Genomic DNA, 72,089 nt, shown 5'->3' with positions numbered 1-72,089 from the left:
TGCCTTCCTGTGACATGGGGTGCTGTAGGTGTTCTGGAGGGCAGGAAGTTTGCCCCCTATGATGCGTTGTACAGACCGCACCACCCTCTGGAGAGCCTTGCGGTTGAGGGAGGTGCAGTTGCCGTATCAGGCGGTGATACAGCCTGACAGGATGCTTTCGATTGTGCATCTGTGAAATTTCTTCAGCCTCCTGAGGTTGAAGACGCGCTGTTGCGCCTTCTTCACCCTGCTGTCTGTGTGGGTGGACCATTTCAGTTTGTCCGTGACGTGTACGCCGAGGAACTTAAAACTTTCCACCTTCTCCACTACTGTCCCATCGATGTGGATAGGGGTGCTCCCTCTGCTGTTTCCTGAAGTCCACGATCATCTCCTTTGTTTTGTTGATGTAGAGTGAGAGGTTATTTTCCTCACTTCCTCCCTGTAGGCTGTTTCATTGTTGTTGATAATCAAGCCTACCACTGTAGTGTTGTCTGCAAACTTGATGATTGAGTTGGAAGCGTGCATGGACACACAGTCATGGGTGAACAGGGAGTACAGGAGATGGCTGAGAACGCACCCTTGTGGGGCCCCAGTGTTGAGCGAACCGTCAGAAAGTCCAGGAGCCAGTTACACAGGGCTGGGTCGAGACCCAGGGTCTCGAGCTTAGTGATGAGTTTGGAGGGTACTATAGTGTTAAATGCTGAGCTGAAGTCAATGAACAGCATTCTTACATAGGTAATCCTCTTGTCCAGATGGGATAGGGCAGTGTGAAGTGTGATGGCGATTGCATCGTCAGTGGACCTATTGGGGCACTAAGCAAATTGGAGTGGGTCTAGGATATCAGGTAGGGTGGAGGTGATATGATCCTTGACTAGTCTCTCAAAGCACTTCATGACGACAGAAGTGAGTGCAACGGGGCGATAGTCATTGAGTAGCAATGATCCAGAATGCTACCAGCTCGTGTCGCGCATTCGACATGCTAATAGAATTCACTGTCGCTGTCAGTGATCAGGCCTACCACTGTTGTGTCATCGGCAAACTTAATGATGGTGTTGGAGTCGTGCCTGGCCATGCAGTGAGTGAACAGGGAGTACAGGATGGGGCTGAGCACGCACCCCTGAGGGGCCCCTGTGTTGAAGATCAGCTTGGAGGATGTGTTGTTACCTACCCTTACCACCTGGGGGGGCGGCCGGTCAGGAAGTCCAAGATCCAGTTGCAGAGGGAGATTTTAAGTCCCAGACTCCTTAGCTTATTGATGAGCTTTGAGGGCACTATGGTGTTGAACGCTGAGCTGTAGTCGGTGAATAGCATTCTCACATAGGTGTTCCTTTTGTCCAGTTGGGAAAGGGCAGTGTGGAGTGCAATAGAGATTGCATCATCTGTGGATCTGTTAGGGCGATATGCGGGTCTATTGAAGTGGATCTAGGATCTCTGTGATAATGGTGTTGATGTGAGCCATGACCAGCCTTTCAAAGCACTTCATGACTACAGACGAGAGTGCTACAGGTCGGTAGTCATCTAGGCAGGTTACATTTGTGTTCTTGGGCACAGAGACTATGGTGGTCTGCTTAAAATATGTTGGTATTACAGATTCGGACAGGAAGAAATTGAAAATGTCAGTGAAGACACTGCGCATGCTCGCAGTACACGTCCTGGTAATCCATCTGCCCCTGCGGCCTTGTAAATGTTAACCTGTTTAAAGGTCTTACTCACATTGGCTGCAGAGAGCATGATCACACAGTTGTCCGGAACAGCTGGTGCTCTCATGCATGTTTCAATGTTATTTGCTTCGAAGCGAGCATAGAAGTAGTTTAATTCAAGGGGATAGTAATCTCACACGGAGAGAGGAGGTGTATGATTGGAACATGGGGGTTGCATGTGGGCTGTAGAGCCTGGGGTCGAGTTTAGTACTTGTAAAACTGGGAGGGCTGCTGTTTTAACGAAGCTATCCAGGCCTCAGCTATCCCAGCCTGCTAATGTGTTTTGGTTTGCTCAGTGTTATGCCGATGAGCCCCTCCCATCCAACCCCGGGGGGTTGGGCCCTGTGACATTTTACCAAATTTCTCCTATGAGGGTCTTTGGAAATTTGATTCCAAAAAGTCCCCGGGGAAATAACGGTGGTAGCGGCAGAGGCAGAAGGCAGGGCTGGCCCCAAGTGGAGGTTACTGTCGTGCTACTGGGGGAGGGGGAGAGAGGGGGGAGAGAGAGGGAGAGAGAGAGAGAGAGAGAGAGAGAGAGAGAGAGAGAGAGAGAGAGAGAGAGAGAGAGAGAGAGAGAGAGAGAGAGGGAGAGAGAGAGAGAGGGAGAGGAGAGAGGGGGGGAGAGAGAGAGCGAGAGAGAGGGAGAGAGAAAAAGAGAGAGAGAGAGAGAGAGAGAGAGAGAGAGAGAGAGTTTGCCCGTCAGGCAAAGCAATATCCTCAGCCTTTTAGGCAGAGCAATAATCTACTGCAGACCCATGAGGAGGAGGAGGAGGAGGAGGAGGAGGAGAGAGATAAGAGGTCGTCTCAGCCTTCGGGATGTCAGAGGTTGAGTCCCAAATGGCACCTTGTTCCCTATATAGTGCACTACTTTTGACCAGGGCCTGTATGAGTTGTGCATTATATAGGGAATAGAGTGCCATTTGGGACTCAACCATGGTGATTCAGAGCAGAGCAGAAGGAGCTGCAGACAGACACACAGGGAGAAAAGGGACAAGCCTTCTGTCTTTTATCAGGTCATTGACATACAGTCGTAGAAAAAAAGGGGCTATCTTGAACCTAAAACGGTTCTTTGGCTGTCCCCATAGAAGAACACTTTGAAGAACCTTTTATGGTTCCGGGTAGAACCCTTTTGGTTCCAGCTAAAACCCTTTTGGGTTCCATCCACCTTTCCACAGAGGGTTTTACATGGAACCTAAAAGGGTTCTACCTGGAACCAAAATGGGTTCTCCTATGGCAGGGATGGGCAAATGGCGGCCCGTGGGCCGGCCCATCTTTTGTAGACCCACGGACTAATTTCAAACCCCCCCCCAAAATAATACATTCATTATTATATATATATATATATTTTAGGAACTCAGTTGGGGTCTCAACTTACTGTTGAGAGTAAGAATAATAGAATACACAAGATGCAATTTCAAAATGTGGATGTGGGTACACAGACCCACGAGCCACTGTGGCTCCTCATGATGAGTTAAAAAAAATTGTGGGCCCTACCCCTATCAAAGTTGCCCATCCTGTACTATGGGGACAGCCGAAGAAACCCCTTGGAACCCTTTTTTCTAAGAGTTTAGACTCGACACACACTGACTCCATGTGCCACAGTGGCCATGTCTGGCAAGCGGAGGGAGATGTTCCATGGACAGTAAATAGTCAATTCTCCATTATCATATGGAGATACAGTCCTATTTTTTTGCATATCCGATTCAAAACTTTTATTTTTCCTGCTGTCTGAACAGCCACAAAGCACATGGAATCGGATAATTCAAGCCTTCGTAAGTGGTTTGAAATCAGATCCAAATCTGATTCCTGGCCATGCAGCTCATGTCAAATCTGATTGATTTGGCATCAAGTGGTTTTTTAGACTGTTATTTGGTATATCTTGTTTCTTGCTAGCTACTCTGTTGACAGTTTGACAAGAACATGTAGTTGCTAACTTGCTTGTCAACTGTTTACAAGCAGATGAGTTAACCTCTTAAGTCGACCCTCTACTTTTTTGAACATTCTGTTAAAAATCGCGCAACATTTCAGCACCCTGCTACTCATGCCAGGAATATAGTATATGCATATGCTTAGTCTGTGTGGATAGAAAACACTCAGACGTTTATAAAACTGGTTAAATCACTGCTGTGGCTTTACCAGAACGGCATTTACATCGAAAAGCACAGGAAAAACTGATCACTGAAAATGGGAAAATATATCCATGCGCTACTTGAACACATTGATAAAGGTGAACCACAATTAATTGACTGAGGTTGCAGTACCTACAGCTTCCACACGGTGTCTAGAGTCTTGTCATTTCCCTTCGAGTTTTTTCTTGGTCAAACACATGCAGGGCACCGTATCTCCTCAGGTCTAGGACCGGATATTTTCGTTGAGTTTCTAGCCGGACATTTTTCCAGACGGACAGCTAATGATCTTTACATCGCCTCCTGATGAATTTTATCGCTTATTAACGTTTACTAATACCTAAAGTTGCATTACAAACGTATTTCGAAGTGTTTTGTGAAAGTTTATCGTCGACTTTTTGAATTTTAAAAAATGACGTTACGTTTTGAAACAATGTTTTTTTCGTTTATCACACAGTCTACATATAACGATATCTAGGCTTTATATGGACCGATTTAATCGAAATAAAGACCCAAATAGTGTTTATGGGACATCTAGGAGTGCCAACAAAGAAGATGGTGAAAGGTAATGAATGTTTTCTATTTTATTGTGCGGTTTGTGTAACGCCGAAATGCTAATTATTTTGTTTACGTCCCCTGTGGGTCTTTTGGGGTGTTACATGCTATCAGATAATAGCTTCTCATGCTTTCGCCGAAAAGCATTTTAAAAATCTGACTTGTTGCCTGGATTCACAACGAGTGTAGCTTTAATTCGATACCCTGCATGTGTATTTTAATGAACTTTTGAGTTTTAACTAATACTATTAGCATTTAGCGTAGCGCATTTGCATTTCCAGAGCTCTAGTTGGGACGCAAGCGTCCCGAGTAGAAGCAAGAGGTTAATGCTCTAGGAAGCTAAACAGCTACCTAGCTACAGTGCCTTGCGAAAGTATTCGGCCCCCTTGAACTTTGCGAACTTTTGCCACATTTCAGGTTTCAAACATAAAGATTTAAAACTGTATTTTTTTGTGAAGAATCAACAACAAGTGGGACACAATCATTAAGTGGAACGACATTTATTGGATATTTCAAACTTTTTTAACAAATCAAAAACTGAAAAATTGGGCGTGCAAAATTATTCAGCCCCTTTACTTTCAGTGCAGCAAACTCTCTCCAGAAGTTCAGTGAGGATCTCTGACTGATCCAATGTTGACCTAAATGACTAATGATGATAAATACAATCCACCTGTGTGTAATCAAGTCTCAGTATAAATGCACCTGCACTGTGATAGTCTCAGAGGTCCGGTAAAAGCGCAGAGAGCATCATGAAGAACAAGGAACACACCAGGCAGGTCCGAGATACTGTTGTGAAGAAGTTTAAGGCCGGATTTGGATACAAAAAGATTTCCCAAGCTTTAAACATCCCAAGGAGCACTGTGCAAGCGATAATATTGAAATGGAAGGAGTATCAGACCACTGCAAATCCACCAAGACCTGGCCGTCCCTCTAAATTTTCAGCTCATACAAGGAGAAGACTGATCAGAGATGCAGCCAAGAGGCCCATGATCACTCTGGATGAACTGCAGAGATCTACAGATGAGGTGGGAGACTCTGTCCATAGGACAACAATCAGTCGTATATTGCACAAATCTGGCCTTTATGGAAGAGTGGCAAGAAGAAAGCCATTTCTTAAAGATATCCATAAAAAGTGTTGTTTAAAGTTTGCCACAAGCCACCTGGGAGACACACCAAACATGTGGAAGAAGGTGCTCTGGTCAGATGAAACCAAAATTGAACTTTTTGGCAACAATGCAAAACATTATGTTTGGCGTAAAAGCAACACAGCTCATCACCCTGAACACACCATCCCCACTGTCAAACATGGTGGTGGCAGCATCATGGTTTGGGCCTGCTTTTCTTCAGCAGGGACAGGGAAGATGGTTAAAATTGATGGGAAGATGGATGGCGCCAAATACAGGACCATTCTAGAAGAAAACCTGATGGAGTCTGCAAAAGACCTGAGACTGGGACGGAGATTTGTCTTCCAACAAGACAATGATACAAAACATAAAGCAAAATCTCAATGGGATGGTTCAAAAATAAACATATCCAGGTGTTAGAATGGCCAAGTCAAAGTCCAGACCTGAATCCAATCGAGAATCTGTGGAAAGAACTGAAAACTGCTGTTCACAAATGCTCTCCATCCAACCTCACTGAGCTCGAGCTGTTTTGCTAGGAGGAATGGGAAAAAATGTCAGTCTCTCGATGTGCAAAACTGATAGAGACATACCCCAAGCGACTTACAGCTGTAATCGCAGCAAAAGGTGGCGCTACAAAGTATTAACTTAAGGGGGCTGAATAATTTTGCACGCCCAATTTTTCAGTTTTTGATTTGTTAAAAAAGTTTGAAATATCCAATAAATGTCGTTCCACTTCATGATTGTGTCCCACTTGTTGTTGATTCTTCACAAAAATATAGAGTTTTATATCTTTATGTTTGAAGCCTGAAATGTGGCAAAAGGTTGCAAAGTTCAAGGGGGCTGAATACTTTCGCAAGGCACTGTAACTAGTTGACTGCTGTGGCTAGACAAAAAGGACTTGTTTCGAAAGTTGGATCATCTTGTCCTTTGAGGCTTTAAGTGTTCTTCTTACACTATGATTTTGAACAGAGCAACTGGGAAATGTCCATGGCAGGCATTGTTGTCACCTTAGCTTGCTACATATCTTCTGAGGGAAAGGAAGCATGTGCACCACGACCAATCAGCGTACACCACTGAGCACACACCCGTCGTTACTATGACAACTAGCGTAGCCATGTTAGTAAATGACTGATGTCTGAACATGCACAAATCCGATTTGGTCACATGCAACTTGCTGTTTGGACAGTCAGTATTCCAAAACGGATTTGAAATACCAAACTGAAAAAGGCCTGCAGTGTGAACAAGGCTTTAGAGATGCCAGATTGACAATCCAGCCGGCCTCCAAAAATGGATAAAGAGAGAGAGAGAGAGAGAGAGAGAGAGAGAGAGAGAGAGCAGTATGTAGATACTGCCATATCAAAGTATCCTATAGACCAGAGAGAGAAATAGAATTCAATAAAATGTCTCTCCTCTCTACATACAAGCAATGTCAAAACTCATCTGGAGACTTCTTTCCTTGAAAATTCCGACATGTATTAAGTTTAAAACCCTTTTTCATTATAAGGCACTTCTCCCTTTCCTCATCTCCACGGCTTGGTCTTCTGCAGTATCAATCCTAGTTTAGATGATAGGCTAGAGGAACAAAGCACTGAAAACTCCATCAGGAGAAGACCGTACAGCACTGCCTTGCCGTGCCATAGAGTGTAATGCAAATTGATATAATGTCCCATAGACTTTTTTTACACATGAAGTTTTAACCCTATCCAACCTAGATGGAAGCGAGCCAGTTACCGTCCTTCATGCCCCACCAAGTCTACTGTACAGCCACTGCCCCCTTGTGGACACTATTGGAAGTCATAGCACCACACCCAAACGCATCCCAAATGCCAGCCTATTCCCTATTTAGTGCACTACATTTGAACAGAACCCTATGGGCCCTGGTCAAATGTAGGACACTATGAAGGGAATAAGGTGCCATTTGGGATGCAAACATATTCTGAGAATGAGTGCTATTTACTACTTGTGTAACGTTTGTATCATCATAGCACTGCAGCATAGATAGACAGACACGCCTGTGTTCCTGGAACCTAAATCCAAGTCAGTAATGGGTAGCATCCCAAATGTTTAGTGCACTACTTTGGGCCCTGTGGGCCCTGGTCAAAAGTAGTGCACTATATAGGCAGTAGGGTGCCATTTTGGACGAAGACATGGTCCTGGAGGTTGTTCTCCTGGACCACAGAGCCCTAGAGGCATGGAAGCATGATGAACAGGCAGGCAGAGAGGAGAGCATCACAGACTACAGGAGGAGAGCTGATCTGTCACATCAGTGTGAGGAACCACATTCATTAATAATAGATAATACCATTTCTGTGTCCAGAATGGCACCCAATTCCCTATTTAGTGCAATACTTTTGAACAGGGCCTAAGGCTCTGGTCAAAATTAGTGCACTATGTAATAGGGAATAGGGTGCCACTTGGGACCCGACCCATCATAACAGGTTCCAGAAATGCCTCCACTGGAACCACTCTACCGTGGGGGTTTAAAACACACCTTTACTGAGAACAGGGAAGTGCTGCTTCACCGCACTACACCACGGTAGCTCATTCTGCCCATGACCCCCCCCACACACACACACACACACACACACACACACACACACAGTTTTAACCATTGTTTTGGTAGAGAGAGGAGAGATAGCAACAAGGGAATGAGGTAGGGGATGAGGTAGGGGATGAGGTATGGGATGAGGTATGGGATGAGAAATGGGATGAGAAATGGGAAGAAAGGGAGTGGAAGAGGGAACTAGAAAGGGAATAGAGAGTGTACAGGAGGGCAGAGGGCGAGGGGGAGAGAGGGAGAGTTGAGGAGTGAGGGTAGAGAAAGAGAGTGACAGAGAGGAGTGAGGGTAGAGAAAGAGAGAGACAGAGAGGAGTGAGGGTGGAGAAGGAGAGAGACAGAGAGGAGTGAGGGTAGAGAAAGAGAGAGACAGAGAGGAGTGAGGTTGGAGTAAGAGAGAGACTGAGAGGAGTGAGGGTGGAGAAAGAGAGAGACTGAGAGGAGTGAGGGTAGAGAGAGAGAGAGAGAGAGAGAGACAGAGATGAGTGAGGGTAGAGAAAGAGAGAGAGGAGTGAGGGTGGAGAAAAAGAGAGACTGAGAGGAGTGAGGGTAGAGAGAGAGTGAGACAGATGAGTGAGGGTAGAGAAAGAGAGAGAGGAGTGAGGGTGGAGAAAGAGTGATAGAGAGGAGTGAGGGTGGAGAAAGAGAGAGACTGAGAGGAGTGAGGGTAGAGAAAGAGAGACAGAGAGGAGTGAGGTTGGAGAAAGAGAGAGACTGAGAGGAGTGAGGGTAGAGAGAGAGAGAGAGAGAGATGAGTGAGGGTAGAGAAAGAGAGAGAGGAGTGAGGGTGGAGAAAGAGAGAAACTGAGAGGAGTGAGGGTAGAGAGAGAGAGAGAGAGGAGTGAGGGTAGAGAAAGATGGAGACTGAGAGGAGTGAGGGTGAAGAAAGAGAGAGACTGAGAGGAGTGAGGGTAGAGAAAGAGAGAGACAGAGTGGAGTGATGATGGAGAAAGAGAGAGACTGAGAGAAGTGATGGTAGAGAAAGAGAGAGACAGAGGAGTGAGGGTAGAGGGAGAGAGAGAGAGAGAGCATGCAAGAGAGAGTGAGAGAGTGGAGAGAGAGTGAGGGAGCGAAGAGAGAAAGATAGGGAAGAGAGAGAGAGAGCCCAGCCAAGCCCAGCCCGGCATAGGGGCTGATTTAGCTCTAATTGGAATGTTCCGATGGAACACTGTGCAGGGGTTAAAGAGCAGAGTGTGATGGATAAGATCTCATTACAAATAGGAAAGTAAGCCTTTAATTTCCTCTACGTGTTCCATCTTTATTAATGTCAGCCAACAGCAGGTAGTCAATTGCATTAGGGCTTCGATCACTGGCTGTGCAACGGCCAACCAACCCCAATGACAAACATCAAGCCTAGGCCAGGGAATTATGGTAGTGGAGAAAATGGAGGGTGGAGGATTCAACACAGGCGGCAAATTAGGTTAGGCTTTATCTATTTTTAATGTCTTGATATTAACATTTTTATAATGATAATCAAGGATTTAGTTTTTTGGGAAGGGTTCATTGATTATTTGAAACAAGCTGACTACGTAGACTACCATTTCGAAGAGGTGAATAAAAACATAAAAAGTGCCCAATGTTACCACATGATTTCATGGTTAATATAAAATAAATACCAGCTGAAATAGGCCTGTAAAATTAAGTGTTTAAGCACATTTTTTTATAAACAGAAGGCTAAAAATAACAGGTGGATATCATTTTTTCTCAAGACAGCTAAACGTTACATTAAAACATGCCTTACTGCATTACAGCCTACAGTAGTCTAGGGATGTCATTAAGATCAATGACTAGTCTTAAAAACGATGTTAAAAGAGAAAATAGCCTTTGGCTTTGTCCTAAATGTCCCCCTATTCCCTATTTAGTGCACTACTTTTGGGTAAAGTTGTCTGCACCACATAGGGAATAATGTGTCGTTTGGGACATCCCTTCATGTAGGTTTGGAGGCAGAAGAAGAAATGCCTGTATGAAATAATCCTTCAGAAGTAGCGCTAGCTACCTGTTTTTCAATGAGTTGTACAGTGTGTTGCCGGTACATCTTTCACTGTTAAATCGGGTTAATTTGTAGTTGTCAGCTCAATTGATGGCCTCATTCATTTTGCAGGTGTTGCGGGGAAAGGAATAGGTATTCAAAGCATGAATTTCACACACAAATTTAATAACAGGGTCACAAATTATCATCACTAACAGGCATCACTGTACTTCGAGGTCCGTGTGAAGTCAGTTAAAATTCAATGCAAAGTGGCAACGAACCGCCAACACTGAACTACTAATGTAATCATATTCATTGAGAGATCCATTCTAACACGCCATTCCTCTTCCACAGAGAGTCAAGAAGCAGTCAAGCCGTTGTCACTGCGTTATTGAGATATAAAAACACTTGGATCATCATTCTGTTCTGACTGGTTTTCCTCAGACAGACCTCATTACACCTTCCATCTCCCTACATGCTTATAAAGTCAGAGCAGATCAAGTATAAACAGAGTGTTAATGGGTGGAATGGTACATGCTGTCACCCACCAGATCAGGCTACCCACACACTAACAACGAACCAAATGGCACCCTATTCCCTACATAGTGCACTAAAAAAGTAGTGCACAGTGTAGGGAATAGGGTGCTATTTGGGGTGTAGACACTGATGGGTCTCTACCTCTCCTCTGTCCCCACTGATGAAGCACAGTGCATAAGGACTTCTTAAAGTATTTATAAATATCCCCCGGCCGGCAGCTTAAAAAGACCTTCCTCTTTATTCATCTGCCAGGAGGATGTAGACATGGAGGTAACGATTCTCAAAACACACACTCACAAATACACACACACACACACACACACACACATTTGGGACACAGATATTGACTTGCATCATATACAGTCTCATACACAACATCAGAAAATAATCTCCAAAGGAGCAGTGTTCTCTCACACACTGGATAGAGCAACAGTCACTCTAGCTAGGCCAGTGTCACAGTCCCACAACACAGCGTTTATTCACGGACATCAGTCCAAATAAAGTTTTATAAATATACAGACACGGAGTATGTAGCTGGGCAAACAGGCCGGGCCACACAAGCAGGGAGGGTAATAGCTGTAATTTAGCTGCCCAGTAGTAATGCCCAACTACCTGACAGACATGTCAGCCCCAAACCTGATGCAGTGCAGGTGCTTGTATTACAGGTCAAGGGTCAGGTCCAAGAGCAGCGTTGTGAGTTGCTGGCTGGGCTGGCCCATCGGGGGCATGGAGGCCTGAGCTTGCACAGCTGTCTGACTGGGACTGAGGTGTTGTCCCAAATGGCACCCTATTCCATATATAGTGCACTACTTTTGACCAAAGCCCTATGGGCCCTGGTCAAAAGTAGTGCTCTATATAGTGGAATAGGGTTCCATTTGGGATTCACACTGGGTATGTGTTAGTGGTTGAGACTGAAGCATCCAGACTGCTAAGCTTCTAATAATACATGAAACATCTCTTTCTTCGTAAGGTTACTGTTGCTGTGTGTGCAAATTCACATTATCGGGGCATTTTGTGTGGCTTTAATTTCAACTGGGCAAAGAGAGGCAGTTGCACTCTGTGTGACAAGTTCAGTTTTTCACTTTCTCTGGCTTGAAAAGTTAGATCGTTTTCCTATTCTGAGGTAACAACTAGCTCAACAGGGCTTTTCCAAACTGCCTCTCTTGTAAGAAACAGCCCAGGTTTAGTTGAGATTTCCTCTGTACTTTTATTAATGGATTGGGGTAGAGACCGGGTAGGCTGTAGAGTCTGTCTCTCTCTCTCTCCTATAGAGAGAAATAATGATGAAGTACCACAGAGAGATACGTCCTTGCCTTGGGAAGCCGCTCGGAGGGTTTCTTTGACCTCATTGTATCAGTGTTCTCTCAGTCGTCTATCTTTCTAGTGTTCTATCTAGTACTCACTTCACCGGTCCTGTGACAAAGGTTACTCTGTGCTTTTCTTTTAATTAGTTGTTCAAGGTTGTGGATTCTTTAGGAAGAAGAAAAACTGCAGTGCTCAGAGAGATTATGAGTAAAGGAGTTTACAATATAACACAGACAGTAGGTTCTATAGGGACTACACCATGCTCCATAGAGAATAGCCATTGAAAGCAGATTTTAGTCCAGGCTTAATTTATGTCTGGGAAACAGACACAGTTTGCATTCATTGAAAGAAGGAACCAGTGTACAGATGTTGAATCTTAACTTGATCACTCTTTTGTCGTGGAAAATGTTCCTGCTGCATCAGGAAATTCAAATGATACTTGTGATTCCTTGAAAATGTGCAGTTCTCTTTCTCTACATACAGGGGCAGTCTAGTCATTAGGATCAGGCTTGATATCAAAATAATAGTATCTCTCGCTCTCAAGTTGCAGTAATAGGACCTACGCTAGGCCTAGGTCCTATTACTGCAACATTCAAATATACAAAAATGTATCTGAAATACAGCTTGATAATACAATATACAGTGCATTCGGGAAAGTATTCAGATCTCTTACAGCCTTATTCTAAAATGAATTAAATAAATAAAAATGTCCTCAGCAATCTACACACAATACCCCATAATGACAAAGTGAACATTTTGCAAATGTATAAAAAATATGAAATACCTTATTATATAAGTACATTTGCTATGAGACTCGAAATTGAGCTCAGGTGCACTTAAATGGAAGAAGTTTGGAACCATCAAGACTGAGCAATTGGGGGAGAAGGGCCTTGGTCAGGGAGATGAGAAAACCTTCCAGAATGACCAACGTCTCTGCAGCACTTCACCAATCAGGCCTTTATGGTAAAGTGGCCAGACGGAAGCCACTCCTCAGTAAAAGGCACATGAGAGCCCGCTTGGAGTTTTCCAAAAGCACCTAAAGGGTTCTCAGACAATGAGAAACAAGATTCTCTGGTCTGATGAAACCAAGATTGAACTCTTTGGCCTGAATACCAAGCATAAAATCTGGAGGAAACCTGGCCCCAGGGTGAAGCATGGTGGTGGCAGCATCATACTGTGGGTATGTTTTTCAGCGGCAGAGACTGGTAAAAGATCCTTGTTGAAAACCTACTGTAGAGCATTCAGGACCTCTGACTGGGGCCAAGGTTCACCTTTCAACAGGACAACGACCCTAAACACACAGCCAAGACAACACAGGAGTGGCTTTGGGAGAAGTCTCTAAATGTCCTTGAGCAGCCCAGCCAGAGAACAGACTTGAATCCAATCTGACATCTTTTATTTATCTGTTATTTTACCAGGTAAGTTGACTGAGAACACGTTCTCATTTGCAGCAACAACCTGGGGAATAGTTACAGGGGAATGAGTGAGCCAATTGTAAACTGGGGATTATTAGGTGACCGTGATGGTTTGAGGGCCAGATTGGGAATTTATCCAGGACACCGGGGTTAACACCCCTACTCTTACGATAAGTGCCATGGGATCTTTAATGACCTCAGAGAGTCAGGACACCCGTTTAACGTCCCATCCGAAAGACGGCACCCTACACAGGGCAGTGTCCCCAATCACTGCCCTGGGGCATTGGGATATTTTTTTAGACCAGAGGAAAGAGTGCCTCCTACTGGCCCTCCAACACCACTTCCAGCAGCATCTGGTCTCGCATCCAGGAACTGACCAGGACCAACCCTGCTTAGCTTCAGAAGCAAGCCAGCAGTGGTATGCAGGGTGGTATGCTGCTGGTAAAGAGACCTGAAAATAGCTGTGCAGCGATGCTCCCCATCCAACCTGACAGAGCTTGAGAGGATCTCCAGAGAAAAATGGGAGAAACTCCCCAAATACAGGTGTGCCAAGCTTGTAGAGTCACACCCAAGACTCGAGGATGTAATCGCTGCCAAAGGTGTTTCAACAAAGTACCGAGTAAAGGGTCTGACTGCTTATGTAAATGTAATATATAAATTAGCAACATTTTCTAAAAAACGTTTTTGCTTTGTCATTATGGGGTATTGTGTGTAGATTGATGAGGGCAAAAAAAATGAACAATTTCATTCATTTTAGAATAAGGCTGTAACATAACAAAATGTGGAAAAAGTCAAGGGGTCTGAAAACTTTCCAAATGCACTGTAGATATTAGTCTCCACTAGGCTGCGACATACATGTGTGAAGTGTATCCAAAGGTTATGAATGAACTGTCTAAATGTAGTTCAGTCGTGGTCTGAGCTGTTTTTGTGGTTATGGCTACTCCCTTCAACAGGTAATGTAAACCTACAGCGTCAGCCTGGGTCTGATTCCAGCCCATGTACTTTTGGCACAATTAACTCAATCGGGGGGATTGACTTGATTTAGTTACACACTTCAAATATGGACAGTCCAGGGATATTTGACCCCAGATCTTGATAAGATATGACCATACCAGACACTGGTGGATGACATAAATAGTCAAATAATAACAGTAGGATACACCAACATTAGTTTCCATTCATACAAAGTTTTCATTCATAAAACTATGAAATACTTTACTTTCTATTGTACGGAACGCCCTCAGTCAGGACAAAATAGAAAAAAGGACTACGTTTTTCCAATGACAACACCAAACAGAGGGCAAACATATCTTGAAAGACTTTGGTTACAAGCAGGACTAAGGCAGAGGAAGAGGCGAAGCGAGAGGCCTCACTCTACAAAGTCTGTCCAGAATAAGCCCATGCGTTTCTATGGGCTTAATATGCAGACCTAAGCTTGTCGCCTGCCTTCCTGCCTTGGGGACAACGATTCCCATTGTTAGGGCGGAGACATGAGCATCAGATCTCTGACTAAGGTTACACCAACCACATCTTTTATGGAGCGGTAATGATTATGACCAATAATGGTTGAGGTCAGCTGTGTGGGTGAATAATAGCACATATTGATCGTTTTAAGACATCAGCTGGCGATAATCTTAGTTTCATCGATGGTTGTTATTTGATTATATTCCAATAGGCTACATTCTGTAGGCTAACCATTAGCCTATCCATTGTCACATAATGAAAGGTGTTGAAACCGACAGTAGGCTAGCCTACTGTTTGTGTTTCCCTGGCTGAGTTGATGAGCTGATTTGGGCTATCACTTGACTGACAAATGAAGGCCTACTGTTGAGCACTACACTTCCCTCTAGTTGTATACAGTAGTTAGGCTATGTATAATTTGCAGAGGTGGGTAGAATACTGAAAATCTATACATACTGTAAGTAAAAGTACTGTTACTTAGATTGTCATTTTCTCAAGTAAAAGTAAAAGCAGCCGTCTTAAGAAACTACTCAAGTAACAGTAAAAAATGTATCCAGTCAGAAAACTAGTTACAAATTTAGTATATTTTTAGGTAATTTTTTACACCTTATGGTAAACTGTGACAGAAAACAAAAGGTTAAACAACTTGCAATTGATTTGATATTAATTTATTATTTAATCTTGCCAGCACCATCTTGCAGAGGTCCTCCAGTCCAGCACAGGGGTGTAATCATTATGCAGATTCTGTTGCAAAACGTTTTGCAACAGAAAACGTTTACTCCAAACGGAAAACGCAAATCGACTGACATCAAACGAAGTCCATAGACTGTATGATTTCAATTACGGTCTTATTCAAAGTTGACTTAATATCTATCAATGTGGTTCAATTTCATAAAAAAGTGAAATGGTACTCAAGACTCTGGAATAATTTAACAATTTCAATAGCATTCATGAACATTTATGTCACAATATAATTTCTGGTGATGGTGAATGCGTACTAAACATATTTACACCAAGTGTGATGTTTAATTTTGAACTCAGAATTAAATATCAAGGAGGATCAGGTAAGTGTTGCAATACTCAAACAATCAATATCGACATTTCCCTATCAATCATGTTACTAGTATGCAAATGACACATTTCAGCATGGAATTAAACATGCAAACTGTCAGTACCTGGATAATATGTGTGTGGTGTTAGACAAGGTCTCTGATGCTAACAGAGAAATGCATTTTCTTGGTGACCTGAACATTGACGGGTTATCATCTAGTTGTCCTCTTAAGGGGAAGCTTCTTACTGTGACTAAAGCCTGTAACATGACCCAGGTCACTCAACCAACTAGAGTGTCGACCAATAGCGTTGGATCCACTTGTATTGATCATATCTTCACCACTGCTGCAGAGCTCTGCTCCAAAACAATATCAGTTACCATTGGATGTAGTGGCCATAACACTGTGGCCAGAACAAGGAAAGCTAAAGTCCCAAAGTCAGAGCCTAAAGTTATTTAGAAGAGATCATAGAAAATGTTTTCTGAAGACTCTTTTGTTGAAGATATAACATTTGTTTATGTTGGTCTGATCTGTAAAATTAGTATTTGTAAATGATTCATGCCAATTGTTGACAACCATGCACCTGTTAATAAACTAACTATGAGAACTGTACAGCCGGTATGATGCATTTTGAATCATATTATTCATGACGCATCATACTGGAAGTACCACATTTTCGTATCCTACAAAAAGAAATTGAACTGTATTTTAAGACGGTTAAATGCTCTACTAACAAAAAAGCTGTTAGAATTGTAAGTATATGCATGTCCCTTAAGGTCCTTGTGTAATTGTAATGTGATATTGTACCCCCTAGCTCGATTGTCCATTGTTTGTAATCTATGTATGCTTGTGTTCCCTCATGTGCTTTATGTATTGATCTGTTGTTAATAAAAAATAAAAATAAATAAAAAATAAATAAATAAAAAAAAAATAAAAATAAAAATAAAATAAAAAAAGCATCATACTGGAAGTATATCGATGTTTTTAAAGTTATACATCTTGAAAACTTGTTTGCTGACATGCAAAACATTTTGAAACTATATCAACAATGGACTAATGAAACAAATACCAAAAGATAGTTTTTAGGTGGAGTTTTCCTTTAAGAGTTTTGCTGACAAGCTATTTCAAACACATTTAATCGCTCATACAGACGTAAGCGGGAACCAAAATTATTTATTAATGGAAGAAAAATGGAAAAAAACATTTGGAGTTAGAAGGTTTTCATCCGACAGCAACGATATAATAATACAATATATCTATGCATCTAATATCTATCTAACTGAAGTGATTTGGTCAAATGTAACAGAGTAAAAAGTAAGTTACTTCCTTCAGAAAAAACTTGAATAATAGTACAAGTACACTGAGAGTAACTAGAAAAGTACTTGTTCCTCCAAAAATGCTAATGTCAACCCATGACGAGTGTAGCACGTCTGTGCCGGGGTCAGCGGCTGTAAATGCTGGATCAAACAGGAACTGAGGTGACCACTAATTTATTCGGCCTATTGCTCGCCTTGAACATATAATAAAAATACATCTACCCCTACAAATACTGTATGTCCATTTATTATAATCAACATAAAATTCACACAAGACCCACTGTAGCCCACACGTAGCCTACATACTGTAAGCTACTTGAACTGACGCCCAGCGGACCTGCAGTCTAAGTTATTGTATAGCCTACAAACACCGCTTCTAGCGGCCCACTGCTCAAATCCTCCTGTTGTAGGATTATTTTCCTCCTGCATCAAAAGGGGTCAAATTAAGATCCGACCTCTGTAGTGGTCATAGCTAGGCTATATTCTAATGAAATGCCAATAACGAATGCTAAACAAGGTTCACTTTGAACATATAAGAGGGTCTTAAAGGGAGCCATTGACATAGCAACAATAGCTGGCCCTGGTCTGAATGGCCTCCATAGTAGCCTCCCCTCTGTCCTGTGAAAGTAGTTGGAGTGCCTGAGGTGGGGTCTCAATTCCCCTTCTGTGTTTTGACACCTGTTTGCATTTGGAGACCAGCAGCAGTGAGAGAGAGAAAGTGCTATTGTGACTGACCACCCACACAGCTGGCTCAAGTGTGAGACCGACTCACTGGCTGAGTGACAGGGCTGGAGTTGTATTAAGAGATGTATATCTATATAGGCCATCTGCTCTGGAGCGGAGAGCAAAACCAATCTACTCTAAAGAGCGTCACGTCAGCAAGAGAAGAGTGACATTTCTAAAGTAGTGATACTGTGAGGGGTTAAGAGGAAGCAGGGATTGTGGGAGAGAGAGAGAGAGAGAGAGAGAGAGAGAGAGAGAGAGGGACCAAAAACAAATCATAGATCCCAATTCTCCACGATTTTCCAGAAGTGTGCACTTGCACACTTCCTGTCATGGATTTTAAAGCATAGGAGTGGTGTAAGCATTGGCTAGAGGGAGTTTCCAACAATGTGAGAAAGTGTGCAAGTGTACACTTTGTGAAAAGGGTGAAGAATATGGATGCAACTGAAGTAAAGTCTGTTAATTTATTTGATAGTACTACTTCAAAAATAGTAACACCGAGGTACGAAATGAGGGGGGAAAGTGTATAAAAATGAAGTCCTGTGATAAAGAGCCAGGACAGAGAATACATGCAATGTCTCCTGTTGTTGCCCTACATGCCCCCAAAAGGTCAAAAATAGTGCACTGTTTAGGGAATAGGGTGCCATTTGGAACTCATCCATAGACACTTCCTTCCTTCCAAGATGTCAGCAGGCAGCACTACCTACCAATCTACCCTCCCACCAATGGTCCCCTCTGATTGTACACTCTGCTCTTACAGTAAATGCTATTTTAGACCCTCAAGTCACCTGCTCTCCATCTCTGGGCTAACAACTGTGATTAGATAATGTTTCATTAAGTTGCCCACTGTAGTATACTGTAGTATTTATTGTAGTGTTTTTGCAGACATTTCCGTAGTATTTACTATAGTGTTTTAGTTGTATTATCTTTGACATAGAAGGAGGCTTTCTCATTGAGGAGACCTACTACAGAAATAATAAAAGCGCACAATTTCCGTAACCTGTAGGTAAGACTGGGGTCTGAATGGATTGTTCAGAGCCTCTGCTCTGTTCCGTAACCTGTAGGTAAGACTGGGGTCTGAATGGATTGTTCAGAGCCTCTGCTCTGTTCCGTAACCTGTAGGTAAGACTGGGGTCTGAATGGATTGTTCAGAGCCTCTGCTCTGTTCCGTAACCTGTAGGTAAGACTGGGGTCTGAATGGATTGTTCAGAGCCTCTGCTCTGTTCCGTAACCTGTAGGTAAGACTGGGGTCTGAATGGATTGTTCAGAGCCTCTGCTCTGTTCCGTAACCTGTAGGTAAGACTGGGGTCTGAATGGATTGTTCAGAGCCTCTGCTCTGTTCCGTAACCTGTAGGTAAGACTGGGGTCTGAATGGATTGTTCAGAGCCTTGTTGTTCCGTAACCTGAGCTGGGGTCTGAATGGATTGTTCAGAGCCTCTGCTCTGTTAAGACCTGAATGGATTGTTCAGAGCCTCTGCTCTGTTCCGTAACCTGTAGGTAAGACTGGGGTCTGAATGGATTGTTCAGAGCCTCTGCTCTGTTCCGTAACCTGTAGGTAAGACTGGGGTCTGAATGGATTGTTCAGAGCCTCTGCTCTTTTCCGTAACCTGTAGGGTACAGTGTCTTCAGAAAGTATTCACACCCTTTGACTTTTTCCACATTTTGATGTGTTACAGCCTGAATTTAAAATGGATTAAAGATGTTGTGTCACTGGCTTACACACAATACCCCATAAAGTCATAGTGGATTAAAAATAATAATAATTACAAGTTAATAAAAAATTAAAAGCTGAAAATATCATGAGTCAATAAGTATTCAACCCCTTTGTTATTGCAAGCCTAAATAAGTTCAAGAGTAAAAATGTGCTTAACAAGTCACATACGATGAATGGACTCACTCTATGTGCAAAAATACTATTTACCATGATATTTGAATGACTACCTCATCTCTGTACTCCACACATACAATTATCTGTAGGGTTCCTCAGTCGAGCAGGGAACTTCAAACACATATTCAACCACAAAGACCAGGGAGGTTTTCCAAGTCCTCGCAAAGAAGGTCATCTATTGGTAGATTTAAAAAATGAAAAAAAATGCATACAGTACATTGAATATCCCTTTGAGTATGGTGAAGCTATTAATTACACTTTGGATGGTGTATTAATACACTCAGTCACCACAAATATTTTTTTATTTTACCAGGCAAGACAGTTAAGAACAAATTCTTATTTACAATGACGGCCTACCCCGGCCAAACCCTTAGCCAGATTACACTGGGCCAATTGGGCGCCCCCCCATGGGACTCCCAATCACGGCCAGCTGTGATACAGCCCAGAATTGAACCAGGGTATGTAGTGACAACTCTAGCACAGAGATGCAGTGCCTTAGACCACAGCACCACCTGGGAGCCCCGAAACATAGAGGCGTCCATCCAAACCGCTTGCCGGAGAGGAAGGAAACCACTCAGGGATTTCACCATGAGGTCAATGATGACTTTAAAATAGTCACAGAGTTTAATGCCTGTGATAGGAGAAAACTGAGGATGTATCAACAACATTGTAGTTATTCCACAATACTAACCTAAATGAGTGAAAATAAGGAAGCCTGTACATAATAAATATTCCAAAACATGCATCCGGTTTGCAATAAGGCAATAAAATAAACCGCAAAAGAAATTCGCAAAGAAATTAACTTCATGTCCTGAATACAAAGTGTTATGTTTGGGACAAATCCAACACAACACATCATTGAGTACCACTCTTCATATTTTCAAGCATGGTGTTGGCTGCATCATGTTATGAATATGTTTGTCATCGGCAAGGATTATGGAGTTTTTTAGAATAAAAAGAAACGGAATAGAAGTATCTTCCTAATTCCTGCTTACAAGCAAAAATTAAATCAGTGAAAAAGTGGTCAGATTTTAGTTATTTATTTTGTTTCACCTTTATTTAACCAGGTAAGCCAGTTGAGAACAAATTCTCATTTACAACTGCGACCTGGCCAAGATAAAGCCAAGCAGTGCAACAAAAACAGCAACACAGAGTTACACAAATGTACAGTTAATAACACAAAAGAAAAATTGAAAGATTGACAAATATATTTTCAATGTGAGCAAATGTAGAAGACTAGGGAGGTAGGCAAAAAATAGACCCTAGAGGCTAAATAATTATAACTTAGCATTAATACTGAAGTGATAGATGTGCAGATGTTGATGTGCAAGGACAGATACTGGGGTGCAAAAGGGCAAGAGGGTAAGTAATAATACGGGGATGAGGTAGTTGGGTGTGCAATTTACATTAAAAGTTAGAGAGGGAGATATTAAGACTCCAGCTTCAGAGATTTTTGCAAATCGTTCCAGTCATTGGCAGCAGAGAACTGTAAGGAAAGGCGGCCAAAGGAAGTGTTGGCTTTGATTAAGACCAGTGCAATATACTGTATATGCTGGAGAGCGTGCTACGGGTGGGTGTTGCTAAGGGGACCAGTGAGCTGAGATATGGTGGGGCTTTACCTAGCAAAGACTTAAAGATGACCTGGAGCCAGTGGGTTTGCGATGGGATATGAAGTGAGGGCCAGCCAACAAGAGTATACAGGTCGCAGTGGTGGGTGGTATATGGGGCTTTGGTGACAAAACAGATGGCACTGTGATAGACTACATCCAGTTTGCTGAGTAGAGTGGTGGGGGCTATTTTGTAAATGACATCACCAAAGTCAAAGATCGGTAGGATAGTCAGTTTTACAAGGGTATGTTTGGCAGCATGAGTGAAGGAAGCTTTGTTGCGAAATAGGAGAGTTTACAGTCTAACCAGACACCTAGGTATTTGTAGCTGTCCACATATTCTAGGTCAGAACCGTCCAGAGTAGTGATGCTAGTCGGGCAGGTGGGTGCGGGCAGCAATCGGTTGAAGTGCATGCACTTCGTTAAACTAGCATTTAAAAGCAGTTGGAGGCCACGGAAGGAGTGTTGTATGGTGCTGATGCTCGTTTGGAGGTTTGTTAGAACAGTGTCCAAAGAAGGGCCAGATGTACACAGAATGATGTTGTCTGCGTAGAGGTGGATCAGAGAATCACAAGCAGCAAGAGCAATATCATTGACATTGTCGGCCCGAGAATTTAACCCTGTGGCACCCCCATAGAGACTGCCAGAGGTCCGGACAACAGGCCCTCCGATTTGACACACTGAACTCTATCTGAGAGGTAGTTGGTGAACCAGGCGACGCAGTCATTTGAGAAGACAAGGCTATTGAGTCTGTCGATAAGAATGCCGTGATTGATGGAGTCGAAAGCCTTGGCCAGGCCGATGAATATGGCTTTACAGTACTGTCTTTTATCAATGGCGGTTATGATATCGTTTAGTGTGTGGCTGAGGTGCACCCATGACCAGCTCTGAAACCAGATTGCATAGTGGAGAAGGTACGGTGAGATTCGAAATGGTCGGTGATCTGTTTATTAACTTTCAAAGATTTTAAAAAGGCAGGACTGGATGGATATAGGTCTATAACAGTTTGGCTCTAGAGTGTCTCCCCATTTGAAGAGGGGGGTGACCGCGGCGGCTTTCCAATCTTTGGGGATCTCAGACAATGAGAAGGAGCGGTTGAATAGGCCAGTAATAGGGGTTGCAACAATTTCGGCGGATAATTTTAGAAAGAGGGGGTCCAGACTGTCTAGCCCAGCTGATTTGAGGGATCCAGATTTTGCAGCTCTTTCAGAACATCAGCTGTCTGGATTTGGGTGAAACGGAGGGGGGTTTGGGCAAGTTGCTGCAGGGGGTGCTGAGATGTTGGCCAGGGTAGGGGTAGCCAGGTGGAAAGCATGGCCAGCCGTAGAAAAATGCTTATTGAAATGATTGATTAATTTAGATTTGTCGGTGGTGACAGTGTTTCCTGTCTTCAGTGCAGAGGGCAGCAGTGGTCAGATGAAGCAGATGCTAAACTACAGGACTGTTTTGCTAGCACAGACTGAAATATGTTCCCAGAATTCTTCCTATGGCACTGAGGAGTACACCACATCAGTCATTGGCTTCAACAATAAGTTCATCGATGATGTCGTCCCCACAGTGACAGTATGTACATAACTCAACCAGAAGCAATGGTTTTCAGGCAATATCGCACTGAGCTAAAGCTGCCACTTTCAAGGAGCAGGACTCTAACCCAGAAGCTTACAGTATAAGAAATCCCTCTATGCACTATGACAAACCATCAAACAGGTAAAGTGTCAAAACAAGACTAAGATCGAATCGTACTACACCGGCTCCGATGCTCGTCGGATGTCGCAGGGCTTGCATACCATTACAGACTACAAAGGGAAGCACAGCCGAGAGCTGCCCAGTGACACGAGCCTACCAGACAAGCTAAACTACTTCGATGCTCGCTTCGACGCAAATAACACTGAAACAAGCATGAGAGCATCAGCTGTTCCAGACGACTGTGTGATCACCCTATCCGCAGCCGATGTGAGTATGACCTTTAACCTTTCCAGCGCAGGCGTTCCGCTAGCGGAACCCCTCAGCAACATTCCGCTGAAAATGCAGCGTGCGAAATATGTAACTTTCACACATTAACAAGTCCAATACAGCAAATGAAAGATAAACATCTTGTTAATCTACCCATCGTGTCCGATTTCAAAAATGCTTTACAGCGAAAGCACAACATATGATGAAGTTAGGTCATAGCCAAGTCAAAAAAACACAGCCATTTTTCCAGACAAAGATAGGAGTCCCAAAAAGCAGAACTATAGATAAAATGAATCACTAACCTTTGATGATCTTCATCAGATGAGACTCATAGGACATCATGTTACACAATACATGTATGTTTTGTTCGATAATGTGCATATATATATCCAAAAATCTCAGTTTACATTGGCGCGTTACGTGCAGTAATGTTTTGATTCCAAAACATCTGGTGATTTTGCAGAAATACTTATAATAAACATTGATAAAAGATACAACTGTTATTCACAGAATTAAAGATAGACTCTTCCTTAATGCAACCGCTGTGTCAGATTTCCAAAAAACGAATCTGAGAACGGCGCCCAGAGCCCAATCTTATTCATATTTTTTAAACTGCATTGTTGGTTAGGGGCTTGTAAGTAAGCATTTCACTGAAAGGTCTACACCTGTTGTATTCGGGCTAATAACTAATAACTAATAACATTTGATTTGATTTGATTTGAAATAGAGCTAACGCAAAATCCTATAGGAAACCCTGGTTCAGTCTGCTTTCCAACAGACACTGGGAGACAAATTCATCTTTCAGTAGGACAATAACCTAAAACACAAGGACAAATATACACTGGAGTTGCTTACCTAGACGACATTGAAATATTCAACAACCAGCTTGACAGAGCTTATAAATAGTCATGTGCAAATACTGTACAATCGAGCTGTGGAAAGATCTTAAAGCTTTACCCAGAACGACTCACAGCTGTAATTGCTGCCAAAGGTGATTCTAACATGTATTGATGCAGGGGTGTGAATACTTATATAAATTAGATATTTCTGAATTGAATTTTCAATGATGTTGCAAAATTGTCTAAAAACATGTTTTCACTTTGTCATTATGGGGTATTGTGTGTAGATGGGTGAGAAGAAAAATATATTTAATACATTTGAAATAAGGCTGTAAGAAAAAAATGTGGAAAAAATCAAGGGGTGTGAATATTTTCTCAAGGCACAGCATGGGCTATACTTGGTATGTAGGTTTCTCACATATGGGTGCACAATTTGCAACATGGGGGATGAGAATGGGCAGAATATATGCAAATTAAATACTGTCGGTTTTACTATAGTTAAAAAAGTGTAGTGTTTTTGCAGATTGTAGTGTTTTTGCAGACATTACTGTAGTATTTACCTCAGTGTTTTTTTGTGGATAATTCTAGACATTACTGTGTGCAGTATTTACCTCAGTATGTTTTTTAGTGTAAGTATAATTCTACAAAATGTGGGTTAGGGCTATCAATTAAACCATGTGGGTTAGGGCTATCAATAAACCATGTGGGTTAGGGATAACAATTAAACCATGTGGGTTAGGGCTATCAATTAAACCATGTGGGTTAGGGCTATCAATTAAGCCATGTGGGTAAGGGCTATCAATTAAACCATGTGGGTTAGGGCTATCAATTAAACCATGTGGGTTAGGGCTATCAATTAAACCATGTGGGTTAGTTTACCATGTGGGTTAGGGCTATCAATTAAACCATATAGTAAGTACTGTAAAATTAAACCATGTGGGTTAGTACACCATGTAGGGCTATTTTTGATGTGTTAGGGCTATCAATTAAACCATGTGGGTTAGGGATATCAATTAAACCATGTGGGTTAGGGATATCAATTAAGCCATGTGGGTTAGGGCTATCAAGAGTAACCACAAAAACACAAACCTTTCACCATCACAGACAAAAACCATGGGGTTAGGGATAGGTAAGGGCTATCAAAAACCATGTCTAAGGGCTATCAATTAAACCATGTGGGTTAGGGCTATCAATTAAACCATGGTTTATCAATTAAACCATGTGGGTTAGGGCAAATTAAACCATGTAGCAATTAAACCATGTGAGTTATATCAATTAAACCATGTGGGTTAGGGATATCAATTAAGCCAACTATCAATTAAACCATGTGGGTTACCATGTGGGTTAGGGCTATCAATTAAACACTATACAATTAAACCATGTGAGTTAGGGATATCAATTAAACCATGTGGGTTAGAACAGTTTAGGGCTAGTGCTTTAACCACAAAAACACAAACCTTTCACCATCACAGACAAAGGCAGGTAAGGTACAAATGTTTATGTGTGTCTATTTGGTACAAATGTCCTAATGTAGATCAGTGTTACCTAACACTAGAGTGAATCAGTTGCAGGCTTTTCACCATGTCTGTTTAGATTTGGCAATTCTGTAGATCCACCAGAGAATCAGCTGCTGTCTGCTAGCTTCTTCCTCTTCACAGCCTTCCTCAATCAAATCCCTTGCCTGGTCTCTGAGGAGGTGTTCTGAAGACAGCAGCATAATCTTCAGGAAGGTATGCCTGCATTGTCCTCATGTCCAGATCCTACTCTGATTTACTGACAGCTAGCAGGTAGATCCAGCCTGTGAATCTGTTGTATCAGGGGGAAGACGAGCCTGAAAATAAGCGATATGCAAGTGTTGAGCTGAGATAGTAGGGCAGCAGTCTCTCCATGAATCTGACAAAATGGGTTCTGTCATGTGGATGCCATTCAGTGTGTTTAGGGTTAGCATAATCTCGGTTAACCCAGAACTAAAGTCTCACGTAATTGGTCAGCTGCTCAAAATAATTATGGGTCCATACATGTTAAGAGATAGTTGAAATGCTAGAAAGAGCAGCATAAGGCTCCTGAGTGGCACAGTGGTCTAAGGCACTGCATCTCAGTGTAAGAGGGGTCAATATAATCCCTGGTTCAAATCCAGGCTGTATCATATCCGGCTATGATTGGAGAGTCCCATAGGCCGATACACAATTGGCCCAGCGTCGCCGTGGTAGGCCGTCATTGTAAATAAAAATGTGTTCTTAACTGACTTGCCTGGTTACATTTTTTTTGGGGGGGTCGTGATTTGTCCAAATAACCAGCGACCCTTCATTCAGGCCATAGCCCCACCAGTAAGCATACATTTTTTTAATGGCCTGTTATGCATGTAATTCTGGCATTAATTCGTGTCACATGTCAGTTTAGCAAACAATGTCAAAAATATATATCCTTGAGTCAATAGAGCAGCATACAAACATTGTCTCCTTCTTTGAGTAAGGCAGCTCCAGAATACAGCCGTATCTGTGGTGGTGGGAGGGGGGCAGCGAAAGCACAGAGCGTGGCCGCCCTGTTCAAGTGAGAACAGCACAACAGCGGTAAGTCCAAAAATAAGTTTGTATATTGCTGCATAAGTGATGTAATATGCCAGGGAGTGGGGTAAAAAAGTGGGGCAAAAAAGTATTTAGTCAGACAGCAATTGTGCAAGTTCTCCCACTTAAAAATATGAGAGAGGCCTCTAATTTTCATCATAAGTACACTTCAACTATGACAGAAAATCACATTGTAGGATTGTTAATTAATTTATTTGCAAATTATGGTGGAAAATAAGTATTTGGTCAATAACAAAAGTTTTTCTTAATACTTTGTTATATACCCTTTGTTGGCAATGACAGAGGTCAAACGTTTTCTGTAAGTCTTCACAAGGTTTTCACACACTGTTGCTGGAATTTTGGCCCATTCCTCCATACAGATCTCCTCTAGAGCAGTGATGTTTTGGGGCTGTTGCTGGGCAACACGGACTTTCAACTCCCTCCAAAGATGTTCTATGGGGTTGAGATCTGGAGACTGGCTAGGCCACTCCAGGACCTTGAAGCCACTCCTTCATTGCCCGGGCGGTGTGTTTGGGATCATTGTCATGCTGAAAGACCCAGCCACGTTTCATCTTCAATGCCCTTGCTGATGGAAGGAGGTTTTCACTCAAAATCTCACGATACATGGCCCCAATCATTCTTTCCTTTACACGGATCAGTCGTCCTCGTCCCTTTGCAGAAAAACAGCCTCAAAGCATGATGTTTCCACCCCCATGCTTCACAGTAGGTATGGTGTTCTTTGGATGCAACTCAGCATTCTTTGTCCTCCAAACACGACGAGTTGAGTTTTTACCAAAAAGTTATATTTTGGTTTCATCTGACCATATGACATTCTCCCAATCTTCTTCTGGTTCATCCAAATGCTCTCTAACAAACTTCAGACGGGCCTGGACATGTACTGGCTTAAGCAGGGGGACACGTCTGGCACTGCAGGATTTGAGTCCCTGGCGGCGTAGTGTGTTACTGATGGTAGGCTTTGTTACTTTGGTCCCAGCTCTCTGCAGGTCATTCACTAGGTGATCATTTTGACCCCACGGGGTGAGATCTTGCGTGTAGCCCCAGATCGAGGGAGATTATCAGTGGTCTTGTATGTCTTCCATTTCCTAATAATTGCTCCCACAGTTGATTTCTTCAAACCAAGCTGCTTACCTATTGCAGATTCAGTCTTCCCAGCCTGGTGCAGGTCTACAATTTTGTTTCTGGTGTCCTTTGACAGCTCTTTGGTCTTGGCCATAGTGGAGTTTGGAGTGTGACTGTTTGAGGTTGTGGACAGGTGTCTTTTATACTGATAACAAGTTCAAACAGGTGCCATTAATACAGTTAACGAGTGGAGGACAGAGGAGCCTCTTAAAGAAGAAGTTACAGGTCTGTGAGAGCCATAAATCTTGCTTGTTTGTAGGTGACCAAATACTTATTTTCCACCATAATTTGCAAATAAATTCATTAAAAATCCTACAATGTGATTTTCTGGACTTTTTTAATCATTTTGTCTGTCATAGTTGAAGTGTACCTATGATGAAAATTACAGGCCTCTCTCATCTTTTTAAGTGGGAGAACTTGCGCAATTGGTGGCTGACTGAATACTTTTTTGCCCCACTGTATACTGTTAGTAGCCTATGTGTTTCACCCTAAAAATGTGGTCCCTCTCTCTCTCCCACAGAACTTAGCCTACCATTCTGACTTTAGAGATTCCCATTTAGAAATTCAGAGATTCACTTGGTACTGCACATGTAGCCTATAGCCTGTTACAGAGAAATGTCATCATTGAATATTGTAAAAGCTTTCATTGTCTACTTATGCGCCGCCGTTAATTAGCCTACGGTTCTGATTTGGTGTACAGGAGAATACTGTAAGAACAGCCCATGTTCTGAATTCTGTCACTGTCCATTTCAAAAGTGCAGAACATAGAGGCATATAGGCTACGTCCATCTCAGTTCGCTCATGTCTTAATCTACATTACGGCTTCCCTCTTATCCGCTCCTCGTTCCCTTACACCATGGTTAGTTTATACATCTCCATTGTTATTTTGCTTATATAGGTCTATCTCATTATCTTAGTCATCATTTTAGGCAAAGTTACAATTATGCATTTCATTGTTTTGCTGACTTTGTGTATTACAATTAGCCCATGTGCCTTTCTCCACGAGGATAAATAATGTATATAATGTTGTTGGGTCTGTAACCGTGAGGAGATACTATATAATGTTGTTGGGTCTGTAACCGTGAAGAGGAGATACTATATAATGTTGTTGTCTCTGTAACCGTGAGGAGATACTATATAATGTTGTTGTCTCTGTAACCGTGAGGAGATACTATATAATGTTGTTGGGTCTGTAACCGTGAGGAGATACTATATAATGTTGTTGGGTCTGTAACCGTGAGGAGGAGATACTATATAATGTTGTTGTCTCTGTAACCGTGAGGAGATACTATATAATGTTGTTGTCTCTGTAACCGTGAGGAGATACTATATAATGTTGTTGGGTCTGTAACCGTGAGGAGGAGATACTATATAATGTTGTTGGGTCTGTAACCATGAGGAGATACTATATAATGTTGTTGGGTCTGTAACCGTGAGGAGATACTATATAATGTTGTTGTCTCTGTAACCGTGAGGAGATACTATATAATGTTGTTGGGTCTGTAACCATGAGGAGATACTATATAATGTTGTTGGGTCTGTAACCATGAGGAGATACTATATAATGTTGTTGTCTCTGTAACCGTGAGGAGGAGATACTATATAATGTTGTTGGGTCTGTAACCATGAGGAGATACTATATAATGTTGTTGTCTCTGTAACCGTGAGGAGATACTATATAATGTTGTTGGGTCTGTAACCGTGAGGAGGAGATACTATATAATGTTGTTGGGTCTGTAACCATGAGGATATACTATATAATGTTGTTGGGTCTGTAACCATGAGGAGATACTATATAATGTTGTTGTCTCTGTAACCGTGAGGAGATACTATATAATGTTGTTGGGTCTGTAACCATGAGGAGATACTATATAATGTTGTTGGGTCTGTAACCATGAGGAGATACTATATAATGTTGTTGTCTCTGTAACCGTGAGGAGGAGATACTATATAATGTTGTTGGGTCTGTAACCATGAGGAGATACTATATAATGTTGTTGGGTCTGTAACCATGAGGAGATACTATATAATGTTGTTGGGTCTGTAACCATGAGGAGATACTATATAATGTTGTTGGGTCTGTAACCGTGAGGAGGAGATACTATATAATGTTGTTGGGTCTGTAACCGTGAGGAGGAGATACTATATAATGTTGTTGGGTCTGTAACCGTGAGGAGGAGATACTATATAATGTTGTTGGGTCTGTAACCGTGAGGAGGAGATACTATATAATGTTGTTGGGTCTGTAACCATGAGGAGATACTATATAATGTTGTTGGGTCTGTAACCATGAGGAGATACTATATAATGTTGTTGGGTCTGTAACCGTGAGGAGGAGATACTATATAATGTTGTTGGGTCTGTAACCGTGAGGAGGAGATACTATATAATGTTGTTGGGTCTGTAACCGTGAGGAGATACTATATAATGTTGTTGGGTCTGTAACCGTGAGGAGATACTATATAATGTTGTTGGGTCTGTAACCATGAGGAGGAGATACTATATAATGTTGTTGGGTCTGTAACCGTGAAGAGGAGATACTATATAATGTTGTTGGGTCTGGAACCGTGAGGAGATACTATATAATGTTGTTGTCTCTGTAACCGTGAGGAGATACTATATAATGTTGTTGTCTCTGTAACCGTGAAGAGGAGATACTATATAATGTTGTTGGGTCTGTAACCGTGAGGAGGAGATACTATATAATGTTGTTGGGTCTGTAACCGTGAGGAGGAGATACTATATAATGTTGTTGGGTCTGTAACCGTGAGGAGATACTATATAATGTTGTTGGGTCTGTAACCGTGAGGAGATACTATATAATGTTGTTGTCTCTGTAACCGTGAAGAGGAGATACTATATAATGTTGTTGGGTCTATAACCATGAGGAGGGGATACTATATAATGTTGTTGGGTCTGTAACCGTGAGGAGGAGATACTATATAATGTTGTTGGGTCTGTAACCGTGAAGAGGAGATACTATATAATGTTGTTGGGTCTGGAACCATGTTTACCAGAGACAATCTCTTCCCATTTGTTTATCAAAAAGATTCAGTAATAATAATTTCTGTTCATACTGTGAGGATTGTTTTATTTGTGCAATGCGCTGTCTGTGCCTCAGTATATTGTCTATAAAAGGGGATCCTCGTGAAAAAGGGGATCCTTCCTTTTTAGACCCCATAATAAAATACTTTAAATGGTAAGCTAACACCTCTCTCCCATCTTGCTGAATTTATCTGAACTAACATCTATCTGAATTTCTGTCGCTGGCCATTTCAGAAGAGCTGAATGTATAGGCCTACCTCTTCGCAGCTCGTTTGCTTGCTCTTGTTATATTTAGAGCTAAGTGTTAATGATAAGAACAATCACTATGAATTTACTGAACATAAAAGTAAAAATGTTTGTGTATTGTTCAAAAGACAAATCTCATGTCGGCATTCATTATTATTGAAGGAGAATGTGGTTCTTATCGAGTTACACAAATCCACAAGGAGTCATTTGAAACCATATTTATGTAAGCAACTCAGCCATATCAGCTTCTTATTTATTTTTTAAAGCAGTAAATGAGGCTGAATGAGCTGTTTTGCTGCCAGACAAGGCTCTGCTGATATCCAGGTGTAGCGGTGGTAAGGATTCACTCCATTGTGCTGAAAAGAAAACTCTGCTGTTGGGACAGCTTTATATAGGTCCTAACAGTTTGTGGTCACCGATTGTCACCGGTATAGTGCAATAAATGTATTGTTTAGTGTTGTGTTGTGTATTGGCTTCGCTAGCATGTATCTAAAAAAAAAATGGTTAAGTTTGCCCCACCAACATTTACATGCGAAATCACCACTGGTGACGAAATATCCAAACACCAGAACTACTGCTGCTGTTGTCATACACATACTATTCAGTCATTGACAGATTCTCTCGGTTTGCACGCAGAATCTTTCCACGAGAGATTAGGGTTAGTATTGATGTAGTCTTTTTTATTTACCTTTATTTAATCAGGGGAGACCAGGGTCTCCATTTCAATGGCGCCCTGAGGACATCACATAAAATAAAAGATACAATAACAACTACATTACATTAGAACTTCACAAACATCACAGGCATCATAATTAAAGTCAATCAAAACAATTGCACACCTCGGTGAACTCATTTATCATCAGGGTTTTAATCTGCCCTAGTGGCACCAGGGAATCCAAAATGTAATGAATTTTGTAAGTGATTCCAAAAATGTGGAGCGTTTCATTCTGAACAGAACCACTATTTATTCTGTTTCGTTCAGCTGTTCTGACCAGCTAAATAAAGTTCTGAACCGGTTCGAACCCCCAAAAAGTACTGTTTTATAATTGTTCCTTTCTGTTCCTTTTTAACCTGTGAAATGAATTTTTAAAATGTGAAGTAAACTCACACATCGCCTTGGCGCTTTGCCGGTGGGGAGAGAGTAAGAGGGGGTTGTGGAGGAGGCTTGAACCGCTGGGCATCTTGTTATGACATACGTTATCTGAATTATTTCCACAGAATTGTACCTAGGAGGAGCAGCTTCTATGGGGGAACTTTGAATGTCCTTTTGAACTAGCTAGCTAACAGGCTTGTGTGTGCATAGCGGCACGAGAATCTAAAGCACGTCTTACTGTACCTATTTGTAGTTAATAAATCCAACGTGAAAACGTGATAACTAGCCTATAGTATCCTTAACTAGCATTGAAAAAGTTAACCCATTCCTTTCTAGCTAATGAAAAATATATCCCCATCTTCTGAATCACACTTGAAACGTCAGTACAGTAGCCTATGCTTTGGATGTGGGAGGGCAGGTAGCCTACACAGTCACACACACTGGCAAAGTAGTTTGCAGGCAGACACTGGAATAGGTTTCTGAGTGACTGAGTGAGGGCTTTGCATAGGCGCTTTGTTGCGTTTTTTTTTGTGGAGCTATAAAAAATGTCTGGAATGTAAAATAATGTTATTAACCGGTTCCCATGCTTTTAAAAATAACGGTTCTATTCCGGAACAGTTATGGATCATTTTTTGTTCCCGGTTCCATCTTTGTTCCTTGAAAAATGTTGTTATTTTCCGGTTCTCGGTTCTGCTCCCTGAACCAGTTCCAGCCACTGGTTTAAACTAAAAGCGAATTTACCTAGTTCTGTGTGGATCATAGACCTAAATGAGAACTAACAGAACTCATTCTATTTCTATGGTATGGACCTGTGTGATGTAGTGCAGTAACCAGATACAATAGCTTGAATTGTACTCCACTACATACAGTATCTGGTTTGAAGTTGTTAAATATAAAGTAGCATCCTTTCCTGGTTGATACTAACTAGACTAGGGCCTGCATCCCAAATGGCACCTTATTCTCTATATAGTGCACTACTTTTGACCAGGGCCCATAGAACTCAAATGTAGTGCACTATGTAGGGAATAGGGTGCCATTTGGGAAGTGGGAGTTTGAGTTCATCTACATGCAGCCTGTGCGCTTGAACAATTAACCCTTAGTCAGTTTGATCAGGCAAATTGTTCAAATGAATACACATTTGATTACGTGTCATCCTCGTGAAATGGCTGCAATTTGCCACACATTAGATCGCATGGTCCCTGATAAAACAGAGGAATTAAACACTGAGCATTACAGTGTTCTATTCTAGACATATTGGAAGCCAGGAAAACAACCTGGGGAATACATTAATTATCCTACAGAAACCACACACACACACACACATACACACACACACACACACACACACACACACACACACACACACACACACACACACACACTCTCTCTCTCTCTCTGAAGCCCTAGTAAAGAATGGGTCTATACAATGTACCAGAACACAAGCTGTTACTCTGATTAGCTCTGTTAGAAGGTCATAAAATGTTCATGAGGTCATATGGCATTATATTATACAGACATGCTATAAGAGCCAAAATTATATTTTGTGATGAGCTGAAATTAAACTAGAGTGTTCTCTACCACTAATTTCCGTGTCCCCTCTTCAGAAACGCACACAGCCATGCACATTTACACACACACATATTTACAGGCACAAACACACACACAATGTACAATAGTTTATAGGTATGGATCCGGCAGTGAAACAATAGCAAGATGAATAACATTACACACTTGCTTGTCTGGTGTTAAAATAGAGCTACAGTACTACTGACTAAACCTCACATCTTCAGCAGGTGACATTTTCACACTAGGTCCACAAACACACACACACACACACAGGATTGTATTTTTGATTTGTATCACTGGCTACATATACAGCCTGGGGGTTGAAACATCAACACCTTTATTTTCTGCATCATTAGTCCTCATGGTTTTTAATATCTATAGATGTGTGCAGAGTGTTTTTTCCCCCATCAGTTAAATATCATCAGCTTATTAGATGATGTCAGTTTTAATCAGCCGGCTGATGCATCTTTTTCTATTGTATGGTCACATCAACAGTCTGTGATAGGTGCAGTGATGTGTTGTTTTACAGGGTCAGCCCCTGGAGCAAATTAGGGTCAAGTGCCTTGCTCAAGGGCACATCGGTAGATGTGTCACCTTCACGGCTCAGGTATACAAACTAGCAACCTTTCAGTTACTGGCGCAATGCTCCAACTGATAGGCTACCTGCCACCCATCACAGGACAAGGTACTGTATAAAGAAAGGCCTTGCTATGTCTCTACACACAAACAGGTTTACATACACACACACGCATTTGCACATACACGTTTACAGACATGCACACTTTCTCTGGCTGTTGATTTAGGCATTAGGAGAAATAACAAAACCATTTATCTGAATACTGCAGAGAAAATGCAACACACACAGAGAGAGAGAGAGAGAGAAAGAGAGAGAGAGAGAGGGAGAGAGAGAGAGAGAGAGAGAGAGAGAGAGAGAGAGAGGGAGAGAGAGAGAAAGAGAGAGAGAAAGAGAGAGAGAGAGAGAGGGAGAAAGAGAGAGAGAGAGAGAGGGAGAGAGAGAGAGAGAGAGAGAGAGAGAGAGAGAGAGGGAGAGGGAGAGAGAGAGAGAGAGAGAGAGAGAGAGAGAGAAAAGCATGCCTCTGGGCAAAGTAATCACCTGTATGCTGTAATCACAGGCACTCAGGTTAATTTATGTCTCTTGACTCAGACAACCACAACAACAACATCCACAACAACAACAACCCCAACCACCACAAGCACAACAACAGTAATGGATATGTACAGTAGTATCTTGAATGAAGTGGGCTGCTGAGATGGACATGTTTATTGGGTATTATACTGAAGTAAAGCTGGACTACTGACGTCTCGTGTCTTCTGCTCTCGCCGCCACCTTGGGGGCTTTCTTTACATTCTAGAGGACGAAAAAAGAGAAACACAAGGGATGCATTAAGAGACAGTTGGCTTAATAACATCATGTTTAAAACGCGCCACTCCACCTGCATGCTATATAGAGGGGCTGGGTTCATATACTGGAGTGTGGTTTGAAGATGAGGGTGGTGTGTGTGTGTGCGTGCGTTTGAGGTATATAATGTCAGATTACATTCGAGTGTGAAGGGGCGGTCTGAGATGCACTCTGTGATAAATTATAGATGAACCTAATCTCCGCATGTCTTGTGGCCCTCTTGACGTTTCACCAGGAGGAAAATACATCAGCTAGCTCCGGTTCGTAGACAAGCCTGACAAGTTGTGCATTTAGTTCATATTTCTGTCATAATTTATGTAACTCAAATCTGGTTTGTGAGTTGCATCAAACTAGCAGTGGGATGTGATTATAAGGAGAGGAAGTGAGGGTCAACAGCAGGAGCTGGTTAGCACACTCCACAGTCCAGCCCCAAACGGGACCCTATCCCCTGTATAGTGCACTACTTTGACCAGGGTCCATAGGGCTCTGGTCAAAAGTAGTGCACTACATAGAAATATGGTGCCATTTGAGATGCTGTTTCAACACACACAACAGGGACCTATCCCTTCTCTCAGAACCAACGACAACTACCCAAATAAGCAGATTTTCCTTTAAACCTTTGCCTTTTTTAGGTGGTCAAACACCAATGTGACAAAATGTTGTTTTGGTGTAACTGATTAAATCTTTCCCCAGTGACATTTCATGCTTTGGAATGATTCTCAAGAAGATGCAGATCAAGCAGGGGTTGTTGGTAACTCAACATTCTTAGATGCAGATAAAAACAATACAGGATATGTCTTAGTAGTTCAACTGATGCCACAACCAACCCTCAGTAGAGAGAGAGAGAGAGAGAGAGAGAGAGAGAGAGAGAGAGAGAGAGAGAGAGAGAGAGAGAGAGAGAGAGAGAGAGAGAGAGAGAGAGAGAGAGAGAGCATGTGTGCAGATTACGACATGCCATGATGACTGATCACACATTTTTGCCTTGAATCACCACTCTGCTTTATGACTGGTAGCAGCAGGCTGCCTGGGTCACTGTACATCACTGGCGCATTGCTCACAATGCAGCCAATAACTTGTTGTATTTGTATTTATTAGGGATCCCCGTTAACTCCTGCCACTCTTTTGAAGGAGAGGGGGCCTTTAAAAGTAGCTAAATAGCTAAATACAGTACCGCGGACCAGCAGAGAGGAACCAGCGGAGTTAAAGTGTCATTGGGTGTACGGTATAAAAGATGATATGATCTGCTGTGTTTTTGTGTCCACTGAGAAAGAGACTAGCTACCCGTACATTGAGAATGTTGTGAATGAGAGGGAGGTGTGTGTCTGGCCACTGTTGTTGTGATCAGAATATTACAGTAAAGGTAGAGTAGAACATATTTTTCATCAAGTAGCCTGTGTGTGGTTTGTGTGTGTGACAAGTGTCACACCCTGATGTTCCACCTGTCTTGTGCTTGTCTCCACCCCCCACCAGGTGTCTCCCATTTGTTCCCATTACCCCATGTGTATTTATACCGGTGGTATAAATGTTTGTCTGTCGCCAAACAGACAGACAGAGACAGACAGACAGACAGACAGACAGACAGACAGACAGACAGACAGACAGACAGACAGACAGACAGACAGACAGACAGACAGACAGACAGACAGACAGACAGACACTACAGATTACAGGCAGACTACAGACAAACTACGTACAGAGACTACAGAGTACAGGCAGACTATATGCAGACCAACTGCAGACTACAGTGTTGAGGTGGCTGAATAATGAGTGCTGTAGTTGACTACAGCGTTAAGGTGTGTGAATAATGAGTGCTGTAGTAGACTACAGCGTTAAGGTGTGTGAATAATGAGTGCTGTAGTAGACTACAGTGTTGAGGTGTATATGCATTTATTATGGATACCCATTAGTTCCTGCCAAGGCAGCAGCTACTCTTCCTGGGGACCAGCAACAACGAAGGCAGTAATATACATTATAATACACTTTTTAAACATTAAAAATACATTTTACAGCAGATTTCACAATACATTAAGTGTGTGCCCTCATGCCACTACAACACACAATCCAAGTGTACATGTGTGTATAGTGTGTATGTTATATGTGTTTGTATGTGTGTGTCTGTACCTGTGTGTGTGACACTTCACAGTCCTCGCTGTTCCATAACATGTATTTTTATCTGTTTTTTAAAAATCAGATTTGACTACTTGCTTGAGTTACTTGATGTGGAATAGAGTTCCATGTAGCCATGGCTCTATGTAGTACTGTGCGCCTCCCAAATTCAGTTCTGGACTTGGGGACTGTGAAGACACCTCTGGTGGCATGTTTTGTGGGGTATGCATTGGTGTCCGAGCTGTGTTCTAGTAATTTAAATAGACACCTCGGTGCGTTCAGCATGTAAATAATTCTTACAAAAACAAGTAGTGATGAAGTCAATCTCTCCTCTACTTTGAGCGATGAGAGATTGACATGCACATTATTAATGTTAGCTTTACATGTACATTTAAGGGCCAGCCGTGCTGTTCTGGGCCAGTTTTAATTTTCCCAAGTTCTTTGTGGCACCTGACCACATGACTGGGCAGTAGTCCAGGTGCAACAAAACTAGGACCTGTAGGACCTACCTTGTTGATATTGTTGTTAAGAAGGCAGACCTCTACCCATCTTAGCTACTGTTGCATCAATATGTTTTGACCATAACAGTTTACAATCCAGGGTTACTCCATGCAGTTTAGTCTCCTCAACTTGCTCAATTTCCATATTATTCATTACAATATTTAGTTGAGGTTTAGGGTTTAGTGAATGATTTGTCACAAATACAATGCTTTTATTTATTGTTTATATTTAGAACTAACTTATTTCTTGCCACCCATTCTGAAACTAACTGCAGCTCTTTCTTAAGTGTTGCAGTGATTTCACTCACTGTAGTAGCTGACAAGTATAGTATTGAATCATTCGCATACATAGACTCACAGGCTTAAAACTCAGAACCAAGTGTCAGGTCATGAGTTAAGATTGAAAAAAGTAAGGGGCCTAGACAGCTGCCCTGGGGAATGCCGGATTATGTTGGAGAGGCTACCATTAAATAACACCCTCTGTGTTCTGTTAGACAGGTAACTCTCAAACCACAGTATAGTGTAAAGTGTAAAGCCATAACATATACGTTTTTCCAGCAGCATACTATGATCAATAATGTCAAAAGATGCACTGAAGTCTAACAAAACAGATTCCACAATCTTTTTATAAGCTTAGCAGGTTTCAAAGCTATCTATAAAAGTTATGCCAACAGAGTGGCAGAAGTCTTTGAGCAAGATTTAAAGTGCTAAGAGCCTGCTGAACCTTTTGCAGCCACAAGAGCCTTTTAGGGTGTTGATCAGAACAATAAAATCATGATTTACATTTTTTTATGTCATTTCATACCACATGCACTACAGTAGCAGCAGCAGCTACGAAATCCTTCACCATAGCCCCCGGGTAGCACAGAGTCTTTGCTCCAGGAACCAAGGTGTGCCTCACCATGGAACGACCAATGATGATGGCTGGAGGAAGGTGAGTGGCCGTGGACGTCCGGCCTTTTCTGAACCTCCTTGAGGACAGCCTGATCCAGGCTATATCACATCAGGCTGTGATTGGGAGTCCCATAGAGCAGCACACAACTGGCCCAGTGTCGTCCGGGTTTGGCCGGGGTTGGTCGTCATTGTGAATAAGTTATTTAACTGACTTGCCTAGTTAAATAAAGGTGAAATAAAAAATACAATAAAAAAAGGACCAACGGGAGATGGGGGACAGAGAACCCACATCCTCAATAGAAGCCCTCTGAGCTGGAGAATGATGTGCGAGGGAGCTCATGAAGTACGGGCCTGTGGTAGAGACCCCCTGAGCTGGGGGTGAGTAATGAGTGCTGTAGTATACTTCAGTGAGTAAGTGCTTCATGAACACTAGAGTTAATTCTCTGATCCAGTTGGAGGGACCCAGAGGAATAGAGCCTGAGCCTGCAGGCTGGATGGACACACACACACACACACACACACACCAGAAGGCTCCAGGGCTGTAGCTTGCAGCCTGCCGGTGACAGTGCCTGAGGTTGATTAAAGTTAACCTTGAGCTTCAGAGAGAGCCTGGAGAGCAGCTAAACTGAGCCGACGGGATGGGAACCAGAAAACACAGCGAGATGGACGAGAGATAATTGCGGTGGAAAAGACTAAAGGAAATCAATGAGGAACGGATCGATGGCTATTTGATTTTGTATTGCTAATTTCTGAAGAGAGCGACAATTGATCCGGCATCCCCTCTCTGTATCGGCATATCTCACGTTATTACTTAAGAAGAAATGCACTGTTGACTGATGGATAAAGCAGCCGATACCATTAAATCTAAATAAATGATTGTGATGAGGAGAAAATGGGGCTTTATGTTAACCTTGCTCTCCCTGTTGTAAATTCTCTTCATGGATGGTAAGGCTGTGTGAGGGTAGAGTAGGTAAACAGCTTACAGTTGAATGTCCATTTGAGAGGGATATATAACAGTAAAGCCATTTCCATCACTATTGACAATGCTGAAGATACTTCCTCTCAGCTTACAATGCACTTCCCCTGAAAATCTATTTCACAAAGATATTGTTACTGAATTAAAAGTTTTTCTCTGACACAGATGTGATGTGTTTCTTGCTCTGAACAAATGATCCATCCCAAATGACACCCTATTCCCTTTATAGAGCACTACTTTGAAGTGCACTACAGGTGCGCAACTTTGGTTTTAGAAGTGGGGGGGCATATATTATCATTTTTATTTTGTATATATCCACACCATTGCCTCATATCACATTACAATGATACAGTGCCTTGCAAAAATATTCATCCCCCATGGCGTTTTTCCTATTTTGTTGCATTACAACCTGTAATCTAAATAGATATTTATTGGGATTTTATGTAATGGACATACACAAAATTGAACAAATTGGTGAAGTGAAATGAAAAAAATTACTTGTTTAAGAAGAAAATACAAAAATTAAAAACAGAAAAGTGGTGCGTGCATATGTATTCACCCCCTTTACATATGTATTCACCCCCTTTACATATGTATTCACCCCCTTTACATATGTATTCACCCCCTTTACATATGTATTCACCCCCTTTACATATGTATTCACCCCATATGTATTCACCCCTTTACATATGTATTCACCCCATTTACATATGTATTCACCCCCTTTACATATGTATTCACCCCCTTTGCTATGAAGCCCCTAAATAAGATCTGGTGCAACCAATTACCTTCAGAAGTCACATAGTTTATCAAATAAAGTCCACCTGTGTGCAATCTAAGTGTCACATGATCTGTCACACGATCTCAGTATATATACACCTGTTCTGAAGGCCCCAGAGTCAGCAACACCACTAAGCAAGGGGCACCACCAAGCAAGCGGCACCATGAAGTCCAAGGAGCTCTCCAAACAGGTCAGGGACAAAGTTGAGGAGAAGTACAGATCAGGGTTGGGTTATAAAGCACCATTAAATCCATTATTTAAAAAATTGAAAAAACATGGCACCACAACAAACCTGCCAAGAGAGGGCCGCCAACCAAAACTCACGGACCAGGCAAGGAGGGCATTAATCAGAGAGGCAACAAAGAGACCAAAGATAATCCTGAAGGAGCTGTATAGCGCCACAGCGGAGATTGGAGTATCTGTCCATAGGACCACTTTAAGCCATACACTCCATGGAGCTGGGCATTACAGACGAGTGGCTAGAAAAAAAGACATTGCTTATTAAAATGTTTGCCAAAAGGCATTTGGGAGACTCCCCAAACATATTGAAGAAGGTACTCTGGTCAGATGAGACAAAAATGTATATTTTTGGCCATAAAGGAAAGCGCTATGTCTGGCGCAAACCCAACACCTCTCATCACCCCGATAACACCATCCCCACAGTGAAGCATGGTGGTGGCTGCATCATGCTGTAGGTATGTTTTTCATCGGCAGGGACTGGGAAACTGGTCAGAATTGAAGGAATGGTGGATGGAGCTAAATACAGGGAAATTATTGAGGGAAACCTGTTTCAGTCTTCCAGAGATTTGAGACTGGGACGGGGTTTACCTTCCAGCAGGACAATGACCCTAAGCATACTGATAAAGCAACACTCAAGTGGTTTAAAGGGAAACATTCAATTGTCTTGGAATGGCCTAGTCAATGCCCAGACCTCAATCCAATTCAGAATCTGTGGATTGCTGTACACAAGCGGAACCCATCCAACTTGAAGGAGCTGGAGCAAAAATCCCAGTGGCTAGATGTGCCAAGCTTATAGAGACATACCCAAGAGACTTGCAGCTGTAATTGCTGCAAAAGGTGGCTCTACAAAGTATTGACTTTCGGTGAATAGTTATGCACGCTCAAGTTTTCAGTTTTTTTGTATTATTTCTTGATTGCTTCAAAATAAAAAATATTTATCTTCAATATTATCTTCAAGGTGGTAGGCATGTTGTGTAAATCAAATTATAAAAACACCCCCAAAATCTATTTTAATTCTAGGTTGTAAGGCAACAAAATAGGAAAAAAGCCAAAGTAAAACTGGTGTGGACAAAAATGTCACCCCCCGCCCCCAGTGTAAGTTGTACCCCTGGTGCACTATATAGGGGAATATTGTTGTGCCATTTGAGTTGCGGACACCACTGTGTTTTGAGTCCCTATCACTCACCTTGCCATTACTCATTGAAGTGTTCACGTACCTGTGGCTCAGTCTTGCCATGTGTCTGTAGGGGCTCTGTGTCTCTGGTAGGTGTGATGGGGCTGGTCCCTACGGGGGAGTGGGTGAGGGTTCGGGTGACTCGACCCGTTTCTGGGGGCCCGGCCTGGGGTGCTGGCTGCTCAGGAAAGGCACTGGTCAGTCTGGTCGAGGCCTACAGTACAAGAAAGTACATCACCAGTCAAGATACATCGCTCTAATAAAGATAGATGAGGTTGTTGTTTGGGATATTGTATTGTCTTAGTTTCTGTCCTATGATGTTTGAAAATAAAAAAGTCTAATTAAATCTTAAAAGTATAAAAGTATAGAAATAGTTTAAACAAATAGGATACCAATGGAACCGGACACAAATGCCTCCACATAAAGCTTCCAACAACGGAGGACACAGAGCCCAGGGAGTCACTCCCTACATAAAGATGCTGAGTAAAAAATAAATGTTCTTGTTTCTTCCCACTGATAAAACAGCTACGGTTGGCATTCTGTCTATGGCCTCTATGTGGAACTAACAAATCCATCTAGTTCATTGCAACGGCCAGGGTCTGTGAAGCAAAGACGTGTCCCGAATGGCATCCTATTCCCAACATTGACCAGAGCCGTATGGGCCATGGTCAAAAGTAGTGCACTATATAGGGAATAGGGTGCTTTTTGGGATGTAGCCACTGACTGCACCACATGGCTGTCCCTTGGGGAGGGGACAGGGACGATGGGGACAATGGGAGTGAGTGTGTGTGGTGCAACCTGGTCTGAGAGCATTTCATATTATTCTGTACGTAAATCCAAGACAATCCATTTAGTATCATGTGTTACAAATTACAATTCGTATGATATGTTACGAGTTTCCAAAATGTATGATATGTTACAAATTCAAATATGTTGTGGCTAACGTTATCTAGGTAGCTAGGTGCTAACGTTAGCTAGCTTGCTAATGTTACCCAGGCTAGGTGTTACCGTTAGCATTTAGGGTTAAGGTTATGTTCAGGAATTGGGTTAAAGGGCTAGGGGAAGGGTTAGCTTAACTTCTTGGCGCACCCATCCCGTTAGTGGGATCATTTTCGTCAACATCCGCTGAATTGCAGAGCGCCAAATTCAAATTAAATTACTAAAAATATTTAATTTTCATGAAATCACAAGTGCAATATAGCAAGACAAAGTTTAGCTTGTTGTTAATCCACCTGGCGTGTCAGATTTCAAAAAAATCTTTACAGCGAAAGCAAACAAAGCGTTTATGTGAGGACATCTCTCTCAACAGACAAAACATTACAAACAGCTAGCAGCAAAGTAGATTGGTCACGAAAGTCAGAAAAGCAATCAAATTAATCGCTTACCTTTGATGATCTTCGGATGTTTGCACTCACGAGACTCCCAGTTACACAATAAATGTTCCTTTAGTTCGATAAAGATAATTTTACATCCAAAAACCTCCATTTGGTTGGCGCGTTTTGTTTAGTAATCCACAGGCTCGTGCAGGTCATGACGGGCAGAAGAAAATTCCAAATAGTATCCGGAAAGTTCGTAGAAACATGTCAAACGTTTTTTATAATCAATCCACAGGTTGTTTTTACAATAAATAATCGATAATATTTCAACCGGACCGTAGCTTTTTCAATAGGAGAGAGAGTGAAAATGTCTGCTCCAAGCTGTTGCGCATGCAAAACTCTGGTGACACCAAGCCATCCACTGACACGATGAGATCGTTCTCGCTCATTTTTCAGAATAAAAGGCTGAAACTATGTCTAAAGACTGTTCACACCGTGTGGAATCCATAGGGAAAGGAATCTGGTTGATATCCCTTTAAATGGAGGGAAGGCATGCAATGGAACAGGGAGTTTTCAAAATAAGAGGCACTTCCGGGTTGGATTTTCCTCAGGTTTTCGCCTGCAATATCAGTTCTGTTATACTCACAGACAATATTTTGACAGTTTTGGAAACTTTAGAGCGTTTTTCATCCTAATCTGATTCTAATTATATGCATATTCTAGCTTCTGGGCCTGAGAAATAGGCAGTTTCATTTGGGTACGTTTTTTCATCCAAACATCAAAATACTGCCTCCTACACTCAACAGGTTAAAGGGTTTTAAGGTTAGGCTTAATGTTAGCTAATATGCTAACTAGTAGCAAAGTATCTTAAAAGTAGTAAGTAGTTGAAAAGTTGCTAATTGGCTAAAATGCAAAATCTGTTTATGATGAGATTCGAATATGCAACCTTTGGGCTTCAAGACATAAGTTTACCTACACTAGCCCCGACCAACCACCCGTCTTTCACTTTTTTGCCTTAAGTAACCATACCAAACGTAACATATCATACTAATTTGAGTGTCCTGAATTTATATTTACTATGTTACGTCTAATCTATGAGACCAGGCTGTGTGGTGTGGTGTGTCTGTGTTTGTGTGCGTGTGTGTGCACACAATAAGACTGACCTTCTTGGAGCTGGCTGACTTCGGTACTATAGAGCAGAACGTTTCACCTCCACCACTGTCTTGCTGAGGAGACAACGCCATGATGACATCACATTGCTCCTCCACCACCTTGGCCTCCACCTGCCAGGGTCCAACCTCTGATGTTACTATCTCACATGTTCAGAAGAACACACACTTTACAGTAGGCAAATGTCTCTCTAAAGTCTAGTCTATTTGCTTGGAATTTAAAAGTAGCCCCTATAATTTCACCCAGCTGTTTATTTCTCTTTCCTATATTTACTGTGTTTAAATGTTCATATCTCTGGGGGTCCATCCATGGACACGTTCCAAATGGCACCTTTATCTCTATGCGCCCTGATCAGAAATAGTGCAATAAATAGGTAATAGGGTGCCGTTTGGGATGCACACCATGTTACCTGGTCGATTGGCAGGTCCACTGTTAGTTGTCCATCCTCTTGTATCTCTGCCACCCCGACCGTCTCCCTCCTCCTTGATTTGGCTTTGAACACACTGTCCTCTGAGGAGAGACCAACCAGACCATTAATCACCATTAGTCCTTCTAATGACACTCAGTCAGTCAGCCACCTAGGGCCCAAAGGGCACCCTAGTCCCTAATTAGTGCACTTCTTTTGACCAGAACCCTGTGGGAACTTTATAGGGAGTAGGGTACCATTTGGGTCACAGCCAAGTCCGTCTGTCTGTGGTACCATCCTCTGTTGCTCTCTCTTATTTCTCCTTTAACTGTGACCTAATCAATGAGCCTGTCAGTCAGGGTTAACATCCTGTCCACTTCCTTACACTGTCAGGCTCTGTTCTCAAATCTAAACGGTTGGCTTGAGCGCTCCTTCCTGCCTCTACCCCACAGAAGCTCTGACGAAGGCCATAGGCAAATAAGTCAGCTTAAATAAACTAAAGTTATGACGGAAAAGAGTAGTGTGCGGGTCTTTGTTTTCTTTAAGATGCTTGTACAATCCCAAAAACGTTTAGCTAGCTAAATTGTTAGGCTATTGTGTCTTTTGTGCTAACCAGAAAGCAGTACTTCGGCCACCAGCTACGGTAGCACCATTCTTATATAGGTGCAATGATAGCTTAATCATGTTCATATTGTCATGTTCATGTTCCTGTTAATACACATGTAGCCTATGTGATAAAAATAATATCAGAAGGAACATTTGTGTCCGAAATAGAAATCTATTTCCCAAGTGCAGTAGCCATAGTCCCTATAGGGAATAGGGGGCAATTTGGTTCTCCGCCCATCACGAATAAGAATAGTCTTTCAGTCGACAATGCAGACAACGAATATACAGCAGTATAGCCATTATTAAAATGCAGAAAGCCATCCACAACAATCTCTTGTCTGATGGAGTTGTGATGAAAAGAATGATTGATTGGCATCCTGCCTCCACCCTATAGAACACCCAGAAAAGAGAAGAGAAGGAGAACAGAAGAGAGCCATATCAGGCAAGGTTGACAAGACTCTAGCAGTGAATTCATTTATGATCCTATTTGAGGCTGAGATGAGGTAAAATATTCACCTTGCAGCGTCGCCACCTTTCTCTCTGGCGCCCGGGACACCTTTGCTATGATTTAACAGAGGGGCTCTCGAGTGTATTCACACCGGGGCCCCCACACCTATATACACATTTGTACGCATGAAAACACACACTAAAAAGAGATGGAGGTGCATTAAGCGGGAGAGAGACATGTGTCTGGTGAGTGATGGCATGCGTGTGTTACATACCCCCTGATGAGAGGAGGAGGAGAGGGGTTGAGGTGGTGGAGACTGGCTGCTGCTTCATGGCAGCTCTCTCTCTCTCAGACTTGGGGTAGAACACAGAGTCTGCCTGTTGTCTGTGATCTGCAAACTACACATAGAACAAAGCTACTGGGGGGTAGTGGTGTAAAGTAAATACGTAAAAACACTTTGAAGTACTACTTAAGTTTTTTTTGGGGGGGGGTTATCTGTCCTTTACTTTACTATTCATACTATTTTTACTTTTACTTTTACTCCATTACATTCCTAAAGAAAATCATGTACTTTTTACTCCATACATTTTACCTGACACCCAAAAGTACTCGTTCCATTTTGAATGCTTAACAGGACAGGAAAATGGTTTAACTGACAGACTTATCAAGAAAACATCCCAGGTCATCCCTACTGTCTCTAATCTGGTGGACTCACTAAACATAAATGCTTTGTTTGTGAATGATGTCTGAGTGTTTGACTGTACCCATGGCTATCCTTAAATAAATAAAAAACAAGAAAATTGTGCCGTCTGGTTTGCTTAATATAAGGAATTTGAAAGGATTTATAGCATTGACTTTTACTTTATACTTAAGTATACTTAAAACCAGATACTTTTAGACTTTTAGTCAAGTAGTATTTTACTGGGTGTCTTTCAAATTTACTTGAGTCATTTTCTATTAAAAGGTATCTTTACTTTTACTCAAGTATGACAATTGGGTACTTTTACCACCACTGCTGGGGGCTCTGTAGTGAACATTCCTATACAGAGATATATCTACTGATTCTGATGCATCTCTATGCATGAGCATTTTGTTCTAATGCAGTAACCTGTGTGCTTCCCAAATGGCAACCTCTTACCTATATAGTGCACTACTTTTGACCAGAGCCCTATGTCCCTCTGGGCACTGGCCAAAAGTAGTGCACTGCATAGGGAATGGGGTGCCATTTGGGATGCACTACTTGTCTCAGACTGTCTCACTACATGTCCCTCATTGGAATTCAAACCTGTTACCTTATACATGATAAAAACATTGATTAGTATGTCGTTTGAATCCGCTTATTTATGGTTTGGTCCCACTTTGAAATAAGTGTCCTTAACATATATCTATGTATTGAAGTTACATAAGGAAAGGGGATACCTAGTCAGTTGTACAACTGAATGCATTCAAATGAAATGTGTCTTCCACATGTAACCCTACCCCTCTGAATCAGAGAGGTGAGGAGGGCTGCCTTAATCGACATCCACGTCTTCGGTGCCCGAGGACCAGTGGGTTAACAGCCTTGCTCAGGGGCAGAATGACATATTAAGCAAGCAGGCGCAGTGTAATTATTGCAGTGTAATTGCAAAGGTTACCATTTTGATTACTTGGGGAATTTAATCTACACAGAATGTGACCTGGTTTTCATGGCTCGTGGGATACAGTGACTTGACACTGACAGTGGCAATAAGAGGATCCTGCAGACATACTAAAGACTGACTAAAGACTGACTAAAGACTGACTAAAGACTGACTGGGTACAGTAACTGATCATGGAGAACCATGATTAATATTCAACTACACTGTATGCCATGTACAGAGTTAAATAAACATGATGAATTTAATGAATTACACCCACTGTTTACATTTACATTTAAGTCATTTAGCAGACGCTCTTATCACTGTTGTTATGAAATCATTCAGACTGCCAAGCCAACGTGTGTTTTTTAATGTCTGGCTCTTTGTTTCTACCAGTGCTCTGTTGTTGAGGTGGTGGTGCTGATTAGCTTAGCTGTTCCCCAGTGACTGGCCCATTGAATGAGTCTGGTTCCAATACATCTCATGCACAGCCAATCAGTGCACTGCAAAATAATAATTTATTGATAGATTTGGAGCAGCCATTAATGTCTAATAGCGTTCGTCTCATTTAGCAGTCCTGATCAAACAGGAAAAATGCAAATGTGCTCAGAGGGGAAAAAAATAGTTCCTGGGAATATCTGTCTTTTTATGGCAGCCCCACGGCCAGTTATTAATGGAAGAAATGAGAGGAGGGGAGGATGGGTAAAGGGAGAGGAGGGGGAGGAAGGGTAAAGGGAGGGGGGGGTAAAGGGAGAGGAGGGGAGGAAGGGTAAAGGGAGAGGAGGGGGAGGAAGGGTAAAGGGAGATGAGGGGGAGGAAGGGTAAAGGGAGGGGGGAGGGTAAAGGGAGAGGAGGGGGAGGAAGGGTAAAGGGAGAGGAGGGGGAGGAAGGGTAAAGGGAGAGGAGGGGGAGGAAGGGTAAAGGGAGAGGAGGGGAGGAGGGTAGGGAGAGGAGGAGGAGGAGGAAGGCTAAAGGGAGAGGAGGGGGAGGAAGGGTAAAGGGAGAGGAGGTAGGATGGGTAAAGGGAGGGGAAGGGTAAAGGGAGAGGAGGGGAGGAAGAGTAAAGGGAGGGGGGAAGGGTAAATGGGGTAAAGGAGAGGGGGGAGGAAGGGTAAAGGGAGAGGAGGAGGAGGAAGGGTAAAGGGAGGAGGGGAGGAGGAGGAGGAGGGTAAAGGGAGAGGAGGGGAGGATGGGTAAAGGGAGGGGGTAAAGGGAGAGGAGGGGAGGAAGGGTAAAGGAAAGGGTAAAGGAGGGAGGGAGGAAGGGTAAAGGGAGAGGAGGAGGAGGAAGGGTAAAGGGAGAGGGGGAGGAAGGGTAAAGGGAGAGGAGGGGAGGATGGGTAAAGGGAGGGGGGGAGGAAGGGTAAAGGGAGAGGAGGGGGATGAAGGGTAAAGGGAGAGGAGGGGGAGGAAGGGTAAAGGGAGAGGAGGGGAGGATGGGTAAAGGGGGGGGTAAAGGGAGAGGAGGGGGAGGAAGGGTAAAGGGAGGGGTGGAGGAAGGGTAAAGGGAGAGGAGGGGGAGGAACGGTAAAGGGAGGGGGGAAGGGTAGGAGGAGGAGGAAAGGTAAAAGGAGAGGAGGGGGAGGAAGGGTAAAGGGAGAGGAGGGGGAGGAAGGGTAAAGGGAGAGCGGGGGCAGGAAGGGTAAAGGGAGAGGAGGGGGAGGAAGGGTAAAGGGAGAGGAGGGAAGGGAGGATGGGTAAAGGGAAAGGAGGGGGAGGAAGGGTAAAGGGAGAGGAGGGGGATGTTGTTGGGTGGGAGGGTAACCAATCAGCATGTCACATGCGTTATCTACACAAGGCGTCTGTGGGTGAAATATTCCCTGTTCTTTGGGGAACGGGAAGAGGAAAAGAAAAATAGAAAGTGTATGTTTTATTTATTTTCTTCCATCATGGTGCTTTTAGTTGACTCCTCGCAGGGGGGTCTAGGGGTGAAGAGAACTGATCTTCTTTGTGTGTCTTTCTGAAGCCTTGCACTGCAGGCATTGGTGTTTGTTAGTGCGCTAATGTGGTGTCTGGGGAACCGGAGGATGTTTATTAGCTAGACTCCATACATGTGTCCCAAATGGCACCCTACTCCCTACATAGTGGACTACTTTTGACCAGCTAGGGCCCATAAGGCTCTGGTCAAATGTAGTGCACTATGTAGGGATTAAGATGCCATTTGGGACGGAGACCTTATAGAAACACAGGCAGCCCAGGGAGCTAGGCTAAGTTCACTGATCAACTCCTTTGAATTCTGTCTGTTTCTACGCCCCTCAGTGAGTAGCAAGAGCAGGCATCGGTTATTCAGACCGCAGGCAGATATTGACGGAGGCTCGGGCTACATTAGGAGCAAAGTTCAAACAGTTCTCTATTTCTTAATGCCAATGACTGACCCTCCGAAGATATTTATATTCATCTCAGTTTATTACACCTGTTTGCTTTAGGTTTGAGGGGTTGCGATTCTGTTCAATATTTACAGGTCTTTGTTTCCAACAAGCCTCCCTGTGGCAATAACATGCCATTTTGGACCTTCATAAATCCCTATTTGCACTCTGAAGGGTTTATGAATTCATCCAGATCCCCATGACATTGTGGATTCAACATTGGATGGAAACAGGGCAGAAATATAGGCTACACTGTATATACAATACTATACTACACACAGCAAGTCAAAGTGGACATCACACAAGATACATCAGAAATGAGAAATGAACATTGGCTAGAAATGAACATCGAGTGAAAATACCAGCCAACTGCTATAGCTACGGTAACGACTGACAATCAGTGCATTCAATCAAAGTAGGTTAAACAAGCACATATCACGATTTTTTATTTTTTTTGGTAAGATGCTGTAAGTAGAAGAGTTCAGTAGTCATGTCTTGCAGAAAAACTCTAGCGAACAGAATATTTCTGTCTGGGGCCTCCCGAGTGGCACATCGGTCTAAGGCACTGCATTACAGTCCTAGAGGTGTCACTACAGACCCGGGTTCGATCCCGGGCTGTATCACAACTGGCTGTGAGTCCAAAAGGGCTGAGAACAATTGGCCCAGCGTTGTCCGAGGGGAGGGTTTGGCAGGGGGGCTTTACTTGCAACGAAAAAGGAAAACAAGCATATTTGAATGATCAAATTCATGTAAGTGCATCCCTGTTTGGGTTATGTTTGGTGCCTATTAAATAGAACACATCTGATACATTTCTTGACAACAGTCAAGAAATAGAAACGTCTGATGAATGATAAGCTACAGTAAGAAGAATTCTGGCATTTATCTGCCCCAGCCAGCGTTGCACGATCAAACACTCAGCATTAGAGTGATGGACTGGGCTAATGACCTCGCCATAGGCTCCCTTCTCAAACAGCTTTATATGAAGGGCCGCCACACAGCAGGGGCAGCATGGACATTACATATAAAGCAGGAGTAGGCAACTAGATTCAGCCGCGGGACAATTTTTGTTGGAGCAAATAGTCAGGGGGCCGGAACACAATTATAATTGTACACTGCAAATGTACCACAACTAAGCCCAAAAGTACATTGCATGTGAAAATAATTATTTGTACCTTGATTACATTGAGACACAATCACATATCTCTTTTTTTTATTTGTGGGAATACTTGGGAACATATTTCCTACATTAAACTCATTTTAAGCTGAATTCCTGGTGATTGTACTGTATTTTTTACCAAATACTATTTATTTATTTATTTTTTAAACCTTGGGGGGAGCAAAAAATATATACTTGCAGGCCGGTTTTGACCAGCGGGTCAACTGTTGCCTACCTCTGATCTAAAGCTATGGGGCCAGACAGCACTTCAATCATCATGTACTGTACAGAACAGACACCAGCGGCCGAGAAGCATTAGACAAGATGTAGCTGTAGTTAAAAAAGTGCCAGTGAGAGAAACAGTCATGAAAGAAAGAAGGAATGAAAGAATGAAAGAATGAAAGAATGAAAGAATGAAAGAATGACAGAAAGAAAGAATGAATATGAGTTGTTGACTCCCTGAAGGGCTGATGAGCCAATTGCCGATCGTCTGTCGCCCCCTTGTGGTATGTACTGAGAAGACAACATCAGTTGAAGCAATGCAGAATTTTCAAACCAAAGATTGATTCATTTTGTTCAGGACTTGGCAAAACTCCAAAAGTAATGTGATGAAACGCTAATGAGCCCATCTGGATTATATTCAATTTATTGAAAAGAAGAGTATTGCCATCTCAAGTCCTGGTTAATCAGATATTGAAATAGTTTCAGTCAGTGTGTGAACTCTGGACAACAGTAGAGCACTATAGACGGAATAGGATGCCATTTGGAACCAGCCTAATCTGTGTAACGTAGTAGAAATAACCAATTAGTGGTATAAAAGTGTCTCCTTGCATGATGTGTCCAATCAAAAACGTTAAGTGGCTTTAATGTCAAACCACAACAAATATTGATGAGATTTTCATTCAGAATGGTTCAGGCAGCTTTAGATGCCCTTCAACAGATTGACCTAGCGTGAAAACACAACCAACCGACATCCTTAATTCCTCTTGAGCCAAACAATCTCTATTGTGATTAATTACAACATATGATACTCACTCATGCAAGGACACGACACACACACACACACACACACACACACACACACACACACACACACACACACACACACACACACACAGTGTACTGTGTGTTGTCACTACTCCTGGACACCCCGGTGTGAATAAAGATAAGTGTCTCAGATATAAGGGTTTAAATGACTGAGGGGAGTGAGCTAGTGTGCCGACTCAGCTCTTTGGTTTTAGAAAAGGTCAACGTGAAATATCTCTTTATTACCATGGAAACTGACAGCTTAGCGCCCAACAATAACTCATCTGATCTGAAGGACAGAGAGAGAGAGAGAGATGCTTTTCCTCCTTAGTGATGTTGCTCTCCTCTTCCAATGACTTGATCATGCTTCATTAACTCATTTGCAATGTGAAGTCATTTAAGCCGCAAATCATTTCAGAGAATTGTTTTAGAAGGACGTATCAGGAGGAGTCATATATGCTGTAATTACCTGATTCAATCCCAATTATACACACATTTAATAGTGCTGTTTTCTAAAAGGACACCATATTAACAGAACTTAGTGTATTGATGGTCTGTATTAACGGTCTGTATAGGCAGTCTGTGTTGACGGTCTGTAATAACAGTACTCTATTGACAGTACTCTATTGACGGTACTCTATTGACGGTACTCTATTGGTGGTACTCTATTGGCGGTACTCTATTGGTGGTACTCTATTGGCGGTACTCTATTGGTGGTACTCTATTGGCGGTACTCTATTGACGGTACTCTATTGGCGGTACTCTATTGGCAGTACTCTATTGACAGTACTCTATTGACGGTACTCTATTCGCGGTACTCTATTGGTGGTAGTCTATTGGCGGTACTCTATTGACAGTACTCTATTGACAGTACTCTTTTGACAGTCTGTAATAACAGCACTCTATTGGCGGTACTCTATTGACGCTACTCTATTGACGCTACTCTATTGGCGGTACTCTATTGACAGTACTCTATTCGCGGGACTCTATTGGTGGTAGTCTATTGGCGGTACTCTATTGACAGTACTCTATTGACGGTACTCTATTGACAGTACTCTATTGACAGTACTCTATTCGCGGTACTCTATTGGTGGTAGTCTATTGGCGGTACTCTATTGACAGTACTCTATTGACAGTCTGTAATAACAGCACTCTATTGGCGGTACTCTATTGACAGTACTCTATTGACAGTCTGTAATAACAGCACTCTATTGGTGGTAGTCTATTGGCGGTACTCTATTGACAGTACTCTATTGACAGTCTGTAATAACAGCACTCTATTGGCGGTACTCTATTGACAGTACTCTATTGACAGTCTGTAATAACAGCACTCTATTGGTGGTAGTCTATTGACAGTACTCTATTGACAGTCTGTAATAACAGCACTCTATTGGTGGTAGTCTATTGGCGGTACTCTATTGACAGTACTCTATTGACAGTCTGTAATAACAGCACTCTATTGGCGGTACTCTATTGACAGTACTCTATTGACAGTCTGTAATAACAGCACTCTATTGGTGGTAGTCTATTGGCGGTACTCTATTGACAGTACTCTATTGACAGTCTGTAATAACAGCACTCTATTGGCGGTACTCTATTGACAGTACTCTATTGACAGTCTGTAATAACAGCACTCTATTGGTGGTACTCTATTGACAGTACTCTATTGACAGTCTGTAATAACAGCACTCTATTGGCGGTACTCTATTGACAGTACTCTATTGACAGTCTGTAATAACAGCACTCTATTGGCGGTACTCTATTGACAGTACTCTATTGACAGTCTGTAATAACAGCACTCTATTGGTGGTAGTCTATTGGCGGTACTCTATTGACAGTACTCTATTGACAGTCTGTAATAACAGCACTCTATTGGCGGTACTCTATTGGCGGTACTCTATTGACAGTACTCTTTTGACAGTCTGTAATAACAGCACTCTATTGGCGGTACTCTATTGGCGGTACTCTATTGGCGGTACTCTATTGACAGTACTCTATTGACGCTACTCTATTGACGGTACTCTATTGGCGGTACTCTATTGACAGTACTCTATTGACAGTACTCTATTGACGCTACTCTATTGACGGTACTCTATTGACGGTACTCTATTGACGGTACTCTATTGACAGTACTCTATTGACAGTACTCTTTTGACAGTCTGTAATAACAGCACTCTATTGGCGGTACTCTATTGGCGGTACTCTATTGACGCTACTCTATTGACGGTACTCTATTGGCGGTACTCTATTGACAGTACTCTATTGACGGTACTCTATTGGCGGTACTCTATTGACGGTACTCTATTCGCGGGACTCTATTGGTGGTAGTCTATTGGCGGTACTCTATTGACAGTACTCTATTGACGGTACTCTATTGACAGTACTCTATTGACAGTACTCTATTCGCGGTACTCTATTGGTGGTAGTCTATTGGCGGTACTCTATTGACAGTACTCTATTGACAGTCTGTAATAACAGCACTCTATTGGCGGTACTCTATTGACAGTACTCTATTGACAGTCTGTAATAACAGCACTCTATTGGTGGTAGTCTATTGGCGGTACTCTATTGACAGTACTCTATTGACAGTCTCTATTGACAGTCGTAATAACAGCACTCTATTGGCGGTACTCTATTGACAGTACTCTATTGACAGTCTGTAATAACAGCACTCTATTGGTGGTAGTCTATTGACAGTACTCTATTGACAGTCTGTAATAACAGCACTCTATTGGTGGTAGTCTATTGGCGGTACTCTATTGACAGTACTCTATTGACAGTCTGTAATAACAGCACTCTATTGGCGGTACTCTATTGACAGTACTCTATTGACAGTCTGTAATAACAGCACTCTATTGGTGGTAGTCTATTGGCGGTACTCTATTGACAGTACTCTATTGACAGTCTGTAATAACAGCACTCTATTGGCGGTACTCTATTGGTGGTAGTCTATTGGCGGTACTCTATTGGCGGTACTCTATTGACAGTACTCTATTGACAGTCTGTAATAACAGCACTCTATTCGCGGTACTCTATTGGTGGTAGTCTATTGGCGGTACTCTATTGGCGGTACTCTATTGACAGTACTCTTTTGACAGTCTGTAATAACAGCACTCTATTGGCGGTACTCTATTGACGCTACTCTATTGACGGTACTCTATTGGCGGTACTCTATTGACAGTACTCTATTCGCGGGACTCTATTGGTGGTAGTCTATTGGCGGTACTCTATTGACAGTACTCTATTGACGGTACTCTATTGACAGTACTCTATTGACAGTACTCTATTCGCGGTACTCTATTGGTGGTAGTCTATTGGCGGTACTCTATTGACAGTACTCTATTGACAGTCTGTAATAACAGCACTCTATTGGCGGTACTCTATTGACAGTACTCTATTGACAGTCTGTAATAACAGCACTCTATTGGTGGTAGTCTATTGGCGGTACTCTATTGACAGTACTCTATTGACAGTCTGTAATAACAGCACTCTATTGGCGGTACTCTATTGACAGTACTCTATTGACAGTCTGTAATAACAGCACTCTATTGGTGGTAGTCTATTGACAGTACTCTATTGACAGTCTGTAATAACAGCACTCTATTGGTGGTAGTCTATTGGCGGTACTCTATTGACGTCTATTGGCGGTATCTATTGACAGTACTCTATTGACAGTCTGTAATAACAGCACTCTATTGGCGGTACTCTATTGACAGTACTCTATTGACAGTCTGTAATAACAGCACTCTATTGGTGGTAGTCTATTGGCGGTACTCTATTGACAGTACTCTATTGACAGTCTGTAATAACAGCACTCTATTGGCGGTACTCTATTGACAGTACTCTATTGACAGTCTGTAATAACAGCACTCTATTGGTGGTACTCTATTGACAGTACTCTATTGACAGTCTGTAATAACAGCACTCTATTGGCGGTACTCTATTGACAGTACTCTATTGACAGTCTGTAATAACAGCACTCTATTGGCGGTACTCTATTGACAGTACTCTATTGACAGTCTGTAATAACAGCACTCTATTGGTGGTAGTCTATTGGCGGTACTCTATTGACAGTACTCTATTGACAGTCTGTAATAACAGCACTCTATTGGCGGTACTCTATTGGCGGTACTCTATTGACAGTACTCTTTTGACAGTCTGTAATAACAGCACTCTATTGGCGGTACTCTATTGGCGGTACTCTATTGACGGTACTCTATTGGCGGTACTCTATTGACAGTACTCTATTCGCGTACTCTATTCGCGGGACTCTATTCGCGGGACTCTATTGACAGTACTCTATTGACGGTCTGTAATAACAGTACTCTATTGACGGTCTGTAATAACAGTACTCTATTGACGGTACTCTATTGACGGACTCTATTGGCGGTCTGTAATAACAGTACTCTATTGACGGTCTGTAATAACAGTACTCTATTGACGGTACTCTATTGACGGTCTGTAATAACAGTACTCTATTGACGGTACTCTATTGACGGTACTCTATTGACGGTCTGTAATAACAGTACTCTTTTGACGGTCTGTAATAACAGTACTCTATTGACGGTACTCTATTGACGGTCTGTAATAGCAGTACTCTATTGACGGTCGGTAATAACAGTACTCTATTGACGGTACTCTATTGACGGACTCTATTGACGGTCTGTAATAACAGTACTCTATTGACGGTCTGTAATAACAGTACTCTATTGACGGTACTCTATTGACGGTCTGTAATAACAGTACTCTATTGACGGTCTGTAATAACAGTACTCTATTGACGGTACTCTATTGACGGTCTGTAATAACAGTACTCTATTGACGGTACTCTATTGACAGTCCTCTATTGACGGTACTCTATTGACGGTCTGTAATAACAGTACTCTATTGACAGTACTCTATTGACGGTACTCTATTGACGGTACTCTATTGGTGGTACTCTATTGGCGGTACTCTATTGGTGGTACTCTATTGGCGGTACTCTATTGGTGGTACTCTATTGGCGGTACTCTATTGACGGTACTCTATTGGCGGTACTCTATTGGCAGTACTCTATTGACAGTACTCTATTGACGGTACTCTATTCGCGGTACTCTATTGGTGGTAGTCTATTGGCGGTACTCTATTGACAGTACTCTATTGACAGTACTCTTTTGACAGTCTGTAATAACAGCACTCTATTGGCGGTACTCTATTGGCGGTACTCTATTGACAGTACTCTATTGACAGTACTCTTTTGACAGTCTGTAATAACAGCACTCTATTGGCGGTACTCTATTGACGCTACTCTATTGACGGTACTCTATTGGCGGTACTCTATTGACAGTACTCTATTCGCGGGACTCTATTCGCGGGACTCTATTGACAGTACTCTATTGACGGTCTGTAATAACAGTACTCTATTGACGGTCTGTCATAACAGTACTCTATTGACGGTACTCTATTGACGGACTCTATTGGCGATCTGTAATAACAGTACTCTATTGACGGTCTGTAATAACAGTACTCTATTGACGGTACTCTATTGACGGTCTGTAATAACAGTACTCTATTGACGGTCTGTAATAACAGTACTCTATTGACGGTACTCTATTGACGGTACTCTATTGACGGTCTGTAATAACAGTACTCTTTTGACGGTCTGTAATAACAGTACTCTATTGACGGTACTCTATTGACGGTCTGTAATAGCAGTACTCTATTGACGGTCGGTAATAACAGTACTCTATTGACGGTACTCTATTGACGGACTCTATTGACGGTCTGTAATAACAGTACTCTATTGACGGTCTGTAATAACAGTACTCTATTGACGGTACTCTATTGACGGTCTGTAATAACAGTACTCTATTGACGGTCTGTAATAACAGTACTCTATTGACGGTACTCTATTGACGGTCTGTAATAACAGTACTCTATTGACGGTACTCTATTGACAGTCCTCTATTGACGGTACTCTATTGACGGTCTGTAATAACAGTACTCTATTGGCGGTACTCTATTGACGGTCTGTAATAACAGTACTCTATTGACGGTACTCTATTGACGGTCTGTAATAACAGTACTCTATTGACGGTACTCTATTGGCGGTACTCTATTGGCGGTCTGTAATAACAGTACTCTATTGACGGTCTGTAATAACAGTACTCTATTGACGGTACTCTATTGACGGTACTCTATTGACGGTACTCTATTGACGGTACTCTATTGACGGTCTGTAATAACTGTACTCTATTGACGGTACTCTATTGACGGTACTCTATTGACGGTACTCTATTGACGGTCTGTAATAACTGTACTCTATTGACGGTCTGTAATAACAGTACTCTATTGACGGTACTCTATTGACAGTACTCTATTGATGGTACTCTATTGACAGTACTCTATTGACGGTACTCTATTGACGGTCTGTAATAACAGTACTCTATTGACGGTCTGTAATAACAGTACTCTATTGGCGGTACTCTATTGACGGTCTGTAATAACAGTACTCTATTTGCGATCTCTAATAACAGTACTCTATTGGTGGTACTCTATTGACGGTCTGTAATAACAGACAGCCATTGATAGAGTACTCCTCTGGCGGTCTGTAATAACAGTACTCTATTGGCGGTACTCTATTGACGGTCTGTAATAACAGTACTCTATTGGCGGTACTCTATTGACGGTCTGTAATAACAGTACTCTATTTGCGATCTCTAATAACAGTACTCTATTGGTGGTACTCTATTGACGGTCTGTAATAACAGTACTCTATTGGCGGTACTCTATTAACGGTCTGTAATAACAGTACTCTATTGGCGGTACTCTATTGACAGTACTCTATTGACAGTACTCTATTGACAGTACTCTATTGGCGGTCTGTAATAACAGTACTCTATTGGTGGTTCACTATTGACGGTACTCTATTGGCGGTCTGTAATAACAGTACTCTATTGGCGGTACTCTATTGACGGTCTGTAATAACAGTACTCTATTTGCGATCTCTAATAACAGTACTCTATTGGCGGTACTCTATTGACAGTACTCTATTGACAGTACTCTATTGACAGTACTCTATTGGCGGTCTGTAATAACAGTACTCTATTGGTGGTACACTATTGACGGTACTCTATTGGCGGTCTGTAATAACAGTACTCTATTTGCGATCTCTAATAACAGTACTCTATTGGTGGTACTCTATTGACGGTCTGTAATAACAGACAGCCATTGATAGAGTACTCCTCTGGCGGTCTGTAATAACAGTACTCTATTGGCGGTACTCTATTGACGGTCTGTAATAACAGTACTCTATTGGCGGTCTGTAATAACAGTACTCTATTGACAGTACTCTATTGGCGGTACTCTATTGACGGTCTGTAATAACAGTACTCTATTGACGGTACTCTATTGACAGTACTCTATTGGCGGTCTGTATTGTTGGTCTGTATTAACAGCACTCTATTGACGTTCTGTATTAACAGTCTGTATTGGCGGTCTGTACTGACGGTCTGTATTAACGGTCTGTATTGGCGGTCTGTATTGACGGTCTGTATTAACAGTACTCTATTGACGGTCTGTATTGACGGTCTGTATTGGCGGTCTGTATTGGCGGTCTGTATTAACAGTACTCTATTGACGGTCTGTATTGACGGTCTGTATTGGCTGTCTGTATGGACGGTCTGTATTAACAGTACTCTATTGACGGTCTGTATTGACGGTCTGTATTGACGGTCTGTATTAACAGTACTCTATTGACGGTCTGTATTGACGGTCTGTATTGGCGGTCTGTATTAACAGTACTCTATTGACGGTCTGTATTGACGGTCTGTATTGGCGGTCTGTATTAACAGTACTCTATTGACGGTCTATATTGACGGTCTGTATTGACAGTACTCTATTGACGGTCTGTATTGACGGTCTGTATTGACGGTCTGTATTAACAGTACTCTATTGACGGTCTGTATTGACGGTCTGTATTAACAGTACTCTATTGACGGTCTGTATTGACGGTCTGTATTGGCGGTCTGTATTAACAGTACTCTATTGACGGTCTATATTGAAGGTCTGTATTGACAGTACTCTATTGACGGTCTGTATTGACGGTCTGTATTGACGGTCTGTATTAACAGTACTCTATTGACGGTCTGTATTGACGGTCTGTATTAACAGTACTCTATTGCCGGTCTGTATTGACGGTCTGTATTTATGGTCTGTATTTTGGAGCGGCAGGAAGCCTAGCGGTTAGAGCGTTGGGCCAGTATCTGAATGGTTGCTAGATTGAATCCCCAAGCTGACAATATAAAAATATGTGGTTCTGCCGATGAACAAGGCAGTTAACCCACTTTCCCCGTCATTGTAAATAAGAATCTGTTCTTAACTGACTTCCCAAGTTAAATAAAGTTTAAATAAAATGTTTTAAAAAATAGGCCATATTCAGAGAGGACAGAGTCAAACTACTAGTGGTTGGTGAAAAGGGGAACATGCATATGATGATGTGATCACTTTATTATAGACAGGATTACATCAACCAACTTATAATCATATAGTATCCTATCCAATTCTGATGAGCATCTTTTCACTCAGGCTATTACTATAACATTCTGAAGCTGTAGATGAACATTTCAAGCTACCTCTCTAGTTTTATAAATTACTTTATCAATAATTCAACACAAACTACTGTTATTGCCTAAGCAATGCTTAGTTTTTTTTACAAATAAAATATTCTTAACATTATCACTTACAGAGGACTTACCAGTTCTCTTGTGTGTTGCTTTCCCTTCCTCATCACTGGTGGTAGAAAGTCACTGTGGACACTGGGGGAAAAAATACATATTTCAGATGGATTCAATATTTACCCTTTTTGTGTTGTGACACACAGCAAAACATTGTCTGTAAACAAAATGGCAACCTATATTTAGTCCTCTTCTTTTGACCAAGCACCATAGGGTATGTATTACTTACCCTAGGCCGATGTCTTGGATGAGTCCTTTCCTGGGTACCCAGTGTGAGTATGGTAGGAGCCTGAACCTCTCCACTCCTGTCGCTACGTAGTAGTGGTTGTTCTCTAGCTCCACTGAGCCGGATAATGGGGTCCCATCTAATGTGTACAATCTGACGAGAGAACACACAGAAAATACATGGTTGGTAAGTAGACTACAGTGTATAGTTTAACCATCGGCGGCGCGGTGTTACTACAGTTAGTGTCATGCATCCAAATGGCACCCTATTCCCTATATAGTGTAATACTTTTGACCAGGACCTCTGGTCAAAAGTAGTGCACTCTATGGGGAATAGGTTGCCATTTGGGACATACAAATGTTGTTAAAAAAAGCCAAACAAAACGCCTGTGGATAATCATTGAGAGATACAGTCTACTGGGTAGACCTACCTATGCACAGCACCAGTGCGAAGGTGCACTTTCTCCGTCACCATGGCCAGTACTCTCTCCCAGCTCCTTAGAGTATACTTTGGTATAAGTATCCGAGCTGGAGGAACCAAGACATCTCCATTGGTAAAAACACTACAACAAAACAATACAACAACACAACATTCAGTGGCTCCATCCATCAACAAGGTTGTCTACATGTACAGTAATCTTCCTTTCCACCATAGCTACCCAACTGTTGAGGGCTTGAGGCTTTAGCATACTATCTGTCTGTTTTTGTATCCATTACCATGCCATTATTAACATGAAGAACAATATCATCCTACAAGGACATTCGCTTTTCTTCTCAAAGTTAAATGATGTGCAAGCGTTGCTGATTGTACCACGACTAGATGAACACCATGAGTTAAATACAAATGGCTTTGCAATTCCAATCCAATCTCAATTGAATCAGTTCAATGAGGCATGTGTGCAGTCTTCTATTAGCTTGACTCAGGGGTGGAATCTGTTAGTAATGGAGTGCTGTGTGTGTTCCATGTCCCAAACAACGCCCTATTCCCTATATAGTGCAGTGTCATTGACCAGAGACCCATGGGCCCTGGTCAAAGGTAGTGAACTAGCTATATAGGGAATAGGGTGACGTTTGGGACGCTACCCATGGAGAGTCCCATTAGTAAAGGGACGACTGGGGAAATCGGTACTGACTTGATAGTGCATGACTCATGGAGAAACTTCCTCCACCGCGCAGGCACGATTATTCTGCTATGGACCACTGGTTTTATCTGAAAGGAGGGATAAAAAAAAGAGATAACCACAACCTCATTCATTCTGACTTCTGTCCCTCGCTCCATCTCACAGTATTTCATAGTATTCAAAATTATTTCAATTATCTGATGTACAAATGTGAAATCCATAACTGCAAGGTTAGCTACACACTGTCACTGGAAACCAACGGTATATTTTAGCTTCTTGTAGCAATGTTGCACAGCATAATTTCATTGCTGGAATGTATACTATGCTCTTTTCCAGTATGCCTGGTAGTGGCAGCAATGGATATATCCAAAGAATACATAGCCCATGATCACGATTCTCAGTTCCATTACACATTGGACAAAGGCATCTTCTGTAGGGAGGAGTTTGGTTAAGATCCCCGATGCTCGGTCGGAACATTAACATGCATCGCTTGCGGTATGGTTTTGACAGGTTCAATTGATACACACCTTGATAGGGTTAGGATTAGCGTTCCCACATGGCCATATCTCCATTTTACAGCACTTGTTTATGGAAAACAGACAAAAGACAAGAGGTGACCGCCTATGTCAATTAGCTATCTAGCATGCTCTGGACACCTGTGTGTAATCGTAACTCGGTAAGAGTAAAGGCAGTGTAGTTTAATCGGTTGGGGGCACCTATTGTAACGGATCTGTGCAAAACTGATACGGAAACAGTGTATTTTTTATTTGAAGCATTCTTTCTCTCTGATGAAAAATGAGGGGCCATATGTTTTCGAAAACCGTATTGACATTTCTAAATGTTAAAACACAGCGTCGGGTTTGTAATTCAAATGATGCAGTCGTGGGACACTAAAATGTGTATGATACGTTACGTTTGGGATGGTTACATAAAACAGATTACTTAAGACAAAAATAAAAGGAGGGTGGTTGGTCAAGGTGGATGGATAGGTGTCTAACAACCCAAAGGTTGCATGTTCAAATCAGCTTTTTTTCAACTGCTTTTTAGCTACTTTGCAATTACAATTACTTGCAAGAGGGATTTCTTATAAGCTTCCGGGTTAGAGTCCCACTCCTTGAAAGCGGCAGCTCTAGCCTTTAACTCGAATGCGAATGTTGCCTGTAATCCATGGCTTCTAGTTGGGGTATGTACAGTCACCGTAGGGACGACGTCATCGATGCACTTATTGATGAAGCCAATGACTGATGTGGTGTCAGGCACCTAAAATTCTCAGACCATGAGAAACAAGATTCTCTGGTCTGATGAAACCAAGATTGAACTCTTTGGCCTGAATGCCATGCATCATGTCTGGAGGAAACCTGGCACCATCATTACGGTGAAGCATGGTGGTGGTAGCATCATGCAGTGGGGATGTTTTTCAGCAGCGAGGACTGGGAGACTAGTCAGGATCGGGGAAACGATGAATGGAGCAAAGTACAGAGAGATTCTTGATGAAAACCAGCTCCAAAGCGCTCAGGAACTCAGACTGGGGCAAAGGTTCAGGACAGGACAATGACCCTAAGCACACAGCTGAGACAATGCAGGAGTGGCTTCGGGACAAGTCTTTGAAGGACCTTTAACCAACCACTTAAACCCGATCGAACATCTCTGGAGAGACCTAAAAATAGGTGTGCAGCAACGCTCCCCATCCAACCCGACAGAGCTTGAGAGGATCTGCAGAGAAGAATAGGAGAAACTCCCCAAATACAGGTGTGTCAAGCTAGTAGCATCATACCCAAGAAGACTCGATGCTGTAAATCACTGCCAAAGATGCTTCAACAAAGTACTGAGTAAAGGGTCTGAATACTTATTTAAATGTATATTTACGTTTTTTATTTTCAATAAATTAGCAAACATTTTTTTTTTTTTATGTTTTTGCTTTGTCATTATGGGGTATTGTCTGTAGATTGATGACGAGAAAAAATATATTTCATCAACTTTAGAATAAGGCTGTAAAGTAAATTTTTGGGGAAAAAGTCAGGGTCTGAATACTTTCCGGGGGCACTGTATATGTGGGATTGGAAATGATACAGACAGTCACATTGATAGAAGCCACAATCGATTTGCAATATTAAAGATGTTCCACCCCCTACATTTATTTTAAAAATATATTATAATAATAGTAGCCTACTTGTTAATAAAATGTCTGACCTTTACATATTAGTTAGCCTACTTGTACACTTTGAAATTATATGAAATAGTGTTGATTCTTTGAAGTTAAATGTTTAAACTTGTTTTAATAATAACGTAACTATTATTCGAGACTAACTAATGTCGATTAATCACAGATCACAATCCTGCAATATAGAAGGAAATCTGTTTCTGCGTTGTATTTTCAAATGAACATGACTTTTCTGTTCAGTCATAAGCTCTCCAGTTAATTTTATTTGATTGTCACAATGTTTTTAGTATATCAGCCATGTGAACCCATTTTGCAGCTGATAATGGCATGCAATGCCAATGCAGCCATAGGCCTACAGCAGTGGTTCCCAATGCAGCCATAGGCCTACAGCAGTGGTTCCCAATGCAGCCATAGGCCTACAGCAGTGGTTCCCAATGCAGCCATAGGCCTACAGCAGTGGTTCCCAATGCAGCCATAGGCCTACAGCAGTGGTTCCCTACTCCAGTCCTTGAGTTCCCCCAACAGCACACATTTTTGTTGTAGCCCCGGACAAACATATCTGATTGAACTCCAAGGGCCTGATGATTAGTTGACAAGTTGAATCAGGTGTGTATGTCCGGGGCTACAATAAACTGTACTGTTGGGGGTACTCGAGGACCGGAGTTGGAAACCACTGCCCTGCAGTATGATGGCATTAGCCTTACGGAACATTTGCAATGCACCCCTTGACATTGTGCATCTGAAGCAGAGAATAGCTTAACTCACACATTGTCTACATATTTTTCAGCTATATGTTCTCAATTTAAAAATGATACCGGTGGACAATGTACAGTATATGAGGCTCACCATTATACTGTATTTTGTACATGCCTTGTGCTTACATGAAATTGTTTTGTCAAATCCAACCCTTGTAATCTAGGTGGTAAAATGTCTGGAAGTAGGAGATGATGGGGTCCTTATCTTAAAACATACACACAACTACTACCACCAAGTTCAATGCCAGATGCTTTTCTCCCAGAAGGTTTGAGTGGCACATGGAGGTGCTACTGTGATAATGAAGATGGTTTGCCTAAGACTAACACAACAGGTACATTGTCTATTCTAAATGTGTTTAAATTGTAAAATAAATAAAATAGTTGGGCTATAAGAAATACTTTTTTATTCAATGGGGCAAAGCAGAGATGACAAAATCATTTTAATTTCACACATACAACAATATAGCCTATTATTAAAGTACAGTGTGTTTACAATATCATGAACAATAGTATTTTACATGTTCCAAATTATATTTTATATTTTCATACAGTTTAAGGGAGCACTTTAGTCATGAAGACAAGGCGAAGGTGCTCTCTACTCAAATGGCACAACAGAATCATTCATATGACAACCATCTTGCATAACTGAGTGATGTCTCCTTTCATATCTGGAAAAGGACAAAGTAGAAACTGATGCTGCTGCAGCATTGCTGATCTTCACAGTGGGAATCCAGTCAACATGGGTGTCTTGATAAAGGTGGGAATCCAGTCAACATGGGTGTCTTGATAAAGGTGGGAATCCAGTCAACATGGGTGTCTTGATAAAGGTGGAAATCCAGTCAACATGGGTGTCTTGATAAAGGTGGGAATCCAGTCAACATGGGTGTCTTGATAAAGGTGGAAATCCAGTCAACATGGGTGTCTTGATAAAGGTGGGAATACAGTCAACATGGGTGTCTTGATAAAGGTGGGAATCCAGTCAACATGGGTGCCTTGATAAAGGTGGAAATCCAGTCAACATGGGTGCCTTGATAAAGGTTGAAATCCAGTCAACATGGGTGTCTTAATAAAGGTGGGAATCCAGTCAACATGGGTGTCTTGATAAAGATCCGCTGGTGAACCTACAATAGTACATCAACAAATGATGTTACAATGTCACTTCTTCAGGTCACCTATACCATCAGGCCACTTAAGTGTTTGGTTGTGTTAAATTCTTTCAGGTGTTTTAGTCATATAAAGATGAAATATATCTATAGTCAACACAGCAGGTTGTCCATCCCATTGAGGCCTTTGTCCTATGACCATACATTTTCCCTCCTCTTATGAATAAAGTTCTTAACAAATTATCATTGGGTTATTATATCGGAGCCTAGGCCTACTCTACTGACACTGACAATGGTAACCACTGAAGTTTTTTGGACAATAATGTCCTCCAGGCTATATGGGCATCATATCGTAGAATTTGTGTCTCCCCTTTTCATGGTCATGGCTGAAATGGATCCATCTTTTGTCAAATTAACGTAATATTTGACATTTCATAGCAGATTAGGAAAACGTACGCTGCAGGTTAGGAGGATTAGCGTAGCAGGTTAGGATAATTAGGATAAGGTTAAGAAAAGGGTTAGCTAAAATCCCCCAAAATTACTTTTGACGTTCATTTGACAAAAGCTGGATCCCTTTTAGCCAGGACCCCCTTTCGGGCCTATATTACATGGCTGCATTCAAGACAAGGTCGTTTTTATTGACCTGTTGTCAGTGTCAGTAGAGTAGGCCTAGGCTCCGATCGTATAAAAAAATAGATATATATATGCTAATGTCTCCAGTCATATAAAGTGTAGTAGTAGCATAAAATGTTGATCAAAGGTCATATTTTTCCCGTGCAAAGGAAAGAAACATCTCTGATATAGCCTATAAGCCTATGCCACTACACTCTTATTACTTATTATAAATTATTACTATCCAATCTACCCATCACATTAGCAATAGTAGGCTTACATTAGTCTGTAAATGCGATGATAGAGGCATGCAATCCTTTGTTATAAAGCGAAGTTTTTATGGTGAAAATAATTTATTCCCCAAAACATGTAACTCACGCAACACATGCTAATAGCTAGACTTTAAGCAATCTAGCTGGCAAATTTTGGCAAACGTACTGTAGTGTTGTAAACAGCTGATTAGCATAACAGCTAAACAAAACTCGAAATCGATCAGACTTGACTTACCTGTGATGAAATGATCATTGTAGACCCTGTACTGACAGCTGTCTGGGTTCAGGTCTTGACAGGCATAAAGGTTTCTTCGCTTTTCTGAGAGTTCTTGAGTCTTATCTCATTGGTATCCCCAATGGTGTTTCATAATTGCGGGGAATCTGTAATCATATTTGTGACTCACCACCTGGATTCGGTCTTATGTAGCAAAATTTCATTTTTTTTGTTGCATTGGATAAAAGTAGACTCAGAGCTACAAAATGGTACACTACACTTTTGAGGAACACTGAGAAAGTAATTCTGCTTTGAAAGTTGATAAACTTTTGAGAAAATGGCCTTTGAATGTTATGCTATCTAGTAAAGAGCTCTTCTTTGTCAACACCCATTCAGCATCATTCACACCCTTTTAAGCTTTAGCCCCATCCATCTCGCACACTTGATACTTTGGCCAATGATTTGTTTACCTCTAGATAACATGGAAACAGCCTAACCAGCTCTGCTGGCAACAATCTCATTTCACTTTTTTGCCGACTTTTATTTTGCCGATGTTTACTGACACCGGCCATATTCAACGGGTGTTGTACACTTTAGCTTAAGACATGTAGCTAGCTAGCTAGGTAAACAATGAACCTAGCTAGGTAAACAACGTGTAAGATCACACACGTCACGTAACGTTAGCTAACGAGCCAGCCAGCTAATGTTAGCTAGTTAAACAACAATGAACCTAGTGCCAAATCATGTCGTGACTACCCTGCATGAATCTGCTGGGAGCTAACCAACCAGGTTAAATGTTAACTAGCAAAGCAAACGGTTCTGGGATACGAATAATAACGTCATACTCTTAACGTTGGCTAGGAAGCCAGCCAGCTAACGTTAGCTAGCTAGCTAACAGTATATTTTAGTTTGAAATTAAACCACTTTCTGTCAAAATTATAAAATGTGTAATATCTGAAAATGTAGCTAGCTAACGCAAGACTCCCTCATCATCATGCATGATGGACGCGTCTCCCTGTCATGGATGTCATGCTACGGTTGCCCTTAGTTTGAAGATGTAATCCGGAGACAGGTGTTTACTTCATCTCTTTAGCTATCATACTCTAATTCCACTGATTTCAAAACTCGATCCTCCAGAAAGTGGAGAGCAACACTTATGCAGCTCTACTACACTATACATTTTTTTTAAAAGCCGTGCTAGACAGGATTACCAACACAGACTGACCAGCTCAAATAGACAGAAGCCTTCTATATGGCAGACCAATGCGAACTCCTCTCTCGGCATGTCCAGCCCACTCATTATCTCAGCCAATCATGGCTAGTGGGAAGGTTGCTTCCTTTATCTGTGGCTTAAACAACAAGGCTCGTCATTTAACAATTTGGTTCGCATTTACAGATGACATACAAATTTGTTATTAAGGCATATGAAAGTTCACATTTTCCAGAAGGCATTTCTGCCAAAAAACACATTTAAAAAAAATATATATTATTTAAAAGGTTAAAATGGCTCTCCTGTGAAGTCGTGACTTGCGACATATGCCTAGATTCCTGAAACGGGTCACATTTTTCCCCATTGTGTTTCCTGCCTTATTAGGATAGCCAAACACTCCACAGATAATCACTGTGGGGATAAATCAACTAGTTTTAGGCACTGTTATCATGCAGTTTGGAGTAGCCACTTGGCTGTTGTTGTCCTGCAGAATTAATGCGGTGGTCTTCCAACATGGCCGCCACTAGGCATCGTACATCAACTGCAAGCCTTCTGCTGTACTTTTGGTAAATTCATAACATGTTATACTAATTATAATTTGTAACATATCATACAAAATGAATGATGACATCCACAAATTAATACATACCATACTAACCGTAACATATGATACTAAATGGGGTGTCCCGCATTTATGTACAGAATAATACGAAATAATCTGAGACCAGGTTGCAATGCCACCAATAGAGTACCATAGTTTGAGTCGTAATACTGATAAAACCTAGTGGTCAAACAGAGATATTGTTCCAATAATTTTTCCACCATTCATTTTTCCCATAGGGGATTTTTAGGGCTGTGTAGGCTTACCCTGGCATGACGTTTTGATAACTGTGTAAATCTCTCTAAGACAAGGTGACTTGTATCAATATATTCACCTGTATTTACCCCCAAAAATGAAATGCTAATTAGCTGCTAATGTGGCTATCATAAAGAACTACAAATGATGATCTGGACAAAACAGCTGAATCGAGGCAAAGGTAAGAATTTCTGGATAACTATCTAATGTTAGCTAAATGTAGTAATGAATCAATTGTGTAAGTTTTAAAATGACACAATACCTGTTAGCAAAGGTGTCAGCTAGAGATGATATGCAGGAACTTGCAGGGATTTGTAGTTTGGCATGATGTCGATTAAAATAAAATAAAAAGTAATGCTAATTAGCATTTCAATGATTTTGATGCTAATTAGCATTTTGGAATCGGACAGTAAATAGAGCTGAATGTATTGATAAAGATCACCTTGTCCGAGAGAGATTTACATGGTTATCAAAATGTCACGCCAGGGTAAGACTAAATTAAACACAGCCCTTATGTTAAGGGTTTCTAAAATTCCTTATGGGGAAAATGAATGGTGGAAAAACTGTATGACCGCAAGGTTTGCCCGCAAGGTTTGACCGCAAGGTTTTCTGGGTATTATGACACCTCCAATGTGTGGCTCTATAGTTTTTGAGAGTTAGAGAATATGTAGCACCTGAATGACACTTTTACTTACCACATCACTCTTCTTTCTTTGGGGCTTCTTCAAAGTGATGTGAAAGTAACTAAAGGGCACCAAAATGATGTGAGTCAAGTGACATCTTTACTTTCACACGATATTGGTCTAAGTCTATAGGCTTTTTTTTCTTCATTTGACTATAACAAAAGTGATCATTTATTAACATTAGGCTATTGCATAGAGAAAGGAAGATATGTTTAACCGTGTGGAATATATGGCATAAAAAATGCTTACTTAATTTTTTTGAAACGCTCTGTCCCACCAGCAACATATATCTCTCCATGCTGCAAAGTCTCCAAACTCTGAATCCGGTGTCCCTCCCTAGGTGTGTAAACATTCCGCACAGCTCCGAATGGTGCCTCCACTCCTCCAGTAACGGTGTTCAGAAAGCTATCGAAAGATGACACTTGGCGTGGATTGATCACAAACCTCCTTCCGGGGAAAAACGCATCACCGTTCCTGTAGACCACCACGGTTTTGATAGGTGAGGGGTGAGAGCGAGATGTCGCTCTACCTGGGATTGCAGACATGGTTCTATATTCTCAGCAGGTTACAAACTAGCAGACAGGCAGCACAGATGGTGGAACTCCTTTCAGCCTGTCACAGAGGTCAAGTGTCAGAAGAAGTTGAATTAGCCAGTGGTTAGGTAATACCCTGGGGTATCTAGAATCAAGGCTACAGTGTTCAACCGACTGTGCAGCAGCATCTTATCAGGTATTCATGGAGTTTATCTAGGGACAGATAGGTTTGCAGAAGCTATTTTGTTTGTGACACACAGAAGGTGATTGATAGTGTATTGTCATGGAAACTAATCAGGTAAGGGAGGCTAAGTGTTTATGATGTCATAATCAACCAAGGGGCATGGAATGTTTTTATTTGGAATTTGTTATCTGAATGTTACTAGTGCATACATAGACATTAAATCCTACCAGCGACAATTATAATCTATGGTCTTCAAATTAAGCCTAGGGCCTATTACTTGATCCTCTCAATTCAATATAACACATGACATATCAAATTCCACTCTTTTTCATCAACTAGGCCTAGTAGATTAATCTTTCTTTTCCAAGCCTCACATTCTGTGTCTTGGCTGCTTAGTAGAGAAGGTGGAGGTTGGATGACCTCAGAGTCTCATTCATCTAATAACTTCATCTGGGGTAATGACCAGACTCGTGTGACTTACAGGTCCAGGCAGCACCAGCGAATCACCCGAACGAACCCCTAGAAGTGCATGTAATGGGCCTGAAACTAGAACTGAAAGGAAATACATCAAATTGATGTGTTATAGTTTGTTATAGAGAGACAATATGAAAGAGGGAGAGAGAAAGAGACAGAGAGAAAAGACAGATCGAAAGACTAAGATTGGCTGATATACCTTTACTGTATATCATCACTGGTTTTAATAGTTGTTTTAGTCCTGAGGCAGAACATTCTGGTGCATGGAGGGTAAAATGTCCGACTTGTCGGACCAACTTGGCAGACATTTCACTTCACAGAAACTTGGCTGCAATTCATTAGAGAGAGAATAATTGTCAAGCACAACACCTCTCGAATAAGACAGATATCTATCTATCTTCCTTACATTTGCCAAGACCTGATTTATTCATTATACAGTACATACACATTGAATATTGTTTAATTAACTAATAAGCTTTTAAACACACAATTGCATTTCTCTCCATCTGTCTGGAATATGAATATTTAAATGCACAATTCATTAAGATGTTGACTTTATAATAATATACTTTCCAGAGGAAAATGTCCATGCATTGAATCAAATGGAGTGAATGTTAAGGAAATGGTTGACATACTTTCTGTGGGGGCAGGAGCCCCTGCCACTTGTGTCCACGGTTGCTGCTCCACCTGCAACTCACATGTCTGTGTTCCAAATGGCACCCTATTCCCTAAATGATGCACTACTTTTGAGCATAGCCCATAGGGCTTACTGACTATAGGGCTCTGGTCAAAAGTAGTGCACTATATTGGGAATAGGGTGCCATTTGGGACGCAGGCACATGATGCCACTCCTCACGGGTCAAATAGCTTCGATCTTACAGGAGTCTGGGAAGTTTCCTTCATCATGTTGACATCATGATACAGTTAGAGTAACACAAGCTCTGTCTGGTGGGATGACTTACATCTCAGTAGACCGTATGTACAGTGGGCCAATGTGTTTACCACGACCTGTGGA

At 41.9% G+C, this 72,089-nt stretch overlaps 1 protein-coding gene across 1 annotated transcript; it reads right to left on the bottom strand.

The window, feature by feature from the left end:
• Window positions 1–32,658: 32,658 nt before the first annotated feature.
• On the bottom strand, window positions 32,659–70,430 carry LOC115107458 (doublecortin domain-containing protein 2-like). The gene is made up of 11 exons (XM_065009428.1): window positions 70,133–70,430; window positions 69,896–69,944; window positions 62,030–62,106; window positions 61,328–61,459; window positions 60,901–61,050; window positions 60,692–60,752; window positions 46,069–46,192; window positions 44,744–44,844; window positions 44,328–44,447; window positions 41,892–42,062; window positions 32,659–35,126 (listed from the first exon to the last, which is right to left on the bottom strand). The coding sequence occupies exons 1-11, from the start codon at window positions 70,426–70,428 to the stop codon at window positions 35,070–35,072; spliced, it is 1,338 nt and encodes a 445-aa protein (XP_064865500.1). The 5' UTR covers window positions 70,429–70,430; the 3' UTR covers window positions 32,659–35,069.
• Window positions 70,431–72,089: the final 1,659 nt, after the last annotated feature.

Source organism: Oncorhynchus nerka, linkage group LG24, assembly GCF_034236695.1.
Source record: "Oncorhynchus nerka isolate Pitt River linkage group LG24, Oner_Uvic_2.0, whole genome shotgun sequence".
NCBI classification, from domain to species: domain Eukaryota; kingdom Metazoa; phylum Chordata; class Actinopteri; order Salmoniformes; family Salmonidae; genus Oncorhynchus; species Oncorhynchus nerka.
The sequence above is the reverse complement of the archived record's forward strand: the minus strand, read 5'-3'. Positions and strand labels throughout refer to the sequence as shown.

Coding starts and splice junctions, on each gene's coding strand:
- LOC115107458 (XM_065009428.1), bottom strand. CDS start 70,428: ATGTCTGCAATCCCAGGTAGAGCGACATCTCGCTCTCACCCCTCACCT. Junction 62,107..69,895: donor AAAGAAAGAAGAGTGATGTG/GTAAGTAAAAGT, acceptor CCCTCCTTTCAG/ATAAAACCAGTGGTCCATAG. Junction 46,193..60,691: donor AGCAACACACAAGAGAACTG/GTAAGTCCTCTG, acceptor TTCTATGTGTAG/TTTGCAGATCACAGACAACA.